General features: G+C 44.8%; 3 protein-coding genes across 3 annotated transcripts; 1 reads left to right on the forward strand and 2 right to left on the reverse strand.

The window, feature by feature from the left end:
* Positions 1-3899: 3899 nt before the first annotated feature.
* On the forward strand, positions 3900-29152 carry LOC130131369 (NF-kappa-B inhibitor zeta-like). The gene is made up of 9 exons (XM_056301040.1): positions 3900-4053; positions 6874-7175; positions 7726-7831; positions 8127-8273; positions 22704-22767; positions 23869-24041; positions 26211-26321; positions 26403-26570; positions 26810-29152. Exons 1-9 carry the CDS (start codon positions 4024-4026, stop codon positions 26846-26848), a joined length of 1140 nt encoding a protein of 379 aa, XP_056157015.1. The 5' UTR covers positions 3900-4023; the 3' UTR covers positions 26849-29152.
* Positions 29153-29161: 9 nt separating this feature from the next.
* LOC130131370 (protein jagunal homolog 1-B) lies at positions 29162-32885 on the reverse strand. The gene is made up of 4 exons (XM_056301041.1): positions 32613-32885; positions 30623-30720; positions 30294-30366; positions 29162-29691 (listed from the first exon to the last, which is right to left on the reverse strand). The coding sequence occupies exons 2-4, from the start codon at positions 30709-30711 to the stop codon at positions 29302-29304; spliced, it is 552 nt and encodes a 183-aa protein (XP_056157016.1). The 5' UTR covers positions 30712-30720; positions 32613-32885; the 3' UTR covers positions 29162-29301.
* Positions 32886-33903: 1018 nt separating this feature from the next.
* LOC130131381 (collagen alpha-1(VIII) chain-like) lies at positions 33904-59323 on the reverse strand. The gene is made up of 4 exons (XM_056301058.1): positions 59196-59323; positions 43483-43640; positions 38187-38451; positions 33904-37373 (listed from the first exon to the last, which is right to left on the reverse strand). The coding sequence occupies exons 3-4, from the start codon at positions 38446-38448 to the stop codon at positions 35437-35439; spliced, it is 2199 nt and encodes a 732-aa protein (XP_056157033.1). The 5' UTR covers positions 38449-38451; positions 43483-43640; positions 59196-59323; the 3' UTR covers positions 33904-35436.
* Between the last annotated feature and the right edge of the window lie 12766 nt (positions 59324-72089).

Consider the following 72089-nt stretch of genomic DNA (forward strand, 5'->3'; position numbering starts at 1 on the left):
TAGCATCGTCTACAGATCTGTTGGAACAGTAGGCAAACTGTAATGGGTTAAGAGAAGCGGGAATGTTACCGTTTATATATATGACCAATATTTCCAGGCACTTCATAATAACAGAGGTCAAAGCAACAGGTCTGTAATCATTAAAGCAAGAGACAGGTGTTTTCTTAGGTACGGGTACAATGGTGGTTCTCTTAAAACACAGTGGAACCACATGCAATGACAGGGACAGGTTAAAAATGCCAGTAAAAACCTGACATAGCTGAGTGTAACATGCCTTGAGGACATGATGCCGTCTGGGCCAGCAGCTTTACGAGTGTTAAAACTTGATATAAGGAATATATTTTTAAAACACCTTGTAGGGGTTTTATATTTTTAAAACACCCATAGAACTTCTGGGCTTTATTTTTGCATGGTGGAGACCTCGCCTTTTGTTGTCCGTCCTCCAGAATAGCAGCATTTCCAGCTTAACTGTGGCAGGCTAGCTGTACTCTGTGATGGGTTTCTGTATTTAATGACCATTCCTTGCACTACTACGTAGCTCGGTAGCTTTTGGGGGTTCAAACCCAGGTTGGTACAAGTCTCCAGTAAGAGTCTGTGGCTTAGACTTATAATGGTATACTAGCTAATGAAGCCAAGACTGGCAGGCAGTTTAACTGGTGTAGTGACTGAACGTTGTCGGGTGTTGTTGGTTGTAAGACACCTGCCAACAAGGATGTTTCACTGAAACGAGCCATACAACGCCTCCTGACAATTCTGGCATTTCAAAACCACCAACCCAACTGCCTTGATCATTGGCTCATGTGTGTTTGGAGATGCACACCCATAAGACGTAAGCAGTCCTCATGTTTAGACTGAGTCGCAACATCACCTCACATGTTTATCTTCGTGGAATGGCACATTTCAGTAGATTTGTTATGCTGAACTCAGTTGACTGAGTTGTTGTTATGATGAAACAACACAGCTGTCTGCACTAAGGTTTCCTGCAAAACACTAAGTCCACATGGCTTATTTCAAAACCAAATGGTTAATAAGCTGCAGGTTTAAGCGCCTCAGATGGATTTGGGCCCATGCCTCTCTTCTAGGGGAAAACCAGTGTACTCATGACCAGGAAATTTCCATCAAATATCTGAAGCGACACCTGACACATGGTGCATTTGCGTGCTAAATGCCTGCTCTGCCTTTGGCCAATGCACCAGTGGATTTCTAAGGTCATAATCATGCACAAGAAAAAAAAAACATTCAAATAGGAAGTGTAGAAGCGCTTATGTATGGTCTGTGGTTTTTATAAATGTAATGAACAGCCAGCACGGTGCAGATTATCACACCACACAACTGCCTCTTTGAATGTGGTCTCTGTGTTTTTCCTCACTCGGAAGGCTGACTGTGTACTGCATAACCTACTGAATATATGAGGCCTTCAATCAGCACTAAGTTATATATTAATAAAAAAAATTCCCTTTTGTTGTTACATCACGATACGGAAACAAAGCAGTTTAACAAGAATCTTTGGTTTTACTTTGTGTTCGCCAGTCTTTTCCCAGGGGCCTCGTGGGTGTTGCATTTACCCAACTGGTGCTATCTGAGGTGGAAAGTGACTTCATGTGTCAACACCCTCTCTGTACACTGCCCAGGCTGGTTATGAGGAAAGGTCGAAGAAGACCAGCGTAAAAGTTAATGCAGAATATGGGCAACACCCCCCCCCCGCCCCCGCCCCCGACACTTATAATTTCAAATCTCCCCATTTGATACACACACAATAAAGTTCAGGATGCTCAACATAATGTCGTCATGACTGAGCGAGCCGAGTATTAACTCTGCTTGCATACAGAGGCGTTTAGCAACAGTTCGTCAGTTTAAGGATAGAAGCAAATGAACAGGGCAGTTGAGATTTGGAGTCTTGAGACATCAGGATTCTATTGTTGAACATCTGCACTGAAGTTATGTGGCAGGCATGTGTCACTGAGCTGGTATCAATGTTCTCCTGTTCAGTGTAGTATTATGCTGTGGTGATGCTGCAGACCCCTAAAGGTACCATGCTGTACTGCTGCAGCTGCAGCTCATTTCTAAGGGAACTGCTTGGCGTTATTATGACGTGTGATAAAAGCACACAAGGGCCTACGGATAAGGGGCTACGTAAGGTTTGCATTTGGGATTCAGGGTTAAAGCCTACGGGTCTATCTAGTGCTGCCGGAAGTGACAGAATGAGCTCAAGACGCAGTTTCGGCCAACCCGGGTTATGTAGCGTAGCCGTGGCACGAACACGTGCCCACCTTGAAACCCGTATCGGTGACTGTTATCTCGGAGGCTGTTTGACTTCGGCCTGTTGCGTGTTTATTCATGCTGCACTTCCTCATTGCTGAGCCCGTAGCAGCTGCAGCAACCCGGCGGGGGGGGGGGGGAGGCGCGGGACTGTTACAGACTAGTGCGTTTCAGGTGAACTCCACAGCCGTTTCCTGTCGAGGTACACCTCCACCCCGGGGGGGGGGTAATAGAGGTACGTCTTTTTGCACCTGCCGAACAAGTAGTCCGACCCAGTATTACGTTTGGCAAGTGTGTGCTGATGATGCCCCACCACCACCACCACCACCCCATCCGTGTAAATCCGCCACTTCCTTCTTCCTCCTGATTGCAGTGCAGCAACAACTGGTTATGTTGCCAGTGATGCTACGGGACCAGGTGCGCTACGGGACCAGGGGCGCTACGGGACCAGGGGCACTACGGGACCAGGGGCGCTACGTGAGTGAAGAAATGCAGCGTTAACAGGACACGCAGTTGGAGAACGCCTACATATTCGGTGTCCTCCTCGGTTCGAGTGACGGAGGAGGCGGTGGGGGGCTAATTAAAGGATCCTAAAAAGCGCCGCATCTAAAGGCACGGCTGTGGATTGTTGTGGAAGCCTGTTACAACCTCTACGGCAGGTAACTCACACGGTGCGTATCCGTACACTTGCCACCCCCCAATAAAGCATAATGACCCCTAACTGTCGTTTACCCCCCCCCTCCCCTCCCCCGTTTAGGTTCCTACTCGTTTTAAAGTTGAGCGTTTCGCCTCCGTGTGTGCGTGCGAGGCGCACGCGGGAGAAGGTGTGCCGGAGACCTTGAGGGCTTTCTGCCGGGGACCTTAAGGGCTTTTCTGCCAGGGACCTTAAGGGCTTTTCTGCCAGGAGCCTTGAGGGCTTTCTGGCGGGAACCTTTAGGGCTTTCTGCCGGGGACCTTAAGGGCTCTTCTGCCAGGGACCTTAAGGGCTTTTCTGCCAGGAGCCTTGAGGGCTTTCTGCCGGGGACCTTAAGGGCTTTTCTGCCAGGGACCTTAAGGGCTTTTCTGCCAGGAGCCTTGAGGGCTTTCTGCCGGGGACCTTGAGGGCTTTCTGCCAGGGACCTTGAGGGCTTTTCTGCCGGGGACCTTGAGGGCTTTTCTGCCGGGGACCTTGAGGGCTTTCTGCCGGGGACCTTGAGGGCTTTCGCCGGGGACCTTGAGGGCTTTCGCCGGGGACCTTGAGGGCTTTCTGCCAGGGACCTTGAGGGCTTTTCTGCCGGGGACCTTGAGGGCTTTCTGCCAGGGACCTTGAGGGCTTTTCTGCCAGGGAACTTGAGAGCTTTTCTGCCAGGGACCTTGAGGGCTTTCTGCCAGATTCATAGAATTCAGCGTGATTTTACGTGATTTTACCCTAACTCTTACCTTAACTCATAGCCAACCATCACCTAACGTCACCTTCAACCTAATCTTTTCTTATTATTTTTAGTAGTAGCAGCAGACCTTGATTATATGAACAAAAGAACGGAATCTGGTCATAACAATAACAAATTGGCAAATAGTACAAATCACACTGAGCTGTTACAGTTTTTTTTTTAGTATTTCACAAAACAATAAGAAATAAGGGGGAAAAATAATAAAAATAATAAAAAGACCCTCAACCTAATCCTAAACGTAACCCCGCGCGCCCGTCAGACCGGAAGTTGCCCGGCCGGAAGTCCTGAAGGCGATCTCCCCCCGGCGCGCCGGTGGACGGACGGTCCGAGGACGATGAGAGGAGACGACGCGGAAACCGAGCAGGTATGGCGAACGAGGACACAAACACGCTAACACGACGGTCTAAGGCGTAAACGTTTCATGAATAGATCGCTTTAGGTTTTATATATGTATATATAGTTTTATGTTTAAGCATTTATATTGGTGTAAAACTGAATCGTAGCTTTGCTCAAACCCCGGGGGGGGGGGGCATTACAGGGATGTGTGTGGGTCCATGCTGGTGTAGTCAGTCTGAAGGCACGTGTGGCTGAAGGAGGACAGGCATGGCAGAGCTGGACCTGTACTCTGCTGTTCTGTGGAGCCGCAGACTCCACTTTAGTTTTAGAGGACGGAAGAAAGTTAGCTTGCTGCTTCCCCAGCTAATGCCACCTACCATGACCTGGATGAATGACAACATCCACAGACGATGCCAACTACATGAAAATACCAATATGGTGGTTGATGGCTCCAAGCATGCATATACACTTTGAGTTGGTCGATTTTATTAAAAAAACAAAAAAATCAGGTCAGTTTATTTGAAAAACTGCCATATGGTGCACAAATGTTAGCCTTCTAAATAAACTTGTATATATATATATATATATATATGAATACAGATGCAGGAAAAAAGCTTTTAATGCATCGCAGTGCAAGCTGGTTTCCTGCCTCGTGCACTCATCATTAGCAGCTGTCACTGATGAGCGCGCGACGCACGAAACAAGCTTGCACTGCGATGCATTAAAAGCTTTTTTCCTGCATCTGTATTCATATATATATATATATATATATATATAAAACTTTGACAGGCTTGTACTGTCTCATAAAGAATTTACTTGACACACTTTATATATATATATTATATACACACACACACTATGTATTAAAAGGTTTTTCCTGCATCTGTATTGATGTGTGTGTGTGTATATATATATATACACACACACACACACACACTATGTATTAAAAGGTTTTTCCTGCATCTGTGTGTGTGTGTGTGTATATATATATATATATATATATATATATATATATATATATATATATATATGTATCGTTAAGGTCAAAATTATTAGCCCCCAGGGAACTATGGAACATTTCCCTAAAATTCTGCCCAATGTTTGCGTCATTCATAAAACTTTACATAGTGAAATATTCATCAATGTTAAGGCCCCTATTTGGTACATTTTGGAATGTAAAACAAATCTTCAGGTTTGCTTTATACCAAATGTAGTGAAAATTGAGGTGGTCAAAATGATTAGCCCCCATGTGATTTTTTTTTTTTTTTTTTTTTTTTGCTTTCAAAACACACCTGAGCAATCAATCAGCTTTTAAACCACACCTGAGCAACCAATCAGCATTGAACTTTACTTAAGGGACTCCAGTGAACAGGGCTAGTGGCACTTGAACACTTGATTGAGAGGGACTACTCGTACATTCTTGGTAAGAAGTAATTTCATCATGCCAAAAAGTAAAGCAATCATTCTGGAACTCAGAAAGAAGATAGTGGATGCTCATCTTAAGGGGGAAGCCTAAACATGGTGGTGGGAGCATAATGCTGTGGGGCTGTTTTGCTGCTTCAGGCACAGGGAACCTTGTTCAGGTGCATGGGATCATGAAGAAAGATTATGTTGACATTTTGAAGGATAATGTAAAGAAATCTGTTGCCAGTCTAGCTTTAGGTCGCTGCTGGGTCTTCCAGTAACACAATGACCCGAAGCATACATTCAAGTTGGTCCAAAACTTTTTGAAGGACACCAAAATCCAGGTGCTGGAGTGGCCCACTCAGAGCCCAGATCTCAATCCTATTGGGAATCTGTGGCGAGATCTCAAGGTTAATCTCCATGCTCAAAAACCACACAATTTGGGTGAGCTGGGTCAATTTACCATGGAAGAATGGGCTGAGATCCCTCAACAGACATGTGCCAACCTAGTTAGGAACCACCATAAGAGGTTGTTGTCAGTTGTGAGTCAGAAAGGTTACAGAGGGCTAATAATTTTGGCCTTGTCATTTTTGTTTTTTCTTGTTTCAATTCAGCGCATTAGTAAAATATCTTAATCAAGCTTAGTGGAGATTTTGTCTTTGTTCTTTTGGAAGCAATTAAACTATAAACACTTTTGGTTATGGTCATTTCCATGGAAAAGTTAAGGGTTTTGTTTGATTTCATAAAGGGGGCTAATAATTTTGACCATAACCCTGTGTGTGTGTGTGTGTGTGTGTGTGTGTGTGTGTGTGTGTGTGTGTGTGTGTGCGCGCGTGGTGCCTTTTTTTTTATCTGGTTAGATTTTTTTTTTTTGCTTATGAAGAAACGAGCTTTTGTTTGCCTCACTGTGTGGAGATAGAAGCACACAACGGGCCTTCCAGTGTAAAAGCTGGTAGCAAATTATTATGCAAATCACCAGACTGTGTGACTTGATAAGCGATCGGAGATCTTCCTTTTTGTGTGTTCATTTGAGGGCGTTGCCAAATGTGTGTATGCATTGGCAGGAGCGTTTCTGGGCATAGGCAGCCTGCATATATTTTGGGGGCAATTCAATGATATGTATTTATAGTAATTATAAAATTAATACACACATTAAGACTTATTCGTTATGAGTGAGATGATGAGGGAGACTGTTGGGGGTGGGGGGTGGCCAGGTGTTTTAAAAACGATGTAGTAAAAAGTGTTATTTCTCCTCAAGATGGTGCTTTTTTTTGGGGTGGGGGGGTTGGAGATCTTGCATAGGGTGCCAGAATGGCCAGAAACACCACTGTGCTTTGGGCCCCATGCCACGCACCATTCCTCTCATCTAAATACTGAAAACGGCATAAATTAATTACGCGAACTCTGCAAATCTTTCTGAATCCTCCATCCATGTCTCTTTCAGAATTGCAGCCCCTTTTACATCTTGGAACAAGAATGGGAACCTGTGAATCCCAATTCAGGACATGAAGCCAAAACCAGCGAGACCAGCATGAAAAGGATAATTACTCCGATTCCCATTAGCCCCAGTTTCTCTCCCCCCAATCCTGGAATTGGTTCTGTTAACCCACAACATAAACAACACCAGATGCCACACATGGCTGAAGGCAAAATGTCATTCTTTCAATGGCAAATGCAGAAAGAAGCAATTAGAATGGAAGGAGTTGATCTTAAAATGCTGAATATGCAAGATGAAGATGGGGACACGTAAGTTTGAACTGTACTGTTTCTTTGTGTCTAAACAGTCATAAATTGGACAGAGAAGTTTGCCAATGATAAATACTCAGCATTACTTTGGTTGTATTACATAGCTGTTCTGCAAAGCCTAATTGTGTTTCCAGGGATCATCTCTTGATTCACCCCCCCCCCCCCCCACACACACACACACACACACACACACCAGCCATTGTAAAAGATTTCTTTAGAATTGTCTGAATTGCCGGTTTCCTCCCACGGTCCAAAGACATGTCGGTCTGGTGAATCGGCCGTACTAAATTGTCCCTAGGTGTGAACGTGTGTGGATGTCGGCCCTGTGATGGACTGGCCGCCTGTCCAGGGTGTCTCCCCGCCTGCTGCCCAGTGACTGCTGGGATAGGTTCCAGCATCCCCGCCACCCTGGTTGGGATAATGGATAGATGGATGGATGAATTGCCTTAATATACTTAATACCCCGTCATTTCCTGTGTACATGTTTCTGTGATTGATGACACCCCATTTTGACATGGATGTCACTGTTGTCTGCTTGATTCTTTCCCAGGTGCCTTCACATAGCCGTGGCAAAAGGAAAGAGAGCTGTCGCTTGTGTGCTCGCCCAAAAAATGGCTGCGATCGGTTCACTGGATGTGAAAGAGCACAAGGGCCAGGTAAGCATGTACGCTTAAAAAGGTGTGTGTGTGTGTGTGTGTGTGGAGATGTGATGTTTCAGATGTCACTGAAATTTGAATTCCCTCAGTGGTAAATAACATTGACTCTCCTGTATTTAAGGGAGCAATGTCCTTGAGATGATGGTTTTATGACGTTGTAAATCCAGACTGTTTACTTCTCGGACAGCTAACAGCTATTTAGATGACGTTTCACAATGACGTTATGGCGATGCTAGCTAAGTGATTTCACACTGTTGGATTGTTTTCTACTAAATCTTAACCTTTTCATACACAGACGGCCCTTCATATTGCTGTTGCTACCAACCAACACTTGATAGTGCAAGACCTGCTGGCAAACGGAGCACAGATCAACATGAGGGACTGCTGGGGCCGCTCCCCTTTGCATGTTTGTGCTGAGAGAGGACATTTTCTCACTCTTAAGGTATGTGCACATCTGTTTTCCTATATGTGTATATATATATATATATATGTGTGTGTGTGTGTGTGTGTGTGTGTGTGTGTGTGTGTGTGTGTGTGTGTGTGTGTGTGTGTGTGTGTGTGTAAGATAGATTTAGGAAAAAAAACCTTAATGCATTACAGTACAAGCTTGTTTTTTGCATCACGCACTCATCAGCTGCCAATGTGGTTAATGAACAAGAAAAACACACAGTCAATAAACATTATGTTGCCCCACGTGACGCCCCTAATTACGGTGGACAGCAACCAATGAGAGGATAGAAAACATTGCGACAAAGGGGTTGGGGCTTGTTTTGAAAAAGCAAGGATTTAAAGAGCCATGGCACTGCTGAAAAAGAATACATTTAAAATATAAGATAACGTCAAATGGGGTCATTTACATATATAGTGGAGTGGTGTTGGGGCACAGTTGGAAGGGCAGACAGTTAAAATGTAATGTCTAATAAAAGTCATGTGTATCATCTAATGGAGGGGGGGTGGAAGGGATAATAGACATTGTTTTACTTGTAATTGTAAAGAATTTTTTTTTTTCGGTGTCTGCAGCTGGTGGCCAATTCATTTCTACTGTTTAAGGTGGACATGTCAGGCTCTGCCAAGCATAGGTTACATCTTTTGCTGTCAACTGAATATGCATTGTTCTTCGTGAGGATTTTTCCACGAAATAGAGTAATTAAGATTCTTGTCCATCAATGACCAAATGTGGCGGCTTAAGGCCATTGCATTTCTTGCATCCTCATTCCTGAACCTACTCTTATGGGTGTTAAAGCTCATTTTAATAGGGTCCAATGTATCTGGGTGATGGCATGAAATAGGCTTGTACTGTCTATTAAAGAATTTAGTTGAATCACTGGATTTTGTGTGTGTGTGTGTGTGTATATATATATATTTTTTACAAAACCGTCAATGATGGTGTTATAAGTGCTCAACTAATGAGGAGCGTAATATCAACACAGATACAGGAAAAAAAGTGTTAATACATTGCAGTACAGGCCTGTTTTGTGCGCCTTACACTCATCAGCTGCTAATGTGGTTAAACAAACAATCATACAGTTTACGTTGCCCAGCGTCACGTCCCTAATTTCGGTTGGACAGCAACCAGTCAGATGAGGAAACATTTAAACTGTAACAACCAATGGGGTAGGTATTTATGATGCACAGCAACCAATGGAGGGGTAGAAAACATTACAACCAATGGGGTAAGGGACTGAGGCTCGTTTTGAAAAGCATTTAGGGACCAGGGCGCTGTTGAAATGGTGTACATTAAAAATATAACAAGGTAATTTATGTGACTCATATAGTGGGGTGAAGTTGGGGAACAGTTGGAAAGACAGGCAGTTAAAATATGTTTTAAAAAAAACTCTAATAAAGTTCATATGTGTATCATCTAATGGGGGGGGGAATAATAAAGACGTTTTACTTATAGTTGCAAAGGAGATATTTTTTCGGTGTCTACAGCTGGTGGCCAATTCATTTCTATTATTCAAGGTGGACATGTCAGGTCTGCAAATCATAAAATACTTTTCTGCCAAGCACAGGTTACATCTTTTACCTCTAACTGAATATGCACTACTCTTTGCAAGGGTTTTCCATGAGACAGAATAACTGATATTCTTGTCTACCAATGACCAAATGTGGCGGCTCAAGGCCGTTGCATTTTTCACATGCTCATTTCTGAAGCTACTCATATGGGCGTTAAACCTAATTTTAAAAGGGCCTCTGCTAATCCCACCTAAGTGTCCACATTGCAGTTGTCTTCTCTTGTCACCGATGCCTGGTAGATAGATGACTCCCTCTATCTGGCATTTTCCTTCAACAGGACGCGATGCCTTAACGTGGCACTTGCAGTTGGAGGTGCTTGGTTGCGGTGAGGGGGTCTGTGCCTTGGACATGATGCTTGTGTTGTGGGATTAAATAACCTGCTGAACATTTGGCCTGCAGCTGTAGCTCATTGTGACTGTGTTTCTGTTGAATGTCTTCCTCAATAGATGGTTTGGGGTAAAGCACTCATCCAAAAGCTTGAAAAATTGTTTTCCAATATTAGAGGCCACGTTGTCGCTGTAGGGAGGATTATACCAGGTGATGTTCCACCTTCTGCTGCAGTTTTTGTTGTGCTGGCTGTCGCTAATTGATGGTGGATTGTACTTAAGTCTGAAATTATAGCCACATGTTTCTAAGGCTTCCTGGTATGGGGGGGGGTGCTTCATTAAAGATGGCTTTGCTGGATGATAAACATGAGAGTCTTTTGTTTATGCTCACTGGGATATTTTTCAAAATGGAGGGTGGATGATGGCTTTCTCTGTGGATGTATTGCAGGATATTACTGGGCTTTATGTGTGGCCTGTATGTGCCATTTATAAGGTCTAATGAGATGTCGAGGAAGTCGATGTGCTTCAACGAGGCAGAGACTTGTGGGCTTGTATTTGTTGTCTCAACTACAGGTCCGAAACATCAATATTGGGCTATATAGAGATGATGGGCTGGCAGTCTGCAACGAACCGGCAAGAGAAGTCAAGAGAATTAAAAAAAAATGTGTAGTATATTTGAAAACAATGGACTAAAAATTTAAATTGAGGCTAACAAAAAATACATTGACTTCCTCGACATCTCATTAGACCTTATAAATGGCACATAGAGGCCACACACGAAGCCCAGTAATATACTGCAATACGTCCACAGAGAAAGCTATCATCCACCCTCCATTTTGAAAAATATCCCAGTGAGCATAAACAAAAGACTCATGTTTAATCATCCAGCGAAGCCATCTTTAATGAAGCAGCCCCCCCCCCATACCAGGAAGCCTTATAAACATGTGGATATAATTTCAGACTTAAGTACAATCCATCAATTAGCGACAGCCAGCAACAACAAAAACTGCAGCAGAAGGCGGAACATCACCTGGTATAATCCTCCCTACAGCGACACCGTGGCCTCTAATATTGGAAAACAATTTTTCAAGCTTTTGGATGAGTGCTTTACCCCAAACCATCTATTGAGGAAGACATTCCACAGAAACACAGTCACAGTGAGCTACAGCTGCATGCCAAATGTTCAGCAGGTTATTTAATCCCACAACACAAGCATCATGGCCAAGGCACAGACCCCCTCACCACAACCAAGCACCTCCAACTGCAACTGCCACGTTAAGGCATCGCGTCCTGTTGAAGGAAAATGCCAGATAGAGGGAGTCATCTATCTACCAGGCATCGGTGACAAGAGAAGACAACTGCAATGTGGACACTTAGGTGGGATTAACAGAGGCCCTTTTTAAAATTAGGTTTAACGCCCATATGAGTAGCTTCAGAAATGAGCATGTGAAAAATGCAACGGCCTTAAGCCGCCACATTTGGTCATTGGTAGACAAGAATATCAGTTATTCGGTCTCATGGAAAACCCTTGCAAAGAGTAGTGCGTATTCAGTTAGAGGTAAAAGATGTAACCTGTGCTTGGCAGAAAAGTATTTTATTATTTGCAGACCTGACATGTCCACCTTGAATAATAGAAACGAATTGGCCACCAGCTGTAGACACCGAAAAAAATATCTCCTTTGTAACTATAAGTAAAACGTCTTTATTATCCCCCCCCCCCCATTAGATATGTATGAACTTCATTAGAGTTTTTTTTAATATATTTTAACTGCCTGTCTTTCCAACTGTGCCCCAACACCACCCCACTATATGAATCACATAAATTATCTTGTTATATTTTTAATGTACGCCATTTCAACAGCGCCCTGGTCCCTAAATGCTTTTCAAACGAGTCCCAGTCCCTTACTGCATTGGTTGTAATGTTTTCTACCCCTCCATTGGTTGCTGTGCATCATAAATACCTACCCCATTGGTTGTTACAGTTTAAATGTTTCCTCATCTGACTGGTTGCTGTCCAACCGAAATGAGGGGCGTGACGCTGGGCAACGTAAACTGTATGATTGTTTAACCACATTAGCAGCTGATGAGTGCAAGACGCACAAAACAGGCCTGTACTGCAATGTATTGACACTTTTTTCTGTGTGTGTGTGTGTGTGTGTGTGTGTGTATATATACAAAACTTTGTAGCATCCCCACCGAATGATGGTCAACACTTCAACTGATGATTTTTCATTTATTTAAAATGCCAAACCACCATAAGATCTAGATATAAAGCACAAACAGAAATACATTAACTACATAGCCATGTAGCTTCAAGCGTTACCCTAGCTTAACATTAGCTCACATCTTTTAACCGATACTCAACTCAAAAGAGCTATGAAGTTCCTTAAGGCTTCAAAATTACATCAAAGCACAAAAACACACAACAATACAAAGAACACTAACCTTGTGCCTCTTCGGAGGGTGCTAATACAATAAAATTTTACTTAATGAGATTTCACTTCACCGTTAATGTTCTTTCTTTCATTCGCGATAGGAAATACTAAGAAGCAATTCGTAATTTCAGAATCAAAGTCCCTCACAGCAAATAAAACAGGAAATACTGTAATACATATTTAAAATGTTAGACCTGCAATAATATGAATAAGTGGTTGTTCAACGGGGGAAATCTCTTTAGAATTAAACTTAGAATTGGGTTAGCTACACCAACCAAAATTGGATGTTTCATTAAATGGCATGAACTATGAATAATTTTCACAGAAAGAATGACAATGTTTCATTAAAGTCATGAGCTTAAGAAGTCTCTAACAACAGGACTAGCTTCTGCACTGGGCGCTCCGATATGGAAAGCTTACCCAGATGCTCACCCTTCTTGCTCAGTCTCTTATGCGGCGCGTAAGTGCGGCGCGTTCATGACAAAGTCACACTGCCTGTGTAACAGAAATGTGCTTAGTCTGTCAGAGTCAAGCTCTCGTAGGGCTGCCTTAAGCTCATTCTTGGCACCAACAAAGTTAGTGCCTTGATCGCACTGGATTTGAAAGACAGCACCTCTGATGGCGATGAAGCATCGTAAGCTGTTAATGAAGGCGTCGGTGGACATGTCCTCCAGCATCTCCATGTGGATGGCCTGTGAAAAAAAGCAGGTAAGGAGCAGGCCATATCGTTTGTGCTGTTTCCTTCCTTCTGTAGTGACAAAGGGACCAAAGCAGTCCATACCGCAATAAGTGAATGGAGGGGAGGGCTCCATGTGCTCTGCAGGTAAGTCGCTCATTCTTTGGCCCTCTGGAGGTCTCCTGAGTCTGCGACAGATCACACGTTGGTGAATGAATGAAGCAACTGCTCGGCTCATACCTGGGATCCAATATCTATTGGCTGTGATATCATTTGCAGTAAAGCCCTTGCTCTGGTGCTTGATGTTTTCATGGTTGTGCGCTATTATCAGCTTTGTGATATGATGCTCTTTGGGAATGACAATGGGATGCTTGAGTGAGTCTGTGTGAGACGAATGGCGGCGTCTTTCTCCCACTTTCAGAATGGCGTCTGTGTCTGTAAAGATATCTAGGTAATACAGTTTGCTGTTTTTTGTTATTTGACTTCCCTTCTTTAACTGCTTGATCTCTTTCTCATATGCCTGACCTTGCAGATCTCTGATTATGACACATTCAGTGCTTTTCTGCTCACTCACTGTAGAAAGGGTGTGACTTGATTTTCTTAGCCTGTCGCACAAGGTGGGCCACAGCTCCGGTGGCTTCGGACCATGATGAGAACTTGGGACACAGGATCCGCAATGCTGAATGGTTCTGATGCCTTTGTCTGCAGTGCTTGAGCTTTTCTGATCTCTGGCTCTCCTACAGCCAGATCTGGTACCACATCCTCTTGTGTAGATATCTCACTTTCCCAGAGGAACATGGGACCACTGAACCAGTTGAATCTGAGAAGCTCATTCACCGTTCTTCCCTGGGATGCATCGTCTGCTGGATTCTTATCTGTGGGCACATAATGCCATTGCTGGGGGGGGGGTGCTGGGTGCTATTACGGATCTTCTGGACCCTGTTGGGGACAAAGGTATGAAAGCGCCTTGAGTCGTTATTGATACAGCTCAACACTACCTTGGAGTCTGTCCAGAAGTACTCTTTCACATTAGCACAACTAAGCTCCTCTCTGAGCATATTGCTGACAGTAACTGAAACCACTGCTGCAGTTAATTCCAGCCTTGGTATTGTAGTTAACTTTGAGGGAGAAACACAGGCCTTTCCAATCACCAGACAACAGTGAATCTCCCCTCTCTGGTTCTTGACTCTCAGATAAGAACACTGCCTATATCCGCTTGTGCTTGCATCAGAAAAGTGGTGCAACTCCGTTTCAATGACTTCTCCAAAATTGACAGGTATGTAACATCGAGCTATATATATCTTCTCTAGGTTGGCAAAGTCATGTCGCCCGCTCTCCCACTGTGGCCTCAACATTTCTGGTAGGGCTTCATCACAGCCAACACCTTGACAGCACATTTCTTGCAGGATCTTCTTCCTAGGAAGGACATATGGCGCAAGGAAGCCAAGAAGGTCAAATATTGATGCGACAGTAGCCAATATGCCTCTACGTGTCCCTGGTTGGTTTGTCAAAGTGTTGTTGAATCTGAAACTATCCCTGTCTGTGCTCCAGCGAGTCCATAGAGCTCGCTCTACTGGTGTGTCAGAGAAAGTCAAATCCTTTGTCTTGGCATCTGCCGCCCGCTCTGATGGGGGTATACTCTGTAGGACAGCATGGTTGTTTGAGACAAACTTGTGGAGACGGAGACCACACTTGGCGCATATTTCTCTTGCCTCCTGTGCCAACTGAATGGCCTTTTCCACGGTATCCATACTTGTGACTCCATCGTCCACGTAAAAGTCTCTTGCCATAAACTGCGATCCTACTGGGTATGAGAGTCTGTTTTCATTGGCTAGGTACTTCAGACCATAATTCGCGCAGCCAGGGGACGACACTGCACTGAAAAGATGGACTTTCATTTGGTAATCCTGAGGTTGTGTGCTTGCATCTCCATCTTTCCACCACAGGAAACGTAAGTAATTGCGATCTTGGTCTGACACATGGAACTGATCAAACATTTTTTCTATATCACACATAAGAGCTATAGGATGCCATCTGAATCGTAGAAGGACACCGGTGAGGTTGTTTATCATGTCTGGCCCTGGAAGAAGATGTTCATTGAGGCTTGTGCCCCCACACTTCGCAGAGCAGTTGAATACAACACACACCTTGTCAGGCTTTTTAGGGTGGTATATGCCATGATGAGGGATATACCATCGTTCACCTGTTATTCCATCTTCTCGCACTTCTTCAACATCTCCTCTCCTATGATTTCCTTCATGTATGTGGCATAGTCCTTCTTATATTTCTCATCTCTTTAAAAATTCTGGCGTAAATTTTTGAGTCTGATTTCAGCAAGTTTTCTGTTATCAGGTAAGTGTGGCCATTGTTTAAAGGGTAAAGACATCTCATAATGTCCCTCATCATTTAGTTTTATGCCTTCTTTTAGTTTGCTCAGGAAAATTAGATCTTCTTGCGAGACCGTTTTTCATCTCCTTTGATGTCTTTAAAGTCTGACTCCAGGGCTCTGATCACATCCATTGGTGTTACTGGAGGCAGTTCCTTTACTGAGACTTTGTGACACAGGCTGGTGTCTGTTCCATCTAAGCTTGGTGTTGAGCAGCCCACAATGTTCCATCCTAAATCTGTAAGGATGGCATAGGGCCCGTTGTCTTTTCCGGCTAATACGTCTGGGTGTTAATGCTCTAGGACAGTTGAACCCAATTAAGAGCCCAACATCACAGGTGAGGAAGGAGTGGCACTTTATCAGCGATTACTGTTAAATGAGGCCATCTTCTTGCAGTTTCATGAGTGGGTATATTATCATGGTTCCCAGGAATGCAGTCTTTTGTATATGCAGAAGGAAGATCAATGTGGATGCATGAATTGTAGCCTCTCACCCTGAGTCCAGATACCTTTTCACACTTCATGGTCATGCTCTCTCCAAGCATAGTGGTAAGTTTCAGCTTTTTTTTTCTTCTAAATTTTATTTCTGATTTTTCTCCCAATTTAGTGGCCAATCAATCCCTATTTTAATTCAAACACCCACCCTCGTACTGCATGCGTTCGCCAACTGTGTCTCTCCGGCCGGCAGTCTCGAAGGAGACGCCTCGGCACTTTTGTGACAAGGCGAATCCAGGCCGAACCACTGCTTTTTCCGACATGCACAGAGACGCATTCATGTGACAAACACAAGCTGGCTCCGCCCCCCCTCCCGAAGACAGCGCTGCCAATTATTGCTGCTTCATCGAGTGTGGCCATAGTCGGATCTGACAAGACCGGGGCGCGAACCCCGGTCCCCAGTGGGCAACTGCATCGACACAAAGCCGATGCTTAGACCGCTACACCACCGTGGACCCGGTAAGTTTCAGCTTCACAGGTTGGGTATTGGCTTGTAATTCATAGCTCACTTCATTGTCGATGAATGTGCTGTCACTTTGAATGTCCAGTAATGCAGAAACAAACTGTTCTTTTGATGGGTCAGTGGCCATGGACACCCACACAGGAACGATCATAGAAGTGCTGCATGACTGACCCCCTCTGGTGATGTTGAGTGCCATTGCTGCCGTGGTTTCATCTGGAGTGCTTGAAGCTGAGTTCACAGTGGATACGGGACCTTCTCTACCTTCACGCCCTCTGTAGTTCTCATCATGGAGACAGGTGGGGTGTCTTCCCTTGCATACATCACAAATGTGGCGATGACGACATTCCTTGGCGCTGTGACCTGTTTTCGGACATCCATAACAAAGCTTATTTTCTTTCACATACTTTTGTCGATCATTTAAGGACTTTCCTGTGAAGTCTGGGCACTTGGGTAGTTATTTGACATTTTTGCACCACATGCACGGAGGTCTTGATTTTCCATCGCTTGATATTGATTTGTTGCCATTTACAGCAGTTTGGATGCTGAAGACATTGGCTTCGATTCCTTTGTGCTTCTTCTGTCATAGGATGAATTAGATGAGTGAAGAGCATGTAGGGAAGTAACTGGGTTGCATGCTATCTCTGCTTCGAGGGTGACAAAGTTAGCAAAGTCTTTGAAAGTGGGAAACTCTACCGTCCATAAGTGCTACTGTGACCTGACAATTTCAACGGGATGCCAGCCAATCAGGAACTTGATGCATCAGCTTTTGATTTTCTTCAGTCATTTAATATTTCTCGGCCCTTCACATGAGGCATGGCTTGTAGACAGGCATTCAGGAAGTCGGCAAATGTTCTTAAGCCTTCTGCATCTTTGGGCTGTATTTTCGGGCCATTTTTACAGCTTGTCTCTGAAAGCTCGTTGTATGATAAAAGGCTGACCATAGTGTTGGTTGAGCTTATTCCATGCATCTCTGTATGCCTCATCATCATCTCTATAAAAAGTGCCTTCAAGGCATTTATGAGCAGGGCCACTGATGTATTTCTTAAAGTAATAGAGCTTATCGGCCGAATAAATACTCTTTTGGTCAATAAGAGACTTGAATGAGGCTTTCCATTCGATGTAGCGAATTGTATCGCCACTAAACACTGTGGGAGTTGGAATAGGGAGTCTATTTGTGGCCATGCTTTCTTGAATTGCTTGGGCCAGGTAGGATACATCAGTAGGGGGTGTTGGCCTATCAATGTGAGGATTTTGATGGTCTATGAGTGCATTGAAAGTAAGCTGTCTGTTATTCTGTTGTATGGGCTGACTAACACTTTGCTGCTTGAGTTCTCGGTTATAGATCTCCAGTCTAGCACAAACAGCCTCCATGTCCTTTTCTGCTTGTAGACGCTCTAATTCAGATCACTGTATGTCTAGCTCCTTTCTATGTTGTTCTCCCATCATTCTTATTTTTTCTTTCTTCTTGCATTATTTTGCATTGTGCTTCTTTTGCAGCAAGCTCTGCAGCTGCCTCAGCCCTTTTTGCAGCTATGCTCATGGATTCAGAGCGCTGACTAGCTCTTGACTGAGGCAGTACCATATATGGAGTGAGCATAGTCATGGGCTCGTAGCTGACGAAGACGGCACCTTTCGAACTCTTCATCAAACTCTCCATCTATCACTGATAGGCGTTCCAAGACTATTTTCACAATCTCTTTACTTACAGCCTCGCATGCATCAATGTTGTGTCTAAGTTCAGTGAATGGTATAACTCGCTCTCTTATTTTATCATACATTTTCATGACTTCATTCATTCCTTTTTCGATGGTGTCTGCCATAGTAGCCAATTCGCGTTCTGATATATTTCTTTAAATTTTCTTTGGATGCTCTGATTTGAATTTTCCATTGTTCATACAGGCTCAGCAGTCTTTTTTCCTTTTTACTTAGTTCCTCCCTTTGGTAAGCTAGCATTTTCTCCGTGGGCTTGGGAGGACGTTCTGAACGTCGTGGTAAAGTCAGCTCATCATTATCCATTTCATGCTGAAGCTCACCTAGAAAGTTTTCCTTGCTTTCATTTATCTCCTTTAATTCCTGCCCAAACATGTCTTCACATTCCCCTTGGTGCGGTAAACTTCTACGTTCTTGTATTTCCGTTTGTAGCTTATTTATCTGTTCTGTACTGTCATCCATTTTGCGGGTAGCTGTATGCTATCCTTACCGTCTCCCTTCACCATCACACAGCGTGCTGCAACTCACTGCGCTTTGTGTGCCGTGCCGTCCTTGGATGACATAGGCAGCGTGATGTTGGAGGTGCAGGTCAAGCTCTTACTGTAGCATCCCCACCGAATGATGGTCAACACTTAAACTGATGGTTTTTCATGTATTTAAAAACTCCAAACCACCATTAGAGCTAGATGTAAAGCACAAACAGAAATACATTAACTACGTAGCCTTATAGCTTCAAGCGTTATGCTAGCTTAACATTAGCTCACATCTGTTAACAGACACTCAACTTAGAATAGCTATGAAGTTCCTTAAGGCTTCAAAATTACATCAGAGCACAAAAACGCACAACAATACAAAGAACACTAACCTTGTGCCTCTTCGGAGGGTGCTAATACAATAAAATTTGACTTATGAGATTTCATTTCACCGTTAATGTTCTTCTTTCGTTTGCGGTAGGAAATACTAAGAATCAATTCGTAATTCCAGAATAAAAGTCCCTCACAGCAAACAAAACAGGAAATACTGTAATACATATTTAAAACATTAGACCTGCAATAATATGAATAAGTGGTTGTTCAATGGGTGAAATCTCTTTAGAATTAAGCTTAGAATTGGGTTAGTTACAAACTCTCTTAAAAGAAACACTCAACGGTAGGGAAAGTGCTCAACAAATGAGCAAAATAATCCAGTGAGTTAAGTAAATTCTTTATGATACAGTACAAGCCTGTTTCATACCATAAGATCATGTCATAATCACAGCTGATGATTGCTTATGGCATGAAGCAGGCTTGCACTGTCTCAAAGAATTTACTTGACTCACTGGATTTTTTTATATATATATATATATATATGTGTGTGTGTGTGTGTGTGTGTGTAAATATGTGTGTATGCATGTGTGCGTATGTGTATATATATATATATATACATACATATATATATATATGTGTGTGTGTGTGTGTGTGTGTGTGTGTGTGTGTGTGTGTGTGTATATATATATATAGCGTTTTTTCTGAAACCGTCAATGGTGTTGTTAGAAGTGCTCAACTAATGAGTGGAATATCAATACAGATGCAGGAGAAAAAGTTGTAATACATAGCAGTACAGGCCTGTACTGCTATGTATTAAAACTGTATTGATAAAACTGTATTGATAAATATAAATGTATGTATGCATATGGGTGTGTGTGTGTGTGTGTGTGTGTGTCTGTATTGTATTCCATTCCATTATCCTGCTCTCAGGGTTGCGGGGATGCTGGAGCCTATCCCAGCAGTGTCTGTTAGAAGGGCTCATTAGCATTTGTCCTTTTTTTTTTTCCCACAACCCTATGAGGTGTCTTGCTTTTTCAGCTAACCACATCTAAAAAAAAGTACACATTTTGGCACAAGTTATTTAGAATGCCAGATAAACCACAAAACCTGTTGTGCCAGATACACTATATTTACAAAAGTATTGGGACACACCTCTTAATCATTGAATTCAGGTGTTTCATTCAGACCCATTGCTACAGGTGTATAAAATCCAGCAGCTAGCCATGCAGTCTGCATTTACAAACATTTGGGAAAGAACGGGTCGTTCTGAAGAGCTCAGTGAATTCAAGCGTGTTGCGGTCATAGGATGCCACCTTTGCAATAAGTCGGTTCGGGAAATTTCTTCCCTGCTAGCTATTCCACGGTCAACTGTAAGTGGTATTATTGAAAAGTGGAAGCGTTTAGGAACAACAGCAACTCAGCCAGGAAGTGGCAGTCCACATAAACTCACACAGCGGGCTCAACGAGTGCTGAGGCGCATAGTGCGCAAAAGTCATGTTTTGATGTTGTTGCGCTGTATTATGAACAGGGCATGGTATATTTCGGGGGATGTTGTATGGGTTGATACACGGGCTTTTATTCTGAAAGACACAGGTTAGCGTTTTTTTGTTTTCAGGGTTCCTGTGTTCACTCAGTGTTGTTAATGAGTTAGTATGTCCTTATCAATTGTTGTAAGTAATTAATGTTTCATTTGGGTTTTCACATTATGAGTGGGCACCTTTCTCTGGGAAAATCACGGGGGATGTATCCAAGCGGAGGTAGCGAGCATTTTATTGTGAAATGCACTTGTCAGGTTTCCGCTGGCTTGACTTCCTCTTTGTTTGGGGATTTCTTGGGAAAGGTACGTAGTTTCTGCTCGCTGTAATTTCGCCGTTTATAGTTGCAAAGATGACGTTAGAAGTACTTCAAAACACATGTAAAGTCAGCGTAACAACAGTGTTGTGTTTTCAGTTGTTTTTATGCATAAATCTGCTGTAGAAGCGTGTCGAGGCTTTTGTGTGTGGCAGGGCTGCCAAATGTCTTGTCACGCTAGTGTGTGCTGTTGAGACTCATATGTGTGGCGCATGTAGTGATTGTACTCATGTTGCGCAGGCGCGGAACGAGAGCATGTAAGAAACTCATAATGTGAATGTTTCTCTGTACACAAATACAGGTATGTAGGTGCTGTATTGTGGTAAGAGTACAAATGAGGACGGCTGTAGCATTCGTAGGTTTATTCACTTTCCTTTTCCAAGTCTTTCCTTCTTCTTTGAGTACTTCCGGCAAGACCCAGTATACTATGCAACAGCATGTTATAACATTAAGCTCTACCTGGCGGTATAATCAGGAATTGTACAGAACATCACAGTAAGTTTATGCATAGTTTTATTATTTTGATAGAAAATACAATGTTAGCTTAATTTATTTATACTTGGCACTGAAGTTTTTTTTTTAAATTATTTTCGTAATGTTATTGGGAATTGACTGTTCTCTTTGTTTTGGGATTTCTTGGGGAAAGGCCGCGGAATGAGAGCGTGTAAGAAACTCAATGTGAATGTTTCTCTGCACACAAATACAGATCACATATGCGCATCTCGGGAAAGTCTGTCTTCATTTATGACACAACACAGAGTCAGACCCTCTATATTAACACCAACACAAAAACAGTGTGCCGGGAGCTCCATGGAATGGGTTTCCATGGCCGAGCAGCTGCATGCAAGCCTTACATCACCAAGCACAATGCCAAGCACTGGATGGAGAGGTGTAAAGCATGCTGTCACTGGACTCTGGAGCAGTGGAAACGTGCTCTGTGGAGTGATGATTCACGCTTCTCTGTCTGGCAGTCTGATAGACGAGTCTGGGTTTGGCGGATACCAGGAGAACGTTACCTGCCTGACTGCATTGTGCCAACTGTAAAGTTTGGTGGAGGGGGGATAATGGTAGGGGGTTGTTTTTCAGGGGTTGGGCTAGGCCCCTTAGTTCCAGTGAAGGGAAATCTTAATGCTTAAGCATACCAAGACATTTTGGACAATTCTATGCTTCCAAGTTTATGGGAACAGTTTGGGGAGGGCACTTTTCTGTTCCAGCATGACTGTGCCCCAGTGCACAAAGCAAGGTCCATGACGACATGGTTGGGTGAGTTTGGTGTGGAAGAAATTGACTGGCCTGCACAGAGCCCTGACCTCAACCCCATCCAACACCTTTGGGATGAACCAGAACGGAGATTGCAAGCCAGGTCTTCTCGTCTGACATCAGTGCCTGACCTCACAAATGCTCTTCTGGATGAATGGGCAAAAAAATCCGACACACTCCAAAATCTTGTGGAAAGCCTTCCCAGAAGAGTGGAAGCTGTTATAGCTGCAAAGGGGAGGACCAACTCCATAGTAATGCCTGTGGATTTAGAATGGGATTTCATAAAAGCTCCTGTAGGTGTAATGGCCAATTGTCCCAATACTTTTGTACATATAGTGTATCTGGAATGAGAAGTATGTAGAAAGCATCTGTTGATCTTCATAATTAAAGATTTGGTCTTCACAAGGGCCGAAGGTCTAACTACTTTAATGAGTTGTCCATTTTCACAGACAATCCACAGAGTGTTAACTGGGAGCTGGCAACAGAGTGATACAGAAATGTTCAATTATGATGGTAAGTACCATAACTTTATTGACCTTTCCAGAAAAGATCTCTCTCAGAATCCGCGGTAAAAAAAGACTGTGACATCCCTTCTTGACCAGTGGTGTTCTGTGCTGAGGATATTAAGGATAAATGTCTGTAGCGCATGCTTTGCTGTCACTTTAAGAGTGCAAAGGTCATCGTGCCAACATGTAAATGATATGTAGCGGCGATAAGTTGTCACAGACAGGAAACTGTGGGGACTTGCTGACATTGCTCCAATGTTCTTGGATAACCAACTAGAACAACAATCTAAAAGTGAGAAGTTGAGAGTAGAAATGAATATTGAGAAGGTTAGCGATGCATTGGCTCGATATTTTTTTAATTTTCTAAAATTGAAAACAGTTTCTTTAAGCAATAACATTGTGTGAGTTGGGCGTCTGGGTAGCATAGCAGTCTATTCTGTTGCCTACCAACATGGGGATCGTCAGTTCGAATCTCCAGCTTGGTCGGGTGTCCCTACAGACACAATTTGCTGTGTCTGCTGGCACACACACAGATATGAGTACGTGTCCTGGTCGCTGCACTAGCGCCTTCTCTGGTCGGTTGGGGCGCCTGTTCGGGGGAGGGGACTGGGGGAATAGCGTGATCCTCCCATGCGCTACATCCCCCTGGTGAAACTCCTCACTGTCAGGTGAAAAGAAGCGGCGGGCGACTCCACATGTATGGGAGGAGGCATGTGGTAGTCTGCAGCCCTCCCCGGATCGGCAGAGGGGGGTGGAGCAGAGACCAGGACGACTCGGAAGAGTGGGGTAATTGGCCAGGTACAATTGGGGAGAAGAAGGGGGAAACAAAAAAAAAATTGTAGTACTCCCCATCCTACTCCACAACCAAGTCAAGACTTCACATTTTCTATTTACAGTTGTACCAGGACTATTATTAAAAAGGTGCAATTATGTGAGCAGTCAGGTAATTTCTTGTCTTGACAACAACATGGAACCATCCAAATCCAGCTTTGACAAGAAACCAGTCTCGCCATAAATGCAGTGTCTTAATGTGACCGTGTTGTTGTATGGTTTTATTATGGCATTAGTATCTCATTTTTATTCATGTTACCATTTTCTGTTTCCCAAGGTTTAACTGCACTTCACACGGCAGTCTTGTCCCAAAACGCCGTGGTCAAAGAGCTGACGTGTGCGACGGCTCCACTTTCAGCCACGGTGGTGATGGAGCTCCAGTGGAGAAGACGCATGTATGAGGAATGCATTCAGACTCTGCTGCTCATGGGTGCCTGCTGCGAGACCAGGGTAGCTATTCCACTCTAGCTGTCGTAGAGCTGATAGCATGATGCAAATCTAACGAGGTTACGCTAAAACACATCTGCTTTTGGTTTCTTATGCGCTGTGGTTTATTTTATGTTTTCTTTTTTGATTATCCCACTCTTTTGAGCCGTCCTGGTCGCTGCTCCACCCCCTCTGCTGACTATCACATGCCTCCTCCGATACATGTGGAGTCGCCAGCCGCTTTTCACCTGGCAGTGAGGAGTTTCGCCAGGGGGACGTAGCGCGTGGCAGGATCATGCTATTCCCCCCAGTTCCCCCTCCCCCACCCCAAACGACGCGCTAGTGCAGCAACCAGGACACACACCCACATCCAGCTTCCCACCCACAGACATGGCCAATTGTGTCTGTAGGGACGCCCGACCAAGCTGCACAAAGATGCTTTTAAAAGGATGATTTGTGCATTTCCTTTTGAATTCCCATTGAGATGTACAGTTAAGGTCAAAATTATTAGCCTCCTTTATGAAATTAAACAAAACCCTTAACTTTTGCCATGGAAATGACCATAACCAAAAGTGTTTATAGTTTAATTGCTTCCAAAAGAACAAAGACAAAATCTCCACTAAGCTTGATTAAGATATTTTACTAATGCGCTGAATTGAAACAAGAAAAAACAAAAATGACAAGGCCAAAATTATTAGCCCTCTGTAACCTTTCTGACTCACAACTGACAACAACCTCTTATGGTGGTTCCTAACTAGGTTGGCTCATGTCTCTTGAGGGATCTTAGCCCATTCTTCCATGGCAAATTGTTCCAGCGTGGTTTGCCAGCATGGACATGAACCTTGAGCTCTCGCCACAGATTCCCAATAGGATTGAGATCTGGGCTCTGAGAGGGCCACTCCAGGACCTTGATTTTGGTGTCCTTCAAAAAGTTTTGGACCAACTTGAATGTATGCTTCGGGCCATTGTCTTACTGGAAGACCCAGCAGCGACCTAAAGCTGGACTGGCAGCAGGTTTCTTTACGTTATCCTTCAAAATGTCAACATAATCTTCTTTCTCCATGATCCCATGCACCTGAACAAGGTTCCCTGTGCCTGAAGCAGCAAAACAGCCCCACAACATTATGCTCCCACCACCATGTTTAACTGGGGCAACTGTGTATTTAGGGTTGAAGGCCTCTCCCTTCCTTCGCCAAACAAAAGCAACATCCATGTGCCCAAACAGCTCAAGTTCAGTCTCATCAGACCAAAGGACAGACTTCCAAAACTCATGCCCATGTTTCAAATGTTAACGGGCAAACCTCTGTCTGGCTCTGATGTGCTGCTGTGTGAGCAATGGAGCTTTTCTTTGACAATCACCTCGAAGCCCACCACGATGAAGAGCCCTCACAACAGTCTTCCTTGAAACATCAAGTCCAGAAGAGGCCGGTTCTGCAACAATCATCTTGGCAGAGATCCGAGGATTGTTGTTGACATCTCTGACTATTTTCCTCTCCAAAGTTTTTGAAATCTTGCACTTTGGACCAGGCCCAGGTTTGTTTCTAACACAATTTGTCTCCTTGTGCTTTGCAATGATGCAACACACAGCTCTTCTAGGCACTGTAACACGCTTGGAAATGGCAGTATAGGCTTCCCCCTTAAGATGAGCCTCCACTATCTTCTTTCTCCGTTCCAGAATGATTTCTTTACTTTTTGGCATGATGAAATTACTTCTTACCAAGAATGTACGAGTAGTCCCTCTCAATCAAGTGCCACCAGCCCTGTTCATTGGAGTCCCTTAAGTAAAGTTCAATGCTGATTGGTTGCTCAGGTGTGGTTTGAAAGCTGATTAATTGCTCAGGTGTGTTTTGAAAGCAAAAAAAAAAATCACATGGGGGCTAATAATTTTGACCACCTCAATTTTCATTACATTTGGTATAAAGCAAACCTGAAGATTTATTTTACATTCCAAAATGTACCAAATAGGGGCCATAACATTGATGAATGTTTTACTATGTAAAGTTTTATGAATGATGCAAACATTGGGCAGAATTTTAGGGAAATGTTCCATAGTTCCTTGGGGGCTAATAATTTTGACCTTAACTATCATCAAAAATTTATTTTTTTGAAAATGCTGCTAAGCATGTCTAATCTTAGACAACATTGCTTCACCACCTTAGGCTAAGTGTTTCTCTGTATAATGCTACATAATAGGACCTTAAGCATGGGCGGACCTCTCTTCACATGGCTGCTGAGGTGGCGAACGTGGAGCTGTTCCGTCTCTTCCTGGAGAAGCCAGCTTCATTATCCATCGTGAATGCCAGGGTGAGTTGCTCTACTTGCGGGCTGCAATTTTTTTTGAGGGAGGAGGGTGTAATTTGATTTTGGCTGTACTATTCATTTCAGACTTTCAGCGGAAACACGGCCTTGCATATTGTCAGTTCTTTGCAAAGTCATGATTATCAAGTTGGTGCCGTGAGGCTTCTTGTGAGAAGAGGAGCCGACCCCAGCGGCAAAAACGCGGAAAATGACCGGCCTGCACAGTTGGCACCCAAAGGGCCCATCGGTGACAAGGTACAGCATATCCATTTGTGTACAGTTTGAGATGACCTGATTCAACTTTAGATTTTCTTACCTGGATTTTTGAGCATGCGTAAAGATAGTTTACCCTGTTGTGTCTAAAAAGGAAAATTACTTCAAAAGACACTAAGCTATCAAGAAAAGTGATTGTAGAGCATTATGGTTTCTAGGATGAAAACGGCCGGCTGTGTTTGAATTGTATACTGAGGGTTTGTATTTGGCATTTCTTCCAGGTGCGGCAGATCCTGAAGGGAAAACCTACTGTCAGTTAGACAGTCCATGTACATATTTGTCTGTAAGAGGCAGATGTTAGTTGTTTCAATGAAACATTGTTCACTACCATGTAGTATAGAGGGTAAAAGTTTGAGAAATAGAAACACTTTTCTTGTTTTGTAATGTTTTAGGCCAGCATTTGACCTAAATTTTAATAGCACACATCCAAACCGGAAAGACAAAAGCGCCCGGAGAACCTCTCCAGGTGTGTGAAATCCCTGGTGGTTCAGGGGTAGTGCTCGGCTGGGATGGTCGTGAGGTCGTAGGTTCTAGGCCAGCATTTGACCTAAATTTTGACAGCGCACATCCAAACCAAAAAATCAGGCGCTGGGCTAGAACCTACAACCTTAGGTACACCAGTGCAGAGCACTATCCTCTGACCCACCAGGGCCTTTGCACATTTAAATAGGCTCTCCGGGCGCTTTTGACTTTTCGGTTTGGATGTGCGCTGTCAAAGTTTAGGTCAAATACTGGTCTAAACCCTTACCCAACATAAGACCAGAGCACTACCTGCCGAACCACCAGGGAGGGCCTTTGCACATTTGGAGAGGTTCTCTGGGCACTTATGTCTTTTTGGTTAGGATGTGTTTTTGGTTCAGATGTGTGCTGTCAAAACTCAGATCAATGCTGGTCTAGAACCTATGACTTTTCAAACATAAGAGCAGAGCACTAACCCCCTGAACCACCAGGGCCTTTGCACATTTGGAGAGGTTCTTCAGGTGTATTTCACTTTCCGGTTTGGATGTGCACTGTCAAAATCTGGTTTAGAACCTACAACCTTACAAACATCAGAGCAGAGCACTAACCCTGAGCCACCAGGGCCTTTTTACATTTAGAGAGGTTCGTGGGCGCTTTTGACTTTTCGGTTTGGATGTGCACGTTTAAAATTTAGGTCAAATGCTGGTGTAGAACCTACAACCTTAGGTATATCAGAGCAGAGCCCTAACCCCTGAGCCACCAGGACCTTTGCACATTAAGGAAGGTTCTCCGGGCGCTTTTGACTTTTCGGTTTGGATGTGCACGTTTAAAATTTAGGTCAAATGCTGGTGTAGAACCTACAACCTTAGGTATATCAGAGCAGAGCACTAACCCCTGAGCCACCAGGACCTTTGCACATTAAGGAAGGTTCTCCGGGTGCTTTTGACTTTTCGGTTTGGATGTGCACGTTCAAAACTTAGGTCAAATGCTGATCTAGGACCTACAACCTTAGGTATATCAGAGCAGAGCACTAACCCCTGAGCCACCAGGACCTTTGCACATTAAGGAAGGTTCTCCGGGTGCTTTTGACTTTTCGGTTTGGATGTGCACGTTCAAAACTTAGGTCAAATGCTGATCTAGAACCTACAACTTCAGGTACATCAGAGGAGAGCACTAACCTCTAAACCACCAGGACCTTTGCACATTAAGGAAGGTTCTCTGGGTGCTTTTGACTTTTCGGTTTGGATGTGCACGTTCACAACTTAGGTCAAACGCTGGTCTAGGACCTACAACCTTACAAACATCAGAGCAGAGCACTAACCCCTCAACAGCCAAGTCATTTGCACATTCAAAGAGGCTCTCCGACTGCTTCTTTTGGCTATTTGCTTTCAAAACTTGACAGAATATCAGCCAGAAACCTAGCTGAAATCACAAAGGAGCATTAACCACTAAATTGTCTTTCATGCGTGAGTTTTTCAATATTTTAAAACACAGACTGGGTTTTGAACCCATAATCTTACCACTGTCACTACAAAGCACTAACCACTGAGCTACTCTTCCAGCAGTGAGTTTTTCAGCATTTTCTTTTTCTACCCTGTTTCACACATGCTTTAAAGGACACGTAGTTCTCCGTCAGTAGGCATAAGATGATTTCAATTACACAAGTTCCCAAATCGATAATACAAGACAGGTCAGTTTGGATGTCTGCACATGCGGTTATTTGTGGATGCTTGAAAACTGAATAATAAAAATGATCTATTTCTGGAAAAAAAACAAAAATCTGAGTAATTTCTTATCACTTTCCAAAACACACTTTTTTCTTTTTTCTTTTAACACAAAATGAATAAAACCAAACTGTTAACAACACTCACCTGTTAGCTTTATACAGCCAGAACTTGGGTGTGTGTATTTATTATGCATAATGAAAATAATGAACACATTCATAAACAGATGGATGGCCGGGGACATACTTCCCAAAAAAAACTTGTGAGCGCCAAGACGGTCACTGGCAACAGCCTTATAAATAAAGAAAATTATCTTAACACAAGGAGGATTTTTGTGATCCTCCCTTTCAGGTTTAGGCTGGCTCAATCAGTCAAGCATCAAACATTACTTGTTCTCGTCCGACACCAACAGTTCAAGCACTGCCCTCCCAACGAAACACCCTCAGCACCATGATCCTCGTTTTGTCCCCACAATGCAACACAGATGATCTCGGCGCCAACATTACTTGTCATTTGATCCGACAGACTCGTTACTTCTTCTTCTTCTCCTGCGTGTTGGTGAACCACTGGTCCAGCAGCTTCTTGCTGTAGTAGATCTGCCAGGCGTGCACCTGCAGAGCGATGACAAACACTAGGTACATGACGGACACGGCTGAGAAGCCGAAGATAAAGCGGTAGGCCTTGCCGTGCCGGTAGAGCTGCTGTGCCACGGGGAACATCTCCATGGCCCCATAGATCAGTGGAGCCACGCAGAAGAGCCCGGCGCTGATCATGGAGATGACCAGGTAGCTGATGTTGTTCCGTGGCAGGGCCAGGAAGCTGAAGATGGAGGGAATGATGCTGAGAAGGTAGGGGTACTCCCATTGGTATGGTGAGGCCACCACCCTGTGGGACACCAGGCTCAGCTGGCTCACTGTCACCTGGGGAAGACAGATAAATACAGGCTATTACACCAACGACCAATCACATTTATGTTATCACAGTTAGTGCTCCAATAATAGCAACAGAGATAACAAAAAAGAACTCTGTACAAAGGGTATGGTGGATACACTTGTTCTGGCAGACGACAGCCAATGCTGTGTCAAATAATCCAACAAACCTGCCGATCAACAGGCAGCGCTGAATTTTCTTCATTATTAAACAAGCATTAGTACATTAAAATATGTTTTGAGAGGGAGGTGATGTGAATGGCTTTTCTTCTAAAAGTAATCATTTCTGTATTTAACAGATTGAAATTAACAGGTTAATTCTGTAATTAATTGATTGAAAATACTGAAATATAAATATACTGAAAATATAACTGATGGATAAATCAATAATGAAAAGAACCGTTAGTTGCAGCCCCAATCACCAGTGATGTAGCCTCCAGCTCCTTTACAGTTTTCGGATCCAACTCATCCACAGCAAGTTAAAATAAAGATGATTTTTTTTCCAAAAATGACAGGATTAAAATTGCAAATTGAGGTTGTCATTCAAGAAATGGTCTTTGCAAAAGATGTGACTTTAAAAGAAATTATTTTACCTGAGCTGCCATCAGCAGCCAGATCAGCACATGGACAATGTTGAGTTTACGGATCTCCGACTTCAGGGCAACACTTTGCAAAGTATCAAAAGAGGGTGTGGGGCAATGAAGGGAAAGCTGTAAGGACTTAATCTGGTATAATGATTATTACATTCTAAAATGAAATGTCACATTTTATGTTTTCTTCAAATAACAGAAGTCATTAACACAGGTGGTGGTGGGGTTCTGTTGATCTGTTCCCAAAATAATCTGACATCTCAAATTATCCACCGTTTTCCTCCGAGGAGCACAGCTAAATCTTAGTTCGCTGGTCAAAGAAAAACACCTACCTCATCTGGTAGTGTGAGGCGACTTTCTCACGGTGCTGAAAATCACTGCCATCGGTGCCAGCCGCCCTGGGACCTGCTCGAGATGCCATGTCAGATGTCTGTAAGAACAACGGATCAGGCATGAAACAGGGGGACACAATCCTCCTGGGCTTTCCTACCAGACTGCAGTGACTTCTGATGGCTACTCTTTGCCACCTCCAAGTGGCATCTTTTCTAAATTCGATGTGGTTTTTCCAAGTTATGTGAACATTTTTACCCGGCAGGTGGCAACACTGCTGAACAAGGGCTGTGTACACAAAAGCAAGAGGAGTTGACACTCACAACAAGCCTCAGGAGAAAACGCAAGGTTCTTGTAAAACATGAAGATGCCTTCTGCAGGTAAAAGACCACTAGGTTAACTAGGTAGGAAGCCACGGGCAGATCAAGTATTTTGAAGATCAGTGCAGGAGAAACCTTCCCCTTCTTCAACAAGCAAGATTGGGTAACACTTTAGTATGGGGAACATAAAAAAAAACTTTAATTACTAGTGAATGAGTAATGATCAAGATGTCACTTTAGTATGGGGAACATATTCTAAGTAACAAAAACTTAATGTACAGTAATTTAACACTATGAACACTTGTAGTTTTGTGTGTTGTTATGTCAGAACAGAGCATATTCATTAAGTGTTAGTAAGGGAGAATACCTCTTCTTGTGGTACTACCACCTTATAAAGGCCATACTAAGCAAAGCATATTGAGATGGTACTACTAATAAGCAATACTTCTGAGGTTATAGAGGGACAACTCATAGTTAATGGCTTACTGGTTGTATAATAAGGCCATGCAGAACAAGGCATTAATGAGTACGTAATAATGACCAATTACGAGACAATATGTTGCTAATTTGCATGCTAATAAGCACCTAATTGATGGTGACTACGTTCCCCATACTGAAGTGTTATCCAAGACTGTATATGAAACTGCACAGAATACTTGACAGCAAGGATCAGAACTCTGGATCCTGTGTAGAGGATCAGCTGGTCGGTTAAAACCGCTTCTCACATTACTGATGCGACAAGGAATGTGCCTTGCATCTGATTTAGTGTTTGGCTTGAGGGGGGATACGGACGGTTGGGCTGCTTTAGATATGGTGGATTCAGCAAACTTTGTGGTCGTCCAATTAGTCTCGCTTGCTGGACAACAGAGACGCTTTCACTCTCTCTGCTCTTTCTGCCACATGCTTAGATTGTCCCAGGAAGGAAAGACGTGGTCTTTCTGGACGAGTTTAAAGTCTTTGGTCCAAGCTCAGGAGGTTTAAACCCTGTACCCTGGTCCAAGAGGTTTCACACCTGGCAATCTGGTTCGGACTTCTCTGGAAAGTCTGAAAGTCCGGACTAAACAACACAAGTGTTATAAAGGGCCCTAAGTGACGTTAGAAATCCGGTTAAAAGGCAAAACACTCAGGAAATATCAGATTTGGACATCAGAATTTGAATTACACGTAGATCTTCAATTGAAAACACCAACTGCTCATATTCGGAATCCAGCTGTGTATCAGAAGCGCAACATTTGATATCACCATCAACAGAGAACCGCTTCTCCAGCCGCTACATTGACACAAGTTATTGTAACAAGTCACAACGCCCCTGGTGGACACATCCACAATGCTCATGTCGATACCTTGAATTCACTTCTTTCCTTTCTTTCTTTGTTTTTGTTTCTTTTTAACCGTGTGGGACAATTTACACGTTAAACTACCTGCAAAAGATTCAGTAGTAGCGCTATCTGTGGACCACTACGTGGTAGTGCTAGCTTCATGCTAACCATGTAGCATTAGCATGACGCTCGGAGCGCCGGGAATGGCCTCTGGGGAGCGGAGCGAGCTAGCTAGCTAGCTAACATGCTACCTGTCGGGACAAGTTCGCATGAGTTCGCAGCAGGATTTCGGCCGCACACGAAAGCGGAACACCGACACGGAAACGTAACAGGCTCGTCACCGTAACACTTACTGTTTCCTACCCGACGCGTTTCATCCAAAACGCGGGACGCTGAACACGCACACGCACACACACACACACACACACACGCCGCCGCCGCCGACTGGTTACAACCGCAGGGGGCCCACATGCGTCGGGAAGGCGGAAGTGTGACGACACGTATCGAGTCCGGGCCAGCCTCTAAATCCCGCGGTGGCTGCTGGGAGACCCGGAGACATCCGGGCTCTTTTCACGGGCCTGACTGATGCGCTTCATCTCGCCACGCTTCGCTCTTAGTGGTCTGATAAATGAAACCCGCGTCCCCCTTCCTCTTCACTCTCCCCCCCCTTTCTCTCCGCTCTCCCCCCTTCCTCTCCACTCTCCCCCTTCCTCTCCACTCTCCCCCCTTCCTCTCCACTCTCCCCCCCCCCTTCTCTCCACTCTCCCCCTTCCTCTCCACTCTCCCCCCTTCCTCTCCACCCCCCTTCCTCTCCACTCTCCCCCCTTCCTCTCCACCCCCCTTCCTCTCCACTCTCCCCCCTTCCTCTCCACCCCCCTTTCTCTCCACTCTCCCCCCCTTTCGCTACACTCTCCCCCTCCCCCCTTTCTCTCCACTCTCCCCCCCTTCCTCTCCACTCCCCCCTTTCTCTCCACTCTCCCCCCCTTTCTCTGTCTGTCTGTCTGTATGTCTTACCTCACACGCAGACAGACAGACAGACAGACAGACAGACAGACAGATAGACAGATAGACAGATAGACAGATAGACAGACAGACAGACAGACAGACATAGATAGATAGATAGATAGATAGATAGATAGATAGACATAGGCAGACAGACATAGGCAGACAGACAGAGATAGATAGATAGATAGATAGATAGATAGATAGATAGATAGATAGATAGATAGATAGATAGATAGATAGATAGATAGATAGACATAGATAGATAGATAGATAGATAGATAGATAGATAGATAGATAGACAGACATATAGATAGATAGATAGATAGATAGATAGATAGATAGATAGATAGATAGATAGATAGACAGATAGATAGACAGACATAGATAGACAGATAGATAGATAGATAGATAGATAGATAGATAGATAGATAGATAGATAGATAGATAGATAGATAAACAACAAAAACGGAACTTTGTGTGACAGATAGCTTCCCCCCCATGATGACTGTTCCTGCCAAGTGCGCTGCACACACACACTACACATCTAGCATATCTGGTGGTGTAATAACGGGGAAACTGCTTAATGGGAGGTTTTGGAATAATGACGAGAAACAGTGATTAAACAGAGTAACATCGAACCATATTTTGTTCTGTTTATTGGTTCATGTTTATTCACAAATAATCAAAATAACAAACTGCTTATGCTAAGCATTGTCACAAAAGAAGAAGAAGAAGAAGAAGAAGAAAAGACAAAGTGAAAGAAAATCGTGCTTAAGATGCCAGCAGTTTCATTCCAAAATGGGACATCTACTGTTTGAAAACCTCATAAAGTGTATATGCACGAAGGGCGTCATTACAAAATGCCAAACATGTCTATCTATCTGACTGGTTGTGTTTGGCATTTTTAAGCCAAACTCCTCATTTATATACTATTATCTACTATCAAACACACACAATTCCAGGTAATCAGTAGTCAAACGAATAAATTACAAAGAATGCTGACAAATATCTCAGGGAAGAGTTATTTCCTACTTTACAAAATATGAATGTGTAAGGGAATTATGAAATAGTCCAAATTTGCAACAAAAAAAAAAGATTAAAACTTTTAACAACCAAGTCTTATTGTAATGGGCTCATAATTCTGTATTCTTTTCTAATACTTGGCACTAGATTGATTTGGGAATTCAATTTCGACCCGTGGCCTTGCATGCAATAGACGAAACACACATTCTCGCTTCATTTTAAGACATACTATAATTCCATCATATAAAACAGCTGCATTTTCAAAGCTTCCCTTTACCACACCATGTAGCCTAGACAATAACCTTATCACTGTTTAACAACCCCATCATAAAACATAGAAAAAAAAATAAACCAACTGTACACTGCTATAAGTGGGAGTAAATGCATTGTACAATGAACACTATTACATTCTTGTTTGTCCAAAATGTATAGCCATATTGCAAACAATATCCAGAAAAATGAATCTGCAGATATCACATGCCTTCTGATATCACGTGGCTTTCGTAATATAAAGCTTCACTGCTTGCCAAATATCCACCTACGCATTGAAAATCGATATACGATGTTGACATAATGAATGCATGACTGAAGAGAAAAACTTTGTTGTGAATGAACATGAATATAAACAACTGAGACACTCCGACGACTGAAAACAAAGCGCTATTGGTATCAAATGCGACATACCGGATCAAATATAAATATACCTTTCAAAAAAATGATTCATTGTGAAACTGATGTATCCTTATGTCGTCTCAGGTCTCCTAGGTTTTGAGTCTTCAGTATAGCTCGGTTTTGCTCTGAAAGCTGGAACATAAGCAACAGCCTTTTCACTTCTTCTCACCACACAACATTATCTTACCATATATACCAACGTTAATGGTTATTTATCTGAATTTCTTTGTAAAAATGTACACTAATCCCACAACTTCTTGGCTCTCCTTTGATGTTAAATCAAATCCAATACATTTCATGCAAAGAGGTATTCTTCTAAGTGCATTTTCACAATGGAAGTTCCATGAACTTCCACCACCCATTACAAGCCTACAGAATCTGCAGAGTACCCTTGCTTTGATCCAGATCAACAATTACACAAGACAATTCATATAAGGTGGATGTTTGATTTTCATTTCTCTTCCTTATATGGATTTCTTACATTGGGTACAATAAATATCCCGAAAATGTTGAGTGGACGTATTGAGCAGCATAAAGTCCTGCGGCCTGATCAGATGGCAGTTGTACATGTACAGTGTCCCCACGCTGTAATGGGAGCACTGCACTTCCGGACGCTTGGTCCAGGGAGCCCTTTTTGTACTCATCATATGTGTACATTACTGGCTCATTGTTTTTCATCAGTGCCACCCACACATTCCCTCCCTTGCAGTGGACGTGGTAAGAAAAGTAGTAGATCCCTGGTATAGTGGTGGTAAAGATACCGTTTTGAGGATTATAGTCCTGATTACCATTGTGTATAAGCATGTCAAAGATGATGGGAGAGCCAACGGGAGGAAAAGGGTTCATGAGCTTGGCTGTGAAGGCTGGCATCTCAAGGGCGGTTCCGCTAATATCTCCTCCGTTCATTGGCATCTTGAAACCTTGTTTTTGGCCATTATAAGGACCTGAAACTGGTAGGATATCTCCAAGCTCAGGAAGAGCAACAGGGGGGCCTGGAGGACCCGGGGGTCCAGGTTGACCCGGCTGGCCAGGAAGACCTGGAGGGCCACTGACGCCAGGCTTACCTTGAGGACCGATGTGACCTGGGAGTCCTGGTTTCCCCTCACCAGCATATCCAGGTTTTCCAGGTACACCTGCTTCACCTCTTGGTCCTGGAAGTCCAGGAGGACCGATTGGCCCACCTGGTCCGGTGAGTCCTGGAATCCCCTTGGGTCCCTGAGGGCCTTTCTCCCCGAGGTTTCCTCCCTCTCCTCTTAGTCCAGGTAGTCCTGGGGCACCAGGGAGACCAGGTAAACCTTTATCACCATATTCACCTTTAGAGCCCAAGTGCCCTTGGAAACCTCTGGGTCCTGGTTGTCCAGCCAATCCTGGTAAACCTGGCTGTCCTGGAAGTCCTGGAGGCCCCAGTTCACCTTTAAAACCTGACGGTCCTTTTGGTCCAGGTACACCACCTTCACCTTTTGGCCCTGGGAATCCAAGACCTCCAGGAGGTCCCATTGCACCTGGTGGACCAGGAAGACCATTGGGCCCAGAGGGACCAACAGCCCCTGGAATACCTCCATGGCCTTTGTCACCTTTGGGGCCTGGGTTACCAGGGAAGCCAACATGTCCCTTGTGACCTTTAGGGCCTGGAAACCCTGGTTTACCATATCCTGGCAAGCCAGGACCCCCTGGTAATCCTGGTGGACCTGGTTCCCCTTTCCCCCCAGGAAGTCCTTTTTGTCCTGGCAAACCATCTAATCCAGGTTTACCAATTCCTGGCAAGCCTGGTGGTCCTGGTTCACCCCCTTGACCCTGCAACCCCACATACCCTGGCTCTCCAGGGGGACCAGGTTTTCCTGGTGCTCCTGGCTGTCCAGGAAGTCCATTCAAGCCTGGTTTACCAATCCCGGGGAGCCCCACTTGACCCGGGGGTCCTGGTGGGCCACGAGGTCCTTTCAAACCTGGCAAACCAGGTAAACCAAGACCTTTATCGCCTTTGGGGCCTGAGGGACCAGGAAACCCAGGCACACCCTTCTGGCCAGGCTCTCCTCGAGCGCCGAGCTGTCCTGGAAGCCCCTGACCCCCAAGCTTGCCAGCACCTGGCAAACCAGGTGGGCCAGGGAGCCCTGGAGGTCCAGGTAGACCTATTGGTCCCTCACCACCTCTGGGGCCAAATTCGCCCTTTTGCCCTGGTAATCCAGCGCCTCCAGGTTTCCCTGGTAATCCTGGCATTCCGGGTTTTCCTATCCCGGGGTAACCTTGGGGACCAGGGGGCCCTGCCTTTCCTTGGGAGCCCGGTAATCCATGCCCTGGCATTCCAGGAGGACCTTGGGGTCCTGGAGGTCCCTGAACTCCTTGGGGACCTTCTCGGAGAGCCTCCCCAGCAGGTAGCAGGGGAGGCGGGCCTTTAGCTCCTCGGGGGAATGTCTCTCCTGCAGATGAGAGAAAACATTTGGCACAAATAAAAATTCATGGCTGCTCAAACGAGGAAATGTCAGAGATGGTCCTCGTATGACACAAATCCGTCGTGGTTGTGCACAAAGCTCACACATGACAGTGTCCTCAAGTCCGTAGAAAATGTTTAAAAGCACAAAACATAGGACATAAAAACAAACCACATGACTGGGAAATGTGATAAGCAGTTTGATATGATAAATCTATGTTTTCACATAATTGTTTTAGATTGTAACACTGGGTGGGGAAATAAATCTTAGCGGGCAATACCCCCTGTTTCACCCCATCACTTACTTTCTTCCTCAATTTATCTAAAATGGAGCAGATTTGGCGTCGTGAGCCATCTTGGCTGATGTAACCCAGAGCTCTCAAACTGCTTTAGTTTGCCTTTAGTTCGACATCATGTACATTGAAAGCAGATTGCAAATACTTCTTACAACTATGCAGAGAACCTACCGGGCTTCTATCAGAATCGACAGACTGCTAGCACTGTAAACTGGATGTAGGTCATGTTAACAGGTAAATTCCCTTAAGATGGCACAGGATGATGTGCCATCTTAAGGAGGATCGTGTGTGCAGATCTCCCCAGCCGAGCACTACAACAGCTGATCTCACTTTATGAGGTCGGCCGTCTAGTTGAAACATTTCCAACAAGAGAAATGAGCCAGGGTAGGGCCCGGCTGGGACGAATACCTGCAAACTCACAGATCCATCGTGAAATATCACAATGCTGAGCACAAAGTTCTTGACAAGGGACGCCGACAACCTTCCACAGCTTTCTCCCGCCTCACCTTTGCCTTCACTCGGGAGCCTCTCTTTGCCCAGATGCAGTGGAAGCTGAGGAAGCTCTTTTCCATACTGAGGCCCCATGTGCGGCATCTCGTTCCCCAAGTATTGCTGGTGAGGGTATCCTTCACTGTACTGTGGCAAGGGCTGGTGTTGTTGGGGGGTCTGCTTGTGTCCATAATACGCCCCGCCATGGGCTGGGCGTAACAAACACAGTTGGAAAGCTGCAATGACTAGATGGTAAGTGTGGACAGGTACAGAGGCCATTTTCTGCAGGGGAGGAGGGAAGAAGTGATCAAAATACGTATGGTACATTATATTTCACGATAAGGTCGGTACTCATTTTGTCATTTGTAACCATTTTATTGTGATCGGATTTATTGACCAAGTATGTTTCCGCATGCGAAGACTTTGACACGGCTTGGCTTACATGGATCACCATTAGGCAATACACAGTGTACAACAATAGCAGCAATAATATCCCCCCCCCCCACCACCCTTTTTTCTCCCCAATTGTACTTTTGTACTTGGCCAATTACCCCACTCCTCCGAGCCGTCCCGGTCTCTGCTCCACCCCCTCTGCCGATCCGGGGAGGGCTGCAGACTACCACATGCCTCCTCCCATACATGTGGAGTCGCCAGCCGCTTCTCTTCACCTGACACTGAGGAGTTTCACCAGGGGGATGTAGCACGTGGGAGGATCACACTATTCCCCCCCCCCCCCCCCAAGTTCCCCCTCCCGCCCTGAACAGGCACCCCGACCGACCAGAGGAGGCGCTAGTGCAGCGACCAGGACACATACCCACATCCGGCTTCCCACCTGCAGACACGGCCAATTGTGTCTGTAGGGACGCCCGACCAAGCCGGAGGTAACACGGGGATTCAAACCGGCGATCCCCGTGTTGCTAGGCAACGGAATAGACCGCTACGCCGCCCTGGACACTCCTACATTTGCAAGTTTTAACTCACAGATACCAGTGATGATAAGTAAAAATCTAACTGTGGGATAATCTGTGGAAACAATGAAAAGGCAACTGAAGGAATCCACCAATCAACAATCTGACAAAGCGAAGGATCCCCAAGAAGAGCAGAACGGACGCCACGGCCTCCGGAGCGGCACGGGGGGATTCACATGTTCTGTGTTACTGTGTCCCAACCTGGAGACACATTCACTGCAGCTCTCTTCCTCAGACAGGAAACCAGGGGCACTTAACTTCTCTCTGATTCATAAAGGCCTCACAGACCGGCTGCATGCCGGGCGAATTTATCTTCTTGAACCAAATGCCCAAATCTCTTAAGCCCGCCTGGACCCGAGCGTTATTTCAGCTTTTAACAATAAACCCCATTCACTTCTCCCATCCAGAAGCGGCTGAGGGAACCAATGGTTCAAAAAGGCTAATTAACTTCTGGGATTTAGGACTCAAAACTAAACCGCCTCATTCCTGAGGCCCGGCCAAGATTCCAGTTAGTGTTTTCAGAAAGACTCGCCGCCCCCCCCCCCCCCCCCCCGCCGCCTCCTCTCCCAAATCAACTGTGTTTGTACATGAATTAAACATAATCAGGAATTTATTCTGCATGTAAAACAATCATCCTTTGTAATCGCTTGTTTACTGTTGAGGTCAAATGTAGTCTTTTACAGTAGTTTACTGTCATCATCCTAATCAGCTGCCGAAGTTCGTCCCATCCACGTCACATCCACGTCACGTCCACGTCACGTCCACGTCACGTCGGTGTTGAGACTTGTGTTTTTGTATTTGTAGGACGATTAAAGTAGGATTTTCCTGAAATGGCCAAAACCAGCAATGCTTTTCATGTCAACCCATACCAGCACTTCCTTTTGACATTGTGTTTGTCTCAATGTGCTTCACACAGAGGAAGAGAGGGTGTGTGTGTGTGTGTGTGTTTGTGTGTTTCTGTGTGAGTGTGTGTGTGTGTGTGTGTGTGTGTGTCTGTGTGTGTGTGTGTGTGTGTGTCTGTGTGTGTGTGTGTGTGTGTGTAATTTGAATAAAGGAAAGTGAATAATGAGTTGTGAAAACATGTCTTTGTTGTTTTGGTCGTTTTTTTTTTTAGGGGGCAAATTCTTTCTTCAAACGCTTCTCCCTATAGTAAACTACAGAACAGCGCCCCCTGGGGCTGGCAGTGGTCTGTAGGATTTCTTCAACTCGTCTCCACAGGTTGAGTGAACGCATTGCTACTCACCACACTAGCCCACCCAAATAAAGCTAATAAACCAGGTGTCATCCTGCTGGTTTTCTCGGTCTTAGAGAGGGACTAGAACACTGCTAGAACACTGCTAGAACACTGCTAGAACACTGTTCATGCTGCTGCTGCTGCTTTTATTTGAGTCCTACAATTCAGAATACTGTATTCATCCCCGAGGGGAAATTGAGTCTTGACATCATGTACAAAACAAGAGAAATATCCCCCATTTTTGGTGAAAGGTTTCAGGATAAATGTCTAAAAAGCAGAACGGTGTGCTTCTCCCTCTATCACCCACCCGCACAAGTGGGCCTCCTCAGTAAGACGGCGGTTAAAAGAAATGCGAGGGGAGCATATTCATATTGTGTTATATCACATTATCACAGGCTACCACACCACAGTACACTGCGGGATCAAAAGCATCGTCCTCCTCAGTACACCGTGTGTTGTGCTCTCGGGTCTGATTTCAATCTTGGATTCAAAGTAGCTTGATGATCACATTTAATGTGAAGTAAAGCCCGCCAGAGTGTGGTGTGGTGCTTTAACCGCCGTGTGGAGTATAATCACTCTTGTAATACACGAGCCACTGCATGCATCTTGTAAATACTTCATCTAGTTTGCACAATAGATAACATATGCACGGTACACTTCTCCCAGATCTGTAAATCCAACCCTTTATCACAGCTCATAACAAAGGACTGGGATGGTAAACCCTTATCTTCACCAATTACTTGCTTATTTACTTGTTTGTTTGTTTGTTTGTTTGTTTGTGGAGAAAGTAGGCGTGCAACTGTTTTAAGTAAACGTGAACTCGACGGGTGATTTCGGGTCACTCCCGTCTTTCACCGCCAGAGGTCACTCAACACAATTGCTTTCCCCGCTTAAGGAAACAGCGTCCAACGCGCCGCTCACGCCACTAGGGGGCGAACAAGCGCCATTTATGTTCCGCCACACGTTCTGAGCAACAGCAACTTTCTAAGATGTCGCGATGACAAACGGAGTAAATACGACCCCCGACCCTCCAGCTGCCCTTCCTTTAGAGGTGACGGAGGCTTCAGCAGAGGCCACTGCTGTCAGCTCACACCCAGTTTCATTGGCCAAGTGTGACCACGTGTGATAAATACCAGCTGGTATGTTGCTCCCAGTCACACACATACATAAGTAGGATAAGAGAAGTGCAAGTGGAGAGAATTATAAATGTGAGCTCCGGGTTATCAAGCTGAACACGATGGAAAAGAGCAAGCATATGAATCGGTGTTAACAGAACAGGTGCGAGCCTCACTAGGCCACGTTAAGACCCGTTAGACTGCAGCACGGAGCAGGGAGCAATACACAATAACATCTCACAGGTCCTGTAAGTAGGGATCCTGTCCACCAGGACGTGTTCACCACCGCTACTGGTTTCACAAGTGTGTCTGTTTGTCATCCACCCAGTCTCAATAAGCCGTTATGCACTTTCCAGTCTCTCTCGACTCGCTCGTGCTCTCTCCTCTCTCCCCACGTTCTCCCCCTGTCTACACCTTCATTCGAAGACCAGTCGACACACACTTTAATAATCCACCTTAGGGTGAGACTGCTGCATTCGACCCGTCCTCACAAGACCGACTACTAATAAGGGGCGAAGCCCTGGGGTCAGAAACGAAACAAAAAAGTCAAACCCGTCTCCCGGATGGAGACGCACCACCTCTTCCCTGACCTTTCCTCTGGGCCCACATGTGCTCAATGTGCTCTGGATCAGAGGAGTCGCAGCTCTTCCAAGTGAGCTGAAAAGAGTGCATGCTAACAAACCGAGACACGGCGGTTAGCGGGGCCCGTGGAAGACCGTGCAGCAGACCGTAATCCTTTAAACATGTCCATGCTAAAGAGGTTGGTGAAGCGCTGCCAAGAGACATGGTGTGAAAATAAACGGTGGAGTTGTGTTTCTCCTGCAGAAGGTACCAAAGAGCCCAAAATTGCTCTTTTTGCAAGAGCAGGCCGACTGCAAATCAGGCTTAATTTAGTTTTCTGCACAAAAAGGTTTTTCTTTTTTCTTTTTTTCAAAGTTGGGATGGAAAATTACTGGAAAACACAGTTGTTTGAATTGTGCATGTGCAAGTATGACTGCTGAACCTAAACTAGCAATACTGCAGTTAGCGGATTTACATAATCGAAGGTCCAGTTATTAACGTTTAATGATGCTGCAGTAAAACAAAGATAATTTAGCCTCCACGTGGGAGGTGAGGATTTATGAGAGATTCCCAGATGACAGAATGCGGACGAGTAGAAACTTTAATAACCCCTTTTACATTCATCTTCCCCTTCTCGAAATGGCAAAAGATGCTACGTGTCATACTACGTCATGCTAACGTGCCACCTTGTTGTAAAACGTCCTTTGTGCGTCTCAGGCCGGTCTTGCCTGTGAAGCCCTAAACAAGCTCCTGTTCCTGAGCAGGATGGTGCGTCAGCATCCTGACGTGAGCAGGAGTGTGCCGGGAGGCTCCGAGAGGTGCAGGGAACCACAGACATTGAGCGAGAGGAGAAGGGACATTTAACTGTTTGCCGTGGTCCTTTGAGCAGCTCAAAAGAAAACGGCGATTGCTGCTGCTAGTCGTCACAGTGGCAACGCACGTCTAGGGGCGGTAAGTGTTGGTGACACTCCACTGCTCGTTTGGTTGTTACTGCAAAACCTCGCCTCGGCGAGGCCGCAACTTTCAAAGAAAAAAAGAGAAAAAAGTCTGCGACTTGCCGCAAGTCGGCTTATCCGGAAGTTAGCCCGCTACAAGGGCCGCGGCTCTTTGCAACGGCAGAGGTTCAGATAAAAATGGCCACCGCTCTGACCAGCCTGCTATGTTGATTTGAGCGGGAACGTCCGCTCTCTACTCTCCTTCTTTGTCTGTGCAAGGGGGCGGTTTGCAGAGATGACACGCCGTGTGGCCCGTCCGTCACCTCTAACAGTTCCCACGCTGCATCGGAGCACACGGGGCGCAGCAAAACAAAACAGACCCTGTTCCCTTGTGCCGTCACGTTGCCACTAATCGCCGTGGAATGTTGATTTACAGTCATGCATCCACTGCAGCAACACAACAACAACAACAACAACAACAAACAAGCACACTCTCTTACATTTAAGCGTCTGTGAGTTTGTTAGTTCCCTGGTCTGGTGCGATGAGGCTGGCTTGGCTTGGCTTGGCCCCCCCCCCGGTCTACGTCCCCCTAAAACTGGGTTGCTTCTCTGGGGTTGGCCTTGGCATGAGTGGGACCCAGGCCACGGGCGTTTCCTCCTGGAAGAGAAAGAGAGAAAGAGAGAAAGAGAGAAAGCAAAAATGATGAATGGCAGGCAGCGATGCTCCATGACTTTTCTCAGATGGTTGGAGTTTGTAACACCAAGTTGACGTTTCCACCGCCACACCTAATCTACTACCCCCCCCCCCATGTACATGCATCTCCTCTAGAGTCCCACCTCTCTCGCCGTCGGGCCGATTATGGGAGCTGTCAGAGGCAAATCAGATCGTTTTAAACAGAAAAACAAAAGTGCACACTTTTTCAGAGAGAGGCATCAGCGACAAAACCTTCCCCCATCTGCTTCTTCTTCTCTCAATTCTGTCATCAAATTCGCATTACCATAAACATACAAATGTTTACTATTAGATAACACAAGATTAAACTAATCTGGATTACACAAGTCTATAATGCAGGATTAGACAGGCCACACAATCTTCTAAATCCTCACACTACTGATCTGACGCCTTTGTGCTCAGATGTGGAAAAACAGCAGGGGTTCGGTTTCCTTCACGAAATCTGAACAACAAATAATACTGAAGGAGCTGATGTGAATTAAACATGTTGACGTGAGAGGGGGGGGGAAAAGCAACCTGGACCACAAAGAGAGGAGGGGCTTGGATGTGGATGTGAGTGAGAAACAGATTCATGTAAAGTGTAATGAGTTTTTTGAGTGTGCAATGTATAGCTTCAGCACCATGGACAGAGGAGGCAAGGCAGCCTGGTTGTTGGAGGTGTGCACACATACAGTAAGTAAGGCCTGCGTGTGTCCTCCTCGCCTTGAAGATATAATATAAAATAATATAATATAATATAATATAATATATCGTACGGTGGGATACAGTTTGTGGCACTTTGTTAGAAAATTAGTGGCTGTTATTCATTTAAACATAGGCCGCAAGCCAAAACTGCATATTCACATGCAAATCACAGTACGGCGTTTTGTGCAATTTTCTGTGCTATCATCGTCAGACCACACACACACACACACACACACACAAACACACACAGACACAATATTTTCCTTTTGTCCCAAGATCTCCACGCTGGAACAGCCGAGTCCTAAAGAAAATCTATTTTCTGCATGTGCAAAACTTTCATCCTTTCTCCAAATCATACACAATGATTAAATTTCACGGCATATTACTGGAAGTAATAACTGGACCTCGCTGCAATCAAACTCCCAATGCACTCTCACAACGGTGGTTATTTTCTGAGAACGAAAAATCGAAGCATATGTCTGGCACGGAAATCAGAGGATCTTGATAAAATGAGAAGTCAGGAAAACAAAGTGGGTGCGCCGATTAAAAAAAAAAAAAAAAAAAAAAACATTCCCCCTGACCTCCAAGGATATGTCAATCCTCACAGCCTGCTTGAAAGAAACCAGACAAAAACAAATCCGATTGCATTTACCAGACGAGCTCCAACATGAATCATAAGGATCATTAAAGAAGTTGGACGCCGCTTTTCAGTCAACCATCCTCTGTGCACAGGCGCTGGTGCGGTCCAGCTAGCGGGGAAAAGGGGACCGGTTAAACACAAACCACTGCATTTTGAATTTCACTTGTTTGTCCTTAACTGATCAATTGTCAGCTGATGAAATTCCACCATGACGTCAACGTTTGCTCGCTCTGCATGCAGGTTGATCTGACATTCTCTTGCGTAGACTGCAAAACTGAAATCGAGTTGACTAAACCCTAACCTGGTTTCCACCGCCTGGAAGTGGCCGGGTGATATCTGCTCATTATCTAGGTCAACGAGTGCATTTCCAAACAATACTTTAATTATTTCTGTTGACGTTTTAACACCCAAACGAGACTCTCTGCCAGCTCAGTAACCGCTTCAAGTAAACAAATGTTTCTTTTGTCAAACACCAGAATTCTCCAAACAAGAAAAAACACCTTATGCACGAGGAAGAAAATAAACAACAATTTTTGTTGTTGTTGTTGTTGCCTGCCTAAGTGTTTGTTTCCTTATTATGTGGAATTGGCACATGGGTCGGCCCTGTGATGGCCTGGCGGCCTGCCCAGGGTGTCTCCCCGACTGCCGCCCAATGACTGCTGGGATAGGCTCCAGCATCCTGCGACCCTGATTGGGATAAGCTGATTGAATACATGCATGGATCAAAGGGCCTGGGCTGGATTCGAACCCAGGCCACTGCGGTATGGACTCAGCCTTATATGGTACACACTCTACCAGGTGAGCCACCGCGGCGCCCCATGATGAGCTTTTAATGATTTTGAGTCATTGCCTCGATCCAAACCCTGTCTTTCAGGGCGTTTTCACACCTACAGTTCATTTGCTTTGGTCTGAATCAGTGGATGAGTGGCTACTTTGTTGCATTTTCCCTTTGGTTTGGTTTGGTTTCAAATGGCCAAATTTCAAGCGGGCTAAAATGTATCAACAGAAGCCACGTGGGAGCTGTCCCTCTGTTCATTGGTCAGAAATCTCACGGGGTTGGCGGACGGAGAGGGAGTTTGGTTTTCTTCTGGGATATCTATCCAAAATGGACCATCAGCAGAACTGGCACTTGTTCATAATTGCGGTCATGGTTTGGGCCATATACCAAGCCAAATTATGTGAGCAGAACGGCACATTTCAACGCACGTCAAGGCCGTGTCTAGAGAGCAATGTCTAGAGAGCAATGTCTCGAGAGCAATGTGTTGCTTCACGTGATGTGAAGATGTGCTGTCTTCTGTCGACAATCTGTGTTGACAAAGCTCGCCCTCAGCCCATAATGCAAAACGCAGCTGGTGACAGGAACTGGTTTAACCCCAAAAAATGCACAAATCTTCCTGCAGTTGGGTCAGATCAGGTTCATACCACAAACGAACCGTAGCAGAGTTTGTTTGTAACCGGACTGAGACCACCTCTTAAGCAAGGTCTCGGTTCGGTTGTTTTGGTCCACACCCGAGTGCGATTGCTGTGTTCACACCTGCCCGAATGACACACACCAAGGAGGTTAACTCTCCAGGGTTTGATTAAAATGGACCAACAGCTCAGGGGTGAAAGCACCCTCAGCTATGACTCGTCAATCCTCGGAGATGATACAGACATGGGAGACAGGATTTTGAGAACTATTTAACGTGGAAGACCACCCTGAAGAATACTCTCTACATGCATTTCCTCATGTTAGACTGCACGTTCATCATATTAAAATGGAAGGAGTCTCTGTCTGTCTGTCTGTCCTTCGATTTTCTCACCAACCGTTCATCTGATCGACTTCACACTTGGTGGGCACATTGCTGAGGATGCAAGTCAGTGCAGTGTCAGTGTGACGTTGTTTGTATGAGCGGTTGTAAAAAAAAATAATAAAAAAAATAGAAGGACAGACAGAGACGTTCTTCCCGTTGCAACCGGACGAACAGCGCCACTCTGCCATTGCAAACCACATTGTGGTCGGAGGGGGGATTACACCTGAACGGGCACCGCTCATGGCAACCGGATGAACAACACTAGAGCCCTGCACGGGCCAAAAACTCCAGCCCTAGCCGGGTCCTGGCCCGTGGTGCCCAATCCCTAGCCTGGGCCCAGCCCGACAAAGTCTGCCTGAGCCCGACTCCAGACCGACACCAATAAGCTCTCTCCGATGCAAGTTCTGTCTGATACAAACACACAAACACAAACACACAAACACACACGGCATGGTCAGCTGCCACGTGTAATGCACGCGTACATGCGCATGTATAATATTTACAATATTCACAAAATAACAACATTTCATACAGTGGCCTATGTGTGCTCTGCATGTATTCTTCTTCTTCTTCCGGCTTGTTCTCCTGTTTCCCAGGGGTCACCGTGGCAGATTTGACAGTTGCCATCGGTACCCTGTGAGGGCACAACACCGATGGTGGTCTTGTCAATCTGCATAATGATTTGGCCAAATTTTACGTCGGATGCCCTCCCTGACACAACCACTCTGCACGTATATGGGAGGTTAAATGAGCCCGAGTATGACCCAAGCCCGGTCCGAATTGACCCACAATGTGGGTTGCAGTGGCAACCCACATTGTGGTCAGGAGCACTGGTGCTTCTTTTGTCAGACACCAGAATTCCCCAAATAAAAAACCTCTCTCTCCTTATGCACAAGAAAATGAACGATGATTTTTTTTTTTCGAAGGATTCTGAGTCATTATCTCAGTCCAAACCCGGATCTTTCAGGTAACCTCTTTGATAAGAATTCTCTTCTGCTACAGACATGAGAGACAAGCTTTTGTGAAGTACTGAAGGTGAAAGAGCACTCTGAAACACACTCTCCATGTGTGTTTCCTCATGTTACGCTGTACAGTCATCACACTAAAATGGAAGCAATCTCTGTCTGTCTGTCTGTCCTTTGACTTTCTTGACAACCGTTCATCTGATTGACTTCACACTTGGCAAGTGTATTGCTGAGGACCCAGGGAAGTGCAGTGCTGAGTGTGAAGTTGTTTGTACAAGAGGCTGTTGAGGAAACTGAAGGACAGACATAAATACAGACAGACAGAGACGTTCTTCCATGGCGACCGGACAAACAGCGCCACTCTGCCATCGCAACCCACATTGTGGTCGGATGGGGGAATTACACCCAAATGGGAACTGCCCTAACGCAAACGAGCCTTTCCCAGGAACTAGGAACCAGAGAAGCAATTTCCAAGTCTGTGACGTCCTCCGGGGTGAGGAACATCCTGGAAGTTATCCATTCGCCGGATGCTGGAAAAAGATTTTGCAACCTCAGACAAACGAGCAGTAATGTACCTTTCGTCAATGTTGAAAATGCCTTCCTTTCTTTTGCTCCCCCATTTCCTGCAAGTCTCTCGGTGATTTCACGATAGCTCTTTTGTTTCTTTTGGAGCGACGTGTAGACATCCTCCATTGAAGACGGCAATGTCCAGTGTCCTATAGTCACCCTCTCACCCTCCTCTTCCCACAGATGGGGCATCTTCCATGTTAGCAGGAGAAGTGCAAGCCATGCCAAATTTTGAAGAGCCCACGCCCAATCAAAACATCTGTCGAAAAAAAAAAAGCAGTCTGCTTATGTTTTTCTCATCATCAGCTTCCCACTGTCTTTCTCGCTAATTCACCACGTCTTTCAGCTTGTGCTCGCACACCAGTTTGCTGAAAAGTACTCCCGCAGTAACGACCACCACACCAGCCGTGCACGATGACGGTCCCGTTCAACAAAGGCCGCAGATTGGATGCCTGTTTCTGTAAACGTCCCTGCCAACACTCCGAATCATCAGAGCCGGCTCGACTTGGGGATGAGCCACGGGTCTTTTATCACCTCGGGTTCAGCTTTGAAAATAATCCTATTTCCATTTCTCTTCCGTGTTCTTCCTTTGACTGGTTCCAGATGGGGGGCTCCACCGCTCAACAGACAAACAATGTGGAATGGAGGCATGTCATTGCTTACAGATATGGGTCCCAGTCTTAATTGCTTGTGGTCGAGGCTCGTTTTTGTGTTTCAACTCGATTTCATGGTTTTATAATTCTCTCTTTTTCGATGGGAGCCGGTAGGGACACTGACCACTGTAAAGTGCTGCACTGCATCCTAATTTGAGACCGTCATCCAATGAACGGGAATCAAACCTTGTGTCATATAAACTAAGACGATTCTCCATCAGGTGGCGGAGTTATGTTGTGTGGAATAGAAAACACACCACACACACACACACACACAGGTCCTTATGTCTCTCCCAGTGGGCCTGTCTTTGAGTCGCTCAGAGAAACGTGCACATTTACACATATGTGTGCTAAACCCAGACTGAACCGCCCGGCATCACACAGACTGAATCCCTAACAGTTGTTGAAATCACATCTGCTCCAGCACAAACACTTTAATGGATGTTTGAACGGTTGTGTAAAGCTCCTAAAATTAAGAATAACATGCGCTGACATTTACTTCACGACTAATTCATTTGTAGCAGCAACTAGCTTATTGCTTCACCGGTGTACTTTCTTTGTGTGCTTATGTATCTCGCGGGGTCGAGAGAGGACGTGTGTGGTCACGAATCAGCCACTCGCTTATTTTCTAACTCACGCACAATACTTCAAAAAGTATTAAAAGCTATGTATAAAAGTGCTTTTTGGTTATACCTTTCTCTGTTCAAGTCTCTCTCTCTCTCTTTCTTGCTCTCTCTCTCTCCCTCCCTCCCACACACACACACACACACACACACACACACACACACACACACACACACACACACACACACACAATGGAATGTCATGATCATCTGACGGAGGTAGATTAGGAGCCAAGTGCACATCTGGGGAATGCACCTGTGTAAATGTGTGTGTGTGTGTGTGTGTGTGTGTGTGTGTGTGTGTGTGTGTGTGTAGGCATGCATTTGCTATGTGTTTGTGTGCGTCTTTGTTGTGAATTATCCAACGTTTCTAAAGTTAAAAAACTCCACCGCTACATTAAGTTTTCTCGGGTAACCGTGAGCTGTTGCCCTGCAGTAAGTGAAGTCAGGATTTTCCGGAGACGGAGGTGGCGCTCGGCCACTGAAATAAATGGAATTGAATGCGAGCATATCTCCACATCTATCCGACCTGATTATCGAGTCAGTGTTCAGCAAAACGATATGCAAATGTATTTGGGCCTTCCCTACAACAGTACGGAAGAGCGGTAAGGTACTGTTAAGCCAAGCGAAAAGTTCACTTTGAGTATAAGTAACACCAGTCTCTCTGTCTCTGACTCGCACACACATGCACACACACACATGCACACACACACACATGCACACACACACACATGCACACACACACATGCACACGTGCAAAGATAAATACTGTGTCCATGCAATATCCAGTCTTCTCTCGACATTCACCTCCTGTATGGCCCTGTCCTGTTGATTTACTTCTGCTCAAACCTGTCTAAATGCTGCTCTGCAAAGGTCATCGCCTCGGACAGCCGCCGCCCCGGGAAGAGGACACACACTGTCTGATGCACTGAGGTTCAAATAAAAAAAGAGAAAAAAAAGTTAAACCTCAGATTTTTTTCACTGATACTATGCTTTGTCAAGTTATTATTTTTTTATTATTTACTGGCTATCCTGACTTACTTTAAGGGATGATGGCAAACCACATGTATGAATCCTGCAAATATGTGTGCAGATTTTCAGGGCTGGGGCAAAGAGATTGGGTAATCAGTTCCCCTTTTCGACCCCGTCCCACCCTTTCCTATTGGAAAGAGAGCGTAGCTGTGTTTTCTCCTGTTGGGCTGAACAGAAAGAGAGCAAATCCATTTCTGCTCCACCCGCCCCGGTTCCTCTCCAACCTGTCTGTGTGTGTGTGTGTGTGTGTGTGTGTGTGTGTGTGTGTGTGTGTGTGTGTGTGTGTGTGTGTGTTTTGCCAGTTTCCAGCATTCCTTCACACCCACTTGATCTCTTTACAGAGCGAAGACCGGAGTCACTTCAGCCGGGACCCAGCGGCCTCCAACATACTACAAGGCCGAGCTGGGATCATGCCAGCGGGTCGGCTGTGACCTGGTTGGGAAATGAAAAGCTTGGATTTTATGGCCGCCGCACATTTTTAACAATTGCTCCAAACTGCCAATTGACCACAAAGGGGAATTAGAGCCCCGGTGAGTGGCAGTGATTTGTCTGAAACGGAGACACACGGTGCTCACTCGCTGTTCCTCTGATCCCTCACACAAGTTAGAATACACACAAACACACACGCATGCATGCATAAACACACACACACACACACACACACGCACACACACAGATACTTTTATGACCTCTGCACCCATCTCATCGACAGATTTTCCCTCTCCAACGGATCTGGGATCCACAAATCACCGAATGTCCGACCACAATTTTGATTTCAGGCGGAGAACGGACTGGGAGGAGAATTATTTTCCTATTAGCCTTGAGCTCTGTCAAAACATAGTATCTTGTGTCAGTGGACGGCGTTTAATAGCAGTTTAGAACCGAGAGCTACTTCAGGTTTTTGCACCTCGGCCAGCATTTGTTCTCGTGTTTAGGAAGTCCATGGGAACCGGGGATGGGGAAAATGCATATTTGACTCATAAAACTTTGAAGTTTGAGGCGAGCTTATTTTACCTGACAAGCACTGTTTCCACACCCAAAGCCATTTTTCTTAACCATCCTGCAAAGGCAGGAAGAAAACGCCACAGAACTTTCTCAAACTTGTCCAAGTTTTAAGTTTCGCCTCTCTGCCTTTTTAACTGTGAGTAGTATCACGAGTTTGCAACTAACATACTTGTTGCCAGTGGAATGTGGTTTGAAAAAAAAAAATTACACCCATCCATCTTCCTTTTCCATTTAAAGCCCAGCAAACCAGGCAAGTCAAGCCAAGCTTAAATTAATTCAGTTTTTATGCTTGTGATGAATGATCTTAAAGAGCAAGAAAGGAAATATTTTGATCTACACACATATATATATATATATTTAAATATATATATAAATTATTAAAATGTTTATTTTCTTGCTTTTTGTAATGCTTTTCCACAATGTTCATGTGTTTGTAAAAAAATCGTATTGTATATCTGTTACGTCTCCATCGCCGGAAAAATACCCCTACAGTAAACTGTACATTGCACCAGGTATTACATTGCATTTGGTTAGTTACTACTTAAAAAGTTTGAATTATATGTGTGTAAAAGAAATGTCACTGCATTTGGTTTATAAACACACCTAATCTATGGCGTAACTTATGGGGGGGTCAGGGGGGACATGTCCCCCCCAATGTTCAAGTGAAACTTACTCCCCTGCCTAATCATGCATTCACCCATAATCCAATTCAGTTTAGGGTGACGTGGCTCTAACTTCATTGTGAATGTGGCTGTAAACTTAAAGGGAAACAATCCTGATTTTCAACATTATCTGTATATATATGTATATAAACTGATGAGCCAAAACATTATGATCACCTGTTGGTCCTCCGTGTGCCGCCAAAACAGTGCTGACCCACCGAGGCATGGACTCTACAAGACCCCTGAAGGTGTCCTGTGGTAACTGGCACCAAAACAGTAGCAGCAGATCCTTCAAATCTTGTAAGTTGTGAGGTGGAGCCGCCATAGATCAGACTTGTTGGTCCAGCACATCCCACAGATGCTCAATCAGATTGAGATCTTGGGAATTTGGCGGCCAGGGCAACACCTTGAACACTTCATCATGTTCCTCAAACCTTCCTGAACAAGTGTGCAGTGTGGCAGGGGGCATTATCCTGCTGAAAGAGGCCACTGCCAGCAGGGAATACCATTGCCATGAAGGGGTGTGGTTGGTCTGCAACGACGTTTAGGTAGGTGGCATGTGTCAAATTAAAGTCCACATGAATGGCCGGACCCAGGGTTTCCCAGCAGAACTTTGCCCAGAGCATCACACTCCCTTCACCAGTCTGTCATCTTTCCACAGTGCATCCTGGTGCCATCCCTTCCCCAGGTAACAAAGCACATGTACACGGCCATCAACATGATCTAAAAGAAAATGGGACTCATAGGACCAGGAACCTTCTTCCACTGTGTCAAGGTCCAGTTCCGACGCTCGCCAACCCATTATAGGCGCTTTCGATAGAGGACAGGGGTCATCACGGGCACTCTGACTGGCCTGCGGCTATACAGCCTCATACACAGCAGGATGTGATGCACTGTGTTGTGACACATTCCTCCCATAACCATCATTAAAATGTCCTGTGACTTGTGCCCCAGTGTCGGTTCGGACTAGACGGGATATGCCTTTGTTGCCCTCACGCATTGAACAGCCTTGGGTGCCCAACACCATCACCGGTTTGTGGTTTGTCCCTCCTCGGACCACTGTCGGTAGGGACTCACCACCGCTGACCGGGAGTACCCCACAAGTCTTGCCATTTCAGAGATGCTCTGATCCAGTTGTCTGGCCATAACAATTTGGCCCTTGTCAAAGTCACGCAGGTCTTTACTCCTGCCCATTTCTCCAGCATCCAACACGTTGACTACGAAAACTGATTGTTCACTTACCATCTAATCTACCCAGACCTTGACATGTGCCCTTGTTCGGAGTTGATTAATGTTATTCGGTCGCCTGTGAGTGGTCATAATGTTTTGGCTCATCAGTGTATGCATATAAGTTGTAGGGATAACACTCCGTTAGCCATAATCAGAGTGAACACTACAAACTTTACTTCCTGGTTTGCCGCCACCATCGGTGGGTTACATCGAGACTGACTACACCGAATATGAAATGTGAATGACAACTTTAAACACAGCTGTTTTAGCCAATGCAACCACATGCTAGATAAATACGACGATTCATAGATTGTCTGCCAACGACATTACTGGCGGACAGTTTTCCGCACAATTTCAGCAGCATTTCAGAGACACACAATGGGGAGGGTTGCAACATTATATATATAAATATAGTTGAAAATCCTGATTTTTCCCCTTTAAGATCAGCTGTGCTTGAGAAAAGGCTCGACAGCCACTGTCCAGTGACCAGTTGGCTGCTTTACCAAATGAAACGTTCCGACACTTGAAACGGTCACCACAAAGTGGTGAAAGATTTCGACGGTGAGGAACATTTCTTACAGTTCCTTCCTCAAAATTAAAGTGTTTCCATGGGTCAAGAGGAGGCGGCTCGTTCATCACCAGCAGAACAGACTGGAAGCGGGCAGATGAAACCTTGTAGAAGAGCAGAAAAGAAAAAAACCCGGAGGTTTGGTGCCGTTAAATAGAAAACGTTATAAGGACTGGCCAGTGGTTACTTTATTTTACGTTGGGACATGAATTTCCTGCTGGGGTTATGGCTTGTGCTGAGACTTTGGCGATGATTTCCTCGGGGCCATTAAGAGGATCTTCAGGCTGCTTAACTCCAGGGATCAGACTCTCACCAGCCATTGACCATCAATCTCCAACGTTTGCAGCCGTCACCTCGTGTGCATTTCTGACAAGCCTTCATGTGGGCGGATTGATTTGCCCAGATCACACCATGGCCGAGGATCTAAGAGGGACTCGCTCCAACAAGAATGCAAACACCGACCAGCACCGATAGTAATGGGATTGGATGACTGTCCCGGGGAAGCTTAATGTGTTATACAGTCTCACTGTAAAATATGCCACTCCGAAAAAAATACGATCCCCACCTCCCCACCGTCCAGATGTTTTTAACACAGGACAATTTTCTATCTAGAAAATCCGACATGAGAAGCAGTTCTTCATACTCTATCACTTGATATTGCCCGTGCAGTTTTATTCAAGGTAGGATTTCATGGAGACGCCATCAAAATAGACACACGTAAGACTTGCTTTGATAGAAGTTTTGAAGTTTTTCCTGATGGGTCAGCTTGCACCTGCTGAGCCGGTGCAGAAGCATCTATTTTACAATGTCAGTGTTAGGCATCCAAACAGGATATGATGTAAATAATGTTAAGTTAGCTACTCAATTGAAAATGTGCAGTCAATACTAGACTAAATTCCAATTACAAATACAAGACAATGGATCGAGTATCGCTCTGTTCACAACAACAGGTGTACTTCGCATCTGTAACACCATGTGTCCTTGTTAGAAAAGAGATACCGCACAATCCCACAATCTTGAAAAATGAAAAGCTGTGTTCCACTTTGGTGGAACATTTCCTCGGGGCTGATGATCTCCTAATAATGTCTGACGGTTTAATTTCATTTCCTATCGAGGTCCATGTCTCTTGACAAGTTATTTTCACCGTTCCAAGCTATCAATACGGACATCTGGAAAAACAGACCTGATACCAGTGGTAACAGCTGATCCCCGGGGCAAGCTTATGTTGGAGCTTGACTGTTTCTGAATTACTGTGGAGGTGTGTACAGCTGAAAAACAGAGTCCAATACAACAGCGTGACTCCCAGTGCCTGCACTAAAATGCTGGAGCGGGCACGACGACAACTTCTGCAAATAAGATAAAAAAAAGATTAAATAATGATAATAATCTTGTTTGCCTGCATATTGAATTATAAGACTCGGTTCTCTGTGCACAACTTGAAAAGATGCAGTTCAAAGGGGGATTTTGTTCAAAGTCTGTTCACATTCCGTATTTCGGGGGGAAGATTTGAGGGGAAAAATGTGCGAGTGTACGAAGGAAACCCATCAAGGGCCGAATCTTCTCAAGAGCAAGTCGTCCCAAGAAGAACCTGGCATTTTGTCAACACATCTGTGCGAAATCAGGTACAATCCATCTTGTGTGACCTTTCAACAGAAAATGTGTTAAGCTAATAACAGAAGCGCCACACAAGATTAATTGTCTCTTGCAGGGCCTCGGTCGTGTTTTGAAGCGTGTGGTATGCATTCAGATCTGGGCTGTGCTATTCTGCACAGTAGCAGTCACAAGGTTTGGACACAGGGGCTGAGATCAAACTGACTACGAGGAGGGGATCGAGGACAACGTTCCCTCGGAGTTGCATAAACACTTTCTGTTCAGCGGTCACAAACGGCCGGTGTGAGGGAGTCTTAGCAAGAGAGAGAGAGAGAGAGAGAGAGAGAGAGAGCAATTCAGTAAATTGCTGATTTGCAATCACTGCTGCACCAAAATATGGTAAAAGCACCAACTTTTTAAAGCAAATTTTTGCAGCAGCAACACAAATACAAACAACTTTCACACCAACCTGCTATCTGTCACTACATATGGACTCTCCCGAGACGCCTTAGAGGCAATTACTTTCCCCCGCACCCACATCAACACATCATTTTGCTGATTTGCAATTATTTTTGCACAAAATATGGTAAAAGCGCCAACTTTTTGAAGCAAATTTTGCAGCAGCAACACCCATCTCCCGCTCCGACACACCCCACTCCTCGGTTTTCTTGACTTATGCGAAGTTGTCAGTTGCCCTTGCACCGCTAAAAAATAGCTGTGAGCGTGTACTTAAGCTGCCAAACTATTTTTCGGAACAGGCATTTGAAAATTCATTATTTTCCAGCACAAATACAAGAGAAAATTATTGGCCAGTAAATCTGAGCCTCTGTGGTATTTCATTTCAAGCTTCTCTTCCTTCTTCCTCACCTACTCTTATCACTGCTCACGTTTGGGTTTAAGTCCTGTGTTAGACCTCTTTTGGTCGAATGAGCTCAACAAAAGCTCCTGCGTGGGTGCTAATCCACATGTAGGACCAGATGTATTTGTTTTGTTACTTCCCAACCTTCTTAATAAAGTCACTTTTCTGAGGATGCAAGGTTTTCATTTGCCAGCAGATTTATGTCAGGGCCCGGGCCGGGAAAGCTGACACAGGGGTTACTTCTTCCTCTGATGTTGGGAATAGAACATCCAGTTGCTCTTAGGGCCTTGGACCACCCCACACACACACACACACACACACACACACACGCTCGTTTTCCTATGCTTGTGGGGACCCTAGCCTCTGAACTTAACCATTAGCGCTACATGCTTAATAACCTTAACCTAATCCTAGTGTCAAAATAAAAGACATGCATGTTGGGATTAGTACTCCTGTCTGTGCCCTTGACCGAGGCATGGCAAGACGAACTGGAGTTGGTCCCCGGGTCCTGCCCATTGCTCTTAGCTACACAGCTAGGATGGGTTAAATGCAGTGTAACGTCCCTACGGGGATCAATAAGGTATCTCAAAATAAATAAACAAATAAGGAAAAAAAATCCTAAACCCAAATCCTAACCCTAAAATAGACCCTCGTAGAAGTGAGGACTGGCTAAAATGTCCTCACTCTCAATCTGGTCCTGACAGATATAGTCGAACAAGGACACACACACACACACACACACACACACACACACACACACACACACACACACACACACACACACACACACACACACACACACACACACTCTACTAATCCTCACCAACAGGACACATGGTTCATCATAGTTATCGGCCGTACATCAAGTGCAGAGAGGTGGTCCCAGAAGGCCCACAGCGCTACAACAGAAACCTGGAGTTTCAGATTGAGACTCTCCCCAAACTGGACTTTTTTTTTTTGAGCCTCATCTCCTCACATCTGACGTGTTTTGCTTTTCGGCGCTGCCGTTGATGTGGTCAGAACGAGACAGACCCACGGTCCTCTCAGTTTGTGTGACAATGTGAGGGTACCCAAAACTTCACACTAAATGCGGTGCGAAATATCCGAGGGAGTGTTGCTTGCAGGCTAGTTGGGTTTGATATCACACTTTACATGACCAAACAGTTCAATGTGAGGAGCATCAGCTGGATTGTTAAACAGGGCATTTTCGCACATCTGAACAGATATGGTGACATAGTATATCGACATCGTGTAAAACTTCCTGTGATTATTGTGATAATGTTTTCCATATTGCCCGGCACTACTGCAAAGTCATGAATGATGTAGCATCGGCATCTGACTCTTGCATTAAATTCCTCAGGTAACCCTGCACAGTACGACGCATACATGTCAATGGAGGGTGAGGCATTCAAGTTCCCCCTTTCTGCACTTGTGGTTAATGCAAGTTGCTCCGCATGCAAATATCCAACACAAATGCTATTGTCTACCACAACTATAACAAGCAAAAATGTTCAGTTATTGCAATTCTATGCTTTCACATGGTTTTTTTTCCAACCCTGTACTGATAGAAAAGACTGCTTTTCACAGTTTAGAAATACCAAAACATAAAATCGCCCAGAAAGCGTGCAAAATGTCCAGAGGAGTGAAAAACTTTAAAAACAAACAAACAACACATACAGCTGATTAAAATGCGGTGTTAAACTCGGGCACTTGTGTTTCCAGTGCAAGAGCCACTGACTGGTAAAAATGGTGGGCGAGCCCACCCCAGTCCATTGCACTGAAATATTTTCATATGCAACATGGCCAATTCCTGTGATTTCACCGTATGAAACATCATCATGGTTGGAGCTCAAACATTTGGGTATCGCCCCTCAATGTGGAAGAAATCCATTTTGTGAAAAAAGGATCAGTCATCGCATGTGGTCAGAGTCCTGAGTCTAAAAGGCCAACAGTTTCCATTCCTGGCACTTTGTTTTACAGACCTGGATGCTGCCAGGGAGCACCTGACTAGAACTGCAACCCCCCACCCCCCACCAACCAACCCAACCCAACCCAACCCTTTGCATTCACATGAAACAGTTAAAAGAGATGTAAATTCATAATGCTGCAAGACCTCAGAAAGCAGCGAAGGCCATGAAACGAGATATTTCGTCAACACCTTCCTTCGCCCGTGAGGGAGATGACAGCAAACCCTTTCCCTCTCCTTCTCTCATCCCCCGAAAACCGGGCCGTGTGAATCACACATAGGACCTTCAAAAAACAACCGGGTGGGACCATCTGAGGCCGTCTGTTTTTGTCACACCTCGCGCCAAATCCCTCTCTTTTCCAGTGGCGGCGGGAGAAGTGAGCCAATCCAATGCATTCCAGCCAGAGACGGCAGCTTATCCGTGCAAGGAAAACGGATAGCAGAGGTCATCGAAGAGTGAACCTAGGTACATCCGGTGTGAGCGTATATTGACTATTACACCTTGGAGAGGAGGACCACTACTTTAAAAACCAAACGATGCAACAGCTATAACCCTCAAGACAGTCATGTCATGTCAGCTGGAGCTACCAGATGTCACTGGTCGTGGGTTGTTACTGCTACCAGTGGGCGATGGACCACTTACCTCTGTCACTGTGTGTGGTTGCAGGTCCAGCAGGAAATATCACAGGAGTTTGTGGAAAGAGAGACTGATGGCTGAACAGCAGCTCGCAGTGTGGGCCAGGCCTTTTATTTGGAGGTGGGCGGAGCTTCAGGAGCCCACAGCTGTGGGTGTACGTGTGTGAGAGAAAGGGAGAGACAGAGACAGAGTGGGAGAAATAGGGAGAATGAGGACAGCAGGATCTGCATGTGTGTGTGTGTGTGTGTGAATAAAAGAGGTGGAGGGCGGTAGAAAGGGCGAGCGACAAAGAGAGAGGGAGAGCACACCGCTAGATTTGCATGATTAACAGAGTAAGGGCCAGGAAAAGAGTAGAAGAGAGGAGAACTTACCAGAGACGAGAGAAGAAGGATTTTTCTAAGCCCCATCATCTACTTGTTCATTTCACCACAAGGAGGAAGAACCTCATTTGACCTGGATGTCAGAGAGCATTCTTTGCATGCAAATAGCTTCGAGGGGCAGGGTCTCACTTTGGCTGGCTGACGTGGGCTGAGATGATCAATCTTTTTTTCACAAACACAAAGCAGAGAAATAACCAAAAAACAGTCTCTTAATGGACCCTGACAGCGTGATGTAAATTTCAGGCTGGAATAAGAGAGTCCAGCTCCAACCCGGTTTCAGGCCAGTGTAAAACTGCACAGGACTGTTACATAATTGCCTTTAATTATGTCAAATGCTAATATTGACTCTTTTCATTTTAGAGGATCGCTCTCTTATTCAATTTTAGATTAGATAAGGTTGATTCTGATTGTTTTTGCGCTATTAATAAGTTGCTAGCAATTGTTAGCGTTGCATGAGCTGTATTTTCCCCCGATGCCTACCTGCAGCTTGTGCACGACACTATCGAGTGAGCCCTCTTGCAGCCTGGTGACGCAACATCTGCACCATGGACGCTAGCTAAATAATAGAGAAAAAAAATGTAACAGCTGCCACTGTCATTCCTACTCATATCAATCAATATATTTTAAAAGCAGCATTATTCGCAAACAGGATCATTAAACCTTATTCATTTTCACCATTAGGGAAAAAGAAATGGATCTGGATGTAGTCCGAGAGCCTCAAAATGAGGAGGGCGCTTCGGAGGTCCATGCTGTGCCGTAAAATATAATAAATACCACCAACCTGTTTGCGTGGCAATGAAGTTTGTTGACTCTTGAAGGATTTTTAGACCGGTGCAGCTGCCATTACTGGTATGAAACTGCAAACTGGACAGGAAAATCCACGTGAGGGTTGCGAGTTTGCATTGCTGCGTACACCCACATTACCTCCTGTCAAGGTGCACTTGAGCAAGGCCTCGTTGATGCTTTCACTTCATTTCGGCTTCTGTGGATGAGAGCACGACGCTCCCAAGAACGGCTGTGTGTGCACGCTGTTCGTAACACCGCCTACCCATGCAACTACCCTGTGCCAAGGCTGGGGGTGGAAAGAGAAAATGAGGTTGTCAGTCAAACGGTTGAATGAGGAGCTAAAAAAATCTTGTCGGGCATCTGGGTAGCGTGGCGGTCTATTCCGTTGCCAACCAACACGGGGATCGCTGGTTCGAATCCCCGTGTTACCTCCGGCTTGGTCAGGCGTCCCTACAGACACAATTGGCTGTGTCTGCGGGTGGGAAGCCAGATGTGGGTATGTGTCCTGGTTGCTGCACTAGCACCTCCCCTGGTTGGTTGGGGCGCCTGTTCAGGGGGGAGGGGGAACTGAGGGGAATAGTGTGATCCTCCCATGCGCTACGTCTCCCTAGTGAAACTCCTCACTGTCGGGTGAAAGGAAGCGGCTGGTGACTCCACATGTATGGGAGGAGGCATGTGGTAGTCTGCAGCCCTCCCTGAACCGGCAGAGGGGGTGGAGCAGCGACCGGGACAGCTCGGAAGAGTGGGGTAATTGGTCAAGTACAATCGGGGAGAAAAAGGGGGGGGGGGGGAGTAGAAGTAGAATCGTTTGTTTGTGCCAAGTAGATTTTACAGACAGCTAGAATTTGCCCTCTGTATTTAACCCACCCCAAATATGAGGAGCAGCTCCAGATTTAAAGCCAGCCTGGTCAAGAATAACACAGTATATATCCCCAACATGTGTTTGGGTAAGTGCTTCACATGAGATGAATTATTTCATTTCTGCTTATGGACCTCTTTTTTCACTTTTTAATGTTCTCGCTCCACTCAGGTATTGTTTGCAAAGAAAACGTTACGAAAACCCCAACCGATTCAACCTCGGACGCCTCCCGTCGATTTTGCTGTCAGCTTCCCGCGCCTGCAATTTGTGCTTGTTAAAGTAATTTGCAGTGGGAACAGCTACGCCTTAACTTCACGAGGACAGAAAAAGAAATAAACCCTCCAATATTGACACATGCTTGCACATACACATACACGCACATGTGCACACACACACCAATAATTTACTCCATGTAACAATGTCTAGCTGTATGCAATCACTCTTATTTTATGTGACCTCTGGGGTTCAATATTAGGTCTAATTTAATAAACTTGCCCGTCTTAGAATACATCTGTAACACAATATATGCTAATTTTGTGGGAAAAAAATATATTTTCATGACAGGATATTGTCCTGTGGTGCTGAAAGGATATAAAAGTACACCCCGCAGGCTAAAGTTTGGTGTTTAACGTCTCACTGGGGCCATGGGGTCACCGCCCGGTACTTTGGATTTAAGTATCGACCGGATCCACTCGATGTTTATGATCTGTTCTGGTAATAGCACCCCACTGTCCCACTGAACACACCAGAACGAACCACATGGATGCACCTGGGTGGAAATACTGACCTCATACCTGCCTTTGTGTAGACTTCCTATTCGTGTTGTGAATAAACCTGCTACTTAGATGTCCAGGCCAAGTTGCTGGAGCGTTGTCGAAGGTACACAAAACACTGGCGGGACCTGTTGTTAATCACCGATTCCTGTTGTGTGCGCCGTTTCTGTTCATCTTTGAGGCTGCCAGCGAAGGTTCACGATGAACGCTAACAGGTGGACTTCCACACCAACATGCGCCTTGCTGCGCAACGAGTTTGCGTCTGGACGCACACACAAAAACACGCGCACACACACACACACACACACACGATAATTTAAATAGAGACCAAATGATGACAAATGGTCCCCCAATACTTGTACACTAGAGTGAAATGGCTGCTGGACTTTGCCCAGACTGTGTTAACTTGAAGAGGATATTAAAGGTCCACTACTTCTTTTTTTTTGGGATCCCCCCCCCCCTTTTCTCCCCAATTGTATCCGGTCAATTACCCCACTCTTCTGAGCCGTCTCGGTCGCTACTCTGCCCCCTCTGCTGATCCAGGGACGGCTGCAGACTACAGCTCTCCTGCGATACATGTGGAGTTGCCAGCCGCTTCTTTTCACCTGACAGTGGGGAGTTTCGCCAGGGGGACGTAGTGCGTGAGAGGATCACGCTATTTCACCCCCAGTCCCCCCCGAACAGGCGCCCCGACTGACCAGAGGAGGTGCTAGTGCAGCAACCAGGACAAATACGTATAGCCGGCTTCCCACCTGCAGACACGGTCAATTGTGTCCATAGGGACGCCCGACCAAGCCGGAGGTAACAAGGGGATTCGAACCAGCGATCCCCATGTTGGTAGGCAACGAAATAGACTGCCACAAGGTCCATTACTTTAAAACCAAAGCCTTTGATTGCAATAATGGAACTGTTAGCTTGAACTGTAAAGTGTAAACAGTTTTGCTTAAAAGGACAAATTCAGGAATTTTAGAAGGCTACCCTGCTGATCACCAGTTCAGCCTCCTCTTACAGCATTCGGAGAAATCAGCACCAACCTTAGCCAAATTTCTCACCAAAGCCGACTGAGTACCCCAAAGTCTAATGTTAGAAATGTACATTATGAGTCCCCGGTGTTTAAAATCTGCAGGATGCTAACTTGCATCTATTGGGAAATTTGCATAATAATCCCCTATATGGACAATATTTCAGCAACAGCTTGGCCGATTTGGACAACTTTGGAGCGGTTTGGGGGGTTGTCGAGGACGCTGAATCCATTGCTAACATTTTCAAAATTCAAAACGGCCATTTAAAGCAGAAGTGGCCATATTTCCACTCCTGGTGGGCCGATTTTGATGAAGTTTGAGTCAATTTAGAAGTTTTACAGGATGCTGAATCGGTTGGATTAGACAGATAACACGTACTTGAAATAATTGAATTAACTTCAACTTGGTTATAAATTGTAGGATATTTATGAACACAATTACCCAAATGGTGCAGAACATGTATGTTGTAACCATGATCACTGGGCAACATTTTTTTTCAAACGTTTTGCTTCCTGAAAACCCCCCCCCCAGAGATTATGATAGACAATATCAAGCTGAACACAAAAATAATTTCAATTTGCTGTATCACGTAGGAATTTGAAGAAACTTTAAAATAACTTTTACCGACTTTAACATGTTAATCACACAATGATGCTGACACATTGTGTTAGTTCAATTGAGCTTAAAATGTTTTGCAGCTGATTTTCGTTTGTACTCAGCATCTGGTGCCTCTCGTGTCAGTGTCCAACCATAGACGGCCAGCATTGATGGATTCCACTTGTCCCGATACCTCTTTTCCATGGTCGCAATGTCCTGGTGAAACCTTTCACCATGTTCTTCACTGACAGCACCAAGATGAGCAGGGAAGAAGTCCAAGTGTGAATGCAGAAAATGAATTTTCGATGACATGTTGCACGTCATGGTTTTGTATGCTTTAAACATGTTGTCAAGCAGCTCGGTGTAGTTTGTTACTCTGTAGTTGCCAAGAAAATTCTCAACAACATCCTTAAATACCTTCCGTGCTATTTCCTAACTCCCCGTTATTGATGACCTGTCTGATTTGTAGACCAACAAAAATATCTTCCTTGGGGCATCTGGGTAATGTAGTGGTCCATTCTGTTGCCTACCAACATGAGGATCGCCGGTTCGAATCCCCATGTTACCTCTGGCTTGGTTGAGCGTCCCTACAGACACAATTGGCCATGTCTGTGGGTGGGAAGCCAGCTGTGGGTATATGTCCTGGTCGCTGCACTAGCACCTCCTCTGGTCAGTCAGGCCTCATGCACTCATGCACTACATCCCCCTGGTGAAATGCTCCACTGTCAGGTGAAAAGAAGCAGCTGGTGACTCAACATGTATTGGAGGAGGCATGTGGTAGTCTGCAGCCCTCCCCGGCTCGGCAGAGAGGGTGGAGCAGCGACCGGGATGGCTCAGAAGAGTGGGGTAATTGGCTGGATACGATTGGGGAGAAAAAAAGGGGAGGGGGAGCCTTCCTTAATCTTGGCATCAGTTATTCTTGGAAACATCTGTCTAAAATAGCGAAATCCATCCCCTTCTTTGTTCACTGCTTTCACAAAATTTTTCATCAGTCCCGAGTTTTATATGAAGAGGCAGAAATATCTTTGTTGGGTTGACAAGTGGTTTATGTGCCACACTTTTCTGCCATGGAACTAAATGCTTACGGTGCGGCCAGTTCTTTTTAATGTAATGTGATTCTTTAGCACGGCTATCCCATTCACAAAAGAAACAACAGTACTTTGTATATTTGAGCTGCATTCCTGGTAGCAGTGCCAGTACTTTTAGATCACCACAGATGTTTCAGTCATAATTGTTGTACTGTACGTGTTTCACCAACAGTTCCATGTTATTGTAGGTTTCTTTCATGTGTGCTGCAGAGCCAATGTGTACTGATGGGTGGACATTGCCATCATGTAACAGGATAGCTTTCAAGCTTAACTTTGACGAATCTATATAAAGACGCCATTGTTGTGGGTCATACACACAACCCAGAGCCATGAACAAGCCAGGGCAGAAACAGAGGTAGTCAACCTGCGTAAAGAAGTTTGTCAAATGTTCTTGATGGTTCTGAAAGACAGAAAAATGTTTCCCTGGCGACAGGAAACCCCATCCTTGCAATTTTGTACCAAGTAGTTCTGCTTTAGTTCTGCTCCTAGCTACACAGATCACAGCTAGGATGGGTTAATTTGCAGTAACTGAATTTCCCCCAAGGGGATTAATAAAGGAAACTTAATTTAGCTTTTGACAAATCTAAGTCCCTGTCCCCATTTAATTCTGGCTGTGTTATCAGACGAGGATAATCAGGTATAACGGGTACAACATCTGGATCAGTGTCATTTTCCACATCTGGTTCATGTGTTGTGGCATCTTCTTCTGCCTCATCTAGGCTCCATGTCTCTGGTGGCTTCAGTACTGGCAAACGGTCATCATGTGGCACTGGTCTCATGGCTGAAGGCAGATTGGGGCATTCAACAGATTTCTTATTTTTAGTAGAGAAGCCAGATTCATTGGTCAGACAGAAGTAACAGTCCGTCATGTGATCCTTCTGTTCTCGCCATATCATTGGGACTGCAAATGGCATTGACTTCTGAGTACCTCTGTGCCAAGCTCTCAGGTTGACTGCACGTTGCACAACAAATGTGAGGAGCCCAGGGTTTCTCTTGGTCACCAATTTTACATCCTGAGTAGAGCTCATAGGGTTTCTTAATAAGTGCAGTCATGGTGCGTCTTCGAGCCTTAAGCGTCTACTCGCCACAGATGTAACAGAATGTATCGCAGCTGTTGCAACACTGACGAGACATTTCTGCTGTATTACATTTTCCTGAAGACAATAAATCCCGTTGTTCAGTATACTCATGATGCCATTGCCTGAAGAACATGTGCATCAACATGCGTCCAAACAGCATCTGTGAATGTAAGCAGCTTTTATAGCCTGTCTGCCAGCATCTAACCTGACTAAGCATGCCCAGGCTGCCTAAGCCAACATTTGCATAGCACCTACATTGAGTGCATGCACAGGCATGCTTGGACTGACCAAAACAGCTTGCTTTGTGGGCAATATACTAGTAGACTTAAAACATGATGGGAAATCACAACAATAGGTTAAATCTACAAAACGGTATGTGACAGGAAAATTTTGAGGTGATTTTTGTGTTCAGCAGCCCAAAATCCACAAAATCCACCCAAAAGTGTTCAGGAAGGAAAATCTTTGTTGTCCAGTGATTAGTTTGCCCCTAATGACAATCCGTAAATTCCCCTATGTATGGCCTTGTCTCACGTTTGGTTATTCAGTAATTGTTACGACTAAGATATAGTGAGTATACAACAAACCTGGTGATGAGAATATTGTGTTCTCACTGTGTGTTATTTTTTTCAGTAGACGGTCCGAGTATTACATGCTATTTGCGAGTGTTTAGTGTGAGCTCGGGGCTGATCAGAAACGAGGAGCTAGCTAGTAGCTTAAAAAAAAACAAAGCTATACTGCAAATAGAAGGAGCTGGGCTTTTTTGTGTGAAGGGAGGAAGGGAGAAATTAAAACTTACCTTTGGACAAGCTGGGAAGTAGAAAGACATGTCAGGACCGCAAAATAATAGAAGTACAGTTGTAGCCTAAGTGACAAATGCTTGGATGGTGTAAAGAAGGAAATTAAAAGCGTGAACCAAAACTGGAGTTAATGATCTGATTTGCATAACAAAGGAAACAAATGAACTGTGAAAGTTTACTAAAAAGGAGTGAAACTAAACTGAAAATGACAGCACTAGTTGGACACAGGACCATTTGATGAAACTAAAGAACAGTGGAGAACTTATACTGAAAGGTTTGAATATTTTGTGCTGGCCAGCAAGATTAGAAATGTGTTTTAGTACCAACATTTCTGAGTGTTATGGGAGGACAAACTTTCAATCTGCTACACAATCTAATGCAACCTAACAAGCCTGGTGATCAATCAAAGACCATATATAAGGAATCAGGAAGAATTATTTGTCATTTCTTTCATGTACTTGCATTCTCAAAAGAAACAAAATTCCGTTTCCCCCAGCCCACAGCAGTGTGACACAAAAGACAAAAACACACATCCAAAATTTCCCAAAAAATTACACCACCAAAAACATACAAAAACAGAGAGAACAAAGCAAAACAAACCAAACAAAACATAAACAGTTAAACACAGTCCGCTGAGTGCAACACAGTCCAAAAAGTCCACTGTCCAGAAAACGAACGCCAGCCAGGATGACTGTCGGAACTGCCGGTCTGCATGGGCTAGCAGTTAGCTTAGCCTGCCCCGCTTCTGCATCCTGTCAGATCGCCCTCAGTGTTTCCTCCTCGGATGCGGCTCTGGCAAGGCCGTGGTCCCTGGGCCCACCGAACACGGCAGCCCAGGCTTCCTCAGCCGATCCAACGCCAATTCTCTCAAGAAGAAGGAGAATCTTTCTTACAGATTGTAGCTGTACTGAAAAAGTCATCCGAACATTGTGAATTTAAAGCATTAGGTGCCACCATACATGACAGGCTGGTCTGTGGACTGTATAGTGAGCCGGAAACATCTATTGACAGAAGATAACTTGATGTTAAAAAAGGCAATCGAAATCAGCACATCTATGGAGATAGCTTCCAGGGAAGCACAGCAGCTAAGTGCCTCCACTCAAGTGCATAAGGAGTCGACTGATTTCAAGTAAAGTAGTTATTGGTAAACCATGCTATCGATATGGAAAAGTAGAACATCAGGCAGGAGAGAGTTGGTCTAAAGACTTGAGACTGAAGAGTTTGTGGCAAAAAGGGCCACACTGAACGTGTCTTTAAAAACAAAAAGACTGAGTTAAGCAGGAACCCTGAGACAAGGAAAAGTGACTTCAGGAGAAGCAAGAAGAAGCAGGTGAACAGAATGGAGCACTCACATGAGGACCAGAGCAGCTCACAGTCTGTAGAAGAGACTTTGCTTGTGTTATCTGTCTCAGGTAATGTGAGTGGATACTGGGTGACACTGTGACACGATGGTACAGTAGTATGAATGCAAGTGGACACTGGTGCAGCCATATCCTTGGTGTCGGAGGCTATTCACAAAGAGAAATTACAACACCTCATTACTCAACCGACAAAGCTGATATTAAAGACTTATATTGGTAAGACTGTTCCAGTAATAGGAATTGTGAATGTGACAGTAGAGCTAAACAAATAGAAGAAGATGCTCCCGCTGTATATAGTGAAAAGGAAACCATCCAGCTATGCTAGGCTGCACATGGCTGGAAAAGATCAAGCTGAACTGGCAAGAAATGTACATATTGGATGAAGATACAGGGCTACCAGGAATCTTGAAGAAACACAAAGATGTGTTCAAAGGAGAACTTGGCAGCATAAAAGACATTACTATGAGGCTAACAGAGAGGTTACCAGGTTGCCAGGGAGCTAACCAAAGTGTCTTAAAGCAAGACCTGTTCCATATGCCATAAAACCCATAGTTGAGGCTAAACTAGACAGACTAGTCAAGAGCGGCGTATCGGAACCATTGAGTGTTAGCCAATGGACAACACCAGTTGTTCCAGTCATGAAGAAGGATGGAGCCATCAGATTCTGTGGTGACTTCAAAGTCATTGTGAACCCTGTCTTAACTGCAGAACAGTATCATTTACCCCTCATTGATGAAATTTTTTCAGGTTTGGCTGGCAGACAGGGAGTCACAGGAGCTGCTGACCACAGTGATACATAAAGGCATGTACAGGTAGCAGAGGCTCCCTTTTGGGATTACCTCAGCACTAGCATTGTTCCAAAGAGCAATGGACCATATCCTGAGTGGGCTGACAAGGTGTACAATGTTACCTGGACGATCTGCTTATCACAGGTAAAGATAAGCAAGAGCACCTAAGAAACCTTGATGCTACACTACAGAGACTGGAGGAGTACAGTCAGAGGGTGCAACAGGACAAGTGTGGGTTTGTCTGGCCTTCTGTGGAGTACCTGGGCCATGTGATTGACAGTTCTGGGCTTCACAAGGCACCGTTGAAGATGAAGGCCATTGTGGAGGCTCCAGCGCCGAAAAATGTGAGTCAGCTACATTCTTTCCTTGGACTACTTACATATTATGCAAAGTTTTGTCTAACTTATTAAATATGCTAAAACTACTGCATGAGCTATTCAACAAGACAAAGCATTGGGAGTGGACAGAAAAATGTAAAGAGGCCTTTAAGAAGGCAAAAACAGCCCTATCACAGTCACCCACTTTTATCCAGCATTGTTATTACAGTTGGCCTGTGATGCATTGCCATACATGTGGGTGCGGTTGTCTTGCACATCATGCCATCGGGGGAAGCGAGACCAATCACTTTTGGTCGGACGCCGGACGCCGAGTAAAATGGAGAACTATGCACAGATTGAGTGTGAACCACTTTCTATCATGTTTGGAGTGAAGAGATTCCATCTGTCTCTCTTTGGCAGACAATTCATCCTCCTGACGGACCATCAACCTCTCACCTCGATCTTTGGTGCCCACACAGGCATTCCTTCACTTGCAGCCAGTTGTATGCAGTGTTGGGCTCTTTTACTATCTGCCCATCAGTATGATGTTAAATACAGGAAGATGGAGCTACACAGAAATGCTGGCTGGCTCTCAAGGTTACCATTGCCTGTCACATGCCCTGAGCCATCACAGGCTGAGATTTTCTACTTCAAGGAAGTGGCTGCTACTCCAGTGACCTCCGAGTAAAGAAATTCACATGCACCAACCCAGTCTTGTCTGATATCATGGATATTGTCACTTGTGGACAGCGGGGGGGGGGGGACGCTTACTCGGTCAGGAGACATGAGCTCACCATCCAGTCTGGTTGCTTACTATGAGGCTAATGATTCATCTTTCCACCACCACTGAAGAAGCAAGTGCTTGAGGAACTACATTCAGGACACTGCGGTGTTGTTTGTATGAAAGAAGCAGGTACTTCTGGTGCCCAGGTTTTGGATACAGCTATCAAGGGGCAAGCTAAGTTGTGTTTGGTATGTCAAAAGCTGAGAAATTCCTTACAGCTTGCACCGCTACATCCTTGGCACTGGCCAGAAAAACCATGGCAAAAAGTCCATCTAGACTTCGCTGGTCCAGTGGAAGACCACATGTTCTTAATGGTTGTTGATGCCCACAGGAAATGGCCTGAAGTTGCCATAATAAAGAGTACCTCATCTGAGAGAACTATTGAGGGGTTCAGCCGCTTTGGACTACCACAGCAGCTCGTGAGTGACAATGGCCCACAACAAGTGTCGGAGAAGTTCGAGTTGTTCATAGAAGACAATGTTATTCAGCACATAAAGTCGGTGCCATTTCATCCTGTTACCAATGGTCTTGCAGACAGACTAGTACAGACTTTAAAACAAGCTCTCAAGTCCTTGCAAGGTAATGGATCTCTTAACAGGCATCTCAACACATTCTTGTTGATGTACATAAACACACCTCATGCTACAACAAAGGTGTATCCTACCTCAGCTATGCTGAAGAAAAAACTCCATACCAGGCTTGATCTACTGAGACCACAAACAAAGCAAGCTGTGCAGACTTAAGTGTCTGTGCTCAAGTGGAGAGATGTGTTGAAGCCAAACACAGGAGCTTCACAATGGCGAGACAGATATCACCTAGAACTACATCAGAGGACCAAAATGGATATCTAAGACAGTTGTTTCACAAATTGGCCCTGTATCATATACAGTAGAAACCAATGATCGCATCATCTGGAGAAGACACATTGACCAGCTGTTTCACACTTCTCATTCCTGCAATCACACATCCCCACTGAGGAACCCAGACCTGTTACCAGAGATCTACCAGGATCCTGCACTGTCACTGCAGCTTTCAGTGATAGACACCGCTCCAAGATCACCTGTGTCAATAAGAGTGCCTACTCCAGAGACTGATTCTCACAGGCTGGGGCTAATACAGTTCCCGCGCAGAGACACTGCGACAGTTGACCTTCCCACAGGTTGCCACTATCCCACTAGAGACAGACGAACTCCAGAAAGACTGACTTCTTAGTTTAGTCTAGAGGCTAACCCTCGACATGGGGCAGAATAAAACCCGGGTTAAGTCCATGAATAGAGGCAGTCTACCCTCTTTCCTTAGTTCAAAGAACAGGCTATGTTCTAGACTTATAATGTTACCATAAAAGAAAAGACAAACGGTTACAGAGTTTATTTTGAAAGAGGAGTTTTACCTTTTGCTAAGGGAGCATCAAAGGAAAGGGGGAGGAATATGTTGTGTATTGACTATTGGTTTGTCCCAAATGGCATGCCATAAATTCCCCTATGTATGTCATTGTGATACGTGTAACCATCAGTTCTAAAAGTGCTACTAAAACAATGCCCATGTTCACTTCTACTTCTGTCTCACATTTGGTTATTCAATAGCTGTTAGTACTAAGATATAGTGAGTATACAACAATGTACATTTTAATTCACAGACCATTACACTTTGAGGTGACCCACAACTGGGTATTGGAGGTAACAATGGCAAGTATCATACCAAACTAGAATCATATGACTATGGCGAAATAATATCCTTAAAAAAAAAAAAGAAAAGAAAAAAAAGAAAATATAGAAGGAAGTATGAGTAAAAAAATGTCTAATGGGTAGAACACATGACACAATCATACCCAAAATAATCAGAGCAGAAAACTACGTGCAATAGTTACACAATGGGTTACAACTGGAAAACTTTCAAGAAAGAGCGCCTTGCACTTCTACTACTTTGCACTGTTATAAACAATATCCTCATCATCAACCTCATCCTTATTGTCTGCCCTGTCTTTTTGAGAACCCCTCTACATCAGGGGTTCTCAAACTTATCACCAAAGCTCCACATCTGATTTTTATTCAAGGCTGATAACAAAATAACATTTAACCCACTATTTAACCCACTAATAACCTTTTTGATAAGTTATTACTTTTATAATGTTCTGCAAAGACATGCCTTACTCTGCCTCTGATTGGCTCTAGCCCAACGAAAACTCTGGCAGGCTGGTATGCTACTCATTACTGTCATTTATGGTTGTGCTAGTTTCTCTCCTCTACTCTGTGTTTCAACAAGGGTGGGG

This window comes from Lampris incognitus, chromosome 21, assembly GCF_029633865.1.
Source record: "Lampris incognitus isolate fLamInc1 chromosome 21, fLamInc1.hap2, whole genome shotgun sequence".
In the NCBI taxonomy this organism is placed as follows: Eukaryota; Metazoa; Chordata; class Actinopteri; order Lampriformes; family Lampridae; genus Lampris; species Lampris incognitus.

Coding starts and splice junctions, on each gene's coding strand:
- LOC130131369 (XM_056301040.1), top strand. CDS start 4,024: ATGAGAGGAGACGACGCGGAAACCGAGCAG. Junction 7,176..7,725: donor CAAGATGAAGATGGGGACAC/GTAAGTTTGAAC, acceptor ATTCTTTCCCAG/GTGCCTTCACATAGCCGTGG. Junction 8,274..22,703: donor GACATTTTCTCACTCTTAAG/GTATGTGCACAT, acceptor CCATTTTCACAG/ACAATCCACAGAGTGTTAAC.
- LOC130131370 (XM_056301041.1), bottom strand. CDS start 30,711: ATGGCATCTCGAGCAGGTCCCAGGGCGGCTGGCACCGATGGCAGTGAT. Junction 30,367..30,622: donor GCCTCACACTACCAGATGAG/GTAGGTGTTTTT, acceptor TACTTTGCAAAG/TGTTGCCCTGAAGTCGGAGA. Junction 29,692..30,293: donor GGCTGCTGATGGCAGCTCAG/GTAAAATAATTT, acceptor TGTCTTCCCCAG/GTGACAGTGAGCCAGCTGAG.
- LOC130131381 (XM_056301058.1), bottom strand. CDS start 38,448: ATGGCCTCTGTACCTGTCCACACTTACCATCTAGTCATTGCAGCTTTC. Junction 37,374..38,186: donor GCTCCCGAGTGAAGGCAAAG/GTGAGGCGGGAG, acceptor TCTCATCTGCAG/GAGAGACATTCCCCCGAGGA.